The following is a 72089-nucleotide window of genomic DNA, read 5'->3' as shown; positions in this document are numbered from 1 at the left end:
TTTATTGATGTGTATAGGTAAAACTGCCGCAGTTAACAATTATTCTACTAGTGACAGTTACAAGTCAATAAACATATCGAAAAATCTAAGGAATAATTATGTTACATAGTAACATTACAAGTTTCATATGTATCAATGTAGATTTTAGTATTCATAGCGTAACAATAATCAGCACAGAAAGAAGCAATAATTATGCAATTGAAAATATTACTTAAAAATTTTGATCGTCAACCAAATATTTAACCTATAAAATACAATAATTTCACAGTAAACAAAGCAACTTTCAATCGCGTTTTTGTAGACAAATATAGACACGTCTCTTGATGGTATCGCTGGTTTCGATAAGTTCAACCAAAATGATAAAAGCGAGTTCAAATTACCCAGTGTGTTAAGCATTTAGCCCGAAATGCGATAGGAAGTAAATAAAAAGAAGCATATGAATTATGGCATAACCAATATCAAATTTCACCCGAGTTGTTGCGGTTTTCTAGGTGAAATTTATTGAAATTAACTGAATCCGAACTGAAAATAACTGTTTAACTCATAGTAATAGGTAAATAGTCAACTGTTTGAACCAAAACGGTATGGGTCAAACCAAAATACAATTGTAAAGTGAACTGAATTTAACTGTAAATTAAACTAATTGTATGAATTAAAACTGAAATCGAGAAAATTTAAACTGAATCAATTAAATTGAGAAAAACAAACTGAATAAACTGAACTGAAGTCAACTAAACTGTTTGGTTTGAACCAGAATTGAACTGGTTAACTGAATTGACACCTCTCTACATAGTGATCTCTATTATACTTCCTTCGTTTCTTTTTAAGTTGAACATAAAGAAGTATCACACTAATCAAGCACTTTAGAGAGAGAAAGTTGGAGACCATTGATAAGAAGTTTTTAGTGCATCGTTAAGACACCAAAAATCACTTTCCAAACAATATTTCTAAATCCCAACAAGCAATTACTAAGAAAATAGTAAGGGCAAGTCAAGGGTCGATCCACAGGGAAAATGGGATGAATTAAAGTCTATCAAGTCTAAATTATCTAATTGAAGTGTATTTGGGGGTTTGAAAATATTTGGTGTCAACTATGACTAGCTAAAAAGTAGAACTAGCAAATAACACGACTTAAATTATCAAATAAGAAGACACTAGAGTTAAGGTTACTAGTATGAACAAGAATGGACAATGAATGTTAATGCGATTGTGATGTAACAGAGATGATTATGCAAGGTTTAGTTTCCCTCTAAAATACTCGAGTCCTCTCTCGAATGGTCTCGAAGAATATTCGCTTAATGAATCAACTAAATCCTCTCTCGAATGGTCTTTAGTCAATTGATTAAGAGATTCGATAAATTCGGAAAACCCCTAATAAAGGATCCCCTTAATTTCTACCCAATATCTTGGCCTAGAAATTAAGTTGATTCTTGGGGATGATAAAAGAGTTAGAAATTCGATTCAAGAATATTTGAATTCAAAATACTAGAGTATAAATGTGATCAATATCTATCCTAAGGTTTCAAAACACCAAGATCAATGCATAACTTTGTTTAGAACATCACAATCTCATCAACAAAACATTTAAAACCCTAATTCATACTTTCACCCTAATCCTAGATATGAAACTACTCACTAATCATGGATTCCAAGCAATTAAACATAAAATCTATGACTAATATAAGGCTAAACATGATTAAGAGATAATTAAACTAATAGAAATCACAATTATGAGACTATGAGAATGAAGATCTAAGAATAACCAAGAACAAGAACAAACACGAAAAGAATGAAATAAAAACTAAAACTTCAAATTAAATTGAAAGAAAAGTACCTTGAATGCTATCAGAATCACAAACTATGATTAATAATTCTCAAATCTAAATAAAACTCAAGTGTTTTTCTCTCTAGTATGAACCCTAAAAATGCTCTCTAAAAAAACTAGAATAAAGCATAAGTTCCTCTCTCAAAACAAAACCATCGTTGAAGCCATGATCTTTTTTTCCGGAAACGCATGGTGCGTGCGCAATATAAGAGGTGCAGGCGCACCATAAAGAGGTGCAGCCGCACCAAGCACAGGTGCGGGCGCATCATTGTCAGGTGCGAGCGCACCTAACCTATCTGCCTCAATCTTGGAATGTCTCGTCAAATGGTGCGGGCGCACCAATAGTTGGTGCGGGCGAACCTTATACTTGGTGCGGGCGAACCAATGTGTTCTGCGATTTGTCTCTAAAACCGCTGAAGGTGCGGGCGCACCAGTTGCATGTGCAGGCGCACCATTGTGTGCGGGGCCTCCAAGCACACCTCAAGCTCCCTCGGTTTCTCTAGCTGTTCCCCTTAAGTCGTATCTCGCAATACTCGGCCCCGAAAAGGGTCATACCTGCAATGAAAACACGAGAAAACCTGGTGAAAACATATATACTAGAAATTCGATCAAAATAGATCGAAAATCTAGCAAAATGTCACTATGATCAATCAATGACGAAGTGAGGAAGTAGAAAGGGAAATTAGGAGAAAAGAGGGGAGAAAAGAGAATAAGGAGAACCAAAATAAACCAAAAGGAGGTCATAAAGTGCGTTAGAAATGCACTTATCAACCACATACAAAGAGATATTATGCAATTTAATTTAATAAAAAGCTTGAGTAATCATCAACCAACCACATACACCTTAATCATAAATTTATCCCCTCTCCCCCACTACCACCACTTGCCATGCATCTACGTACCACAACTCACCATTACCACCGACTATTATAACTTCAGTGGTAGCACAACCATATATCACAAAACTTCTATAGTCGGCGCTAGCCCCTCTTCCATCAACCCCTCCACTCCTCTTGCATCCTTTTTTCTTCTTCAAACTTCGATGGCCTTGGTGGGTTGAGAAGAGTAAAGAGATGGTTGGAGGACCATCCAAGTAAACCACCACGTACTCCTCAACCCACCTCCCTCTCTCTTCTCAATCCTCCCCACCACCACCCCCGTCCCTCCTAAATACACCTCTAACCATCTCTTCTCTCTTCTTAACCCACCACCCCCATCTTTCCTCAACCCTCCTCTTGCCATGGAACACCGATGCCACCACTACCGGTCGTATGGTCGCTGCAATTTAGGGGAGAAAGATAAGAGATTGGACAATTAGGAAGAAGAATGGTGGAACAAAGGTGGGTTATGGGAAGGGGGAAGGGTGGTTACGAGTAGGGGTGCTAATCGAGCGAGTCGATCGTGAGCAAGGCTCTGCTTGACTCGACTTGAAAACTCGCAAACCATGCTTAACTCGACTCGAAAACTCGTTAAGCTCGCCAAATTATTGCTCGACTCATGCTCGTTAATTTTTTTTGCAGCTCGACTCGACTGCTCGATTTGCTCAATAAGCTCGACTCGAGTTTAATTTGCTCAATTAGCTCGACTCGAGCTTGACTTGCTCGTTAGGTCAACTCGATTAGATGATATAAACTTAGTTTTAAAGAAATTTTCTTTTTTTTAGAGGAAACGCATTAGAATTACCATAACAATTACCAAAACATTCCTCCATGCCTCCATTTGAACATTTTAAACAAATGAATGATATAAATTATTTCTAACACAATAACATGATCTAAAATTCCTAAGATACGAATACATAAGTCTTATGGAACAAACAACCTATTACAAGACAATCTCAAAACATGTAAACATGTCTTCTACAAGTTGTTGCTGCAATTGTCTCCAAAAGTCCAAAGAACCTACACATATTCATGTACCAAATAATTAGTAAAAATTTAGAAGTAATGCTAACAAGTATTATAAATAAAAAATTAAAAAAATTAAAAATGAAGCTACCAAGCTAAGTATTTAATACGAGGAGGAACAAAATAAACGAAATGCGAAGGTACCTCCATGTAAACGAGCATCAAAATCTTTTTTCTTTTTTGAAGGAAATGCGCATCAAAATATTTGGTCATGTTACTACTAAGAAGAATTACCCAATATCAAAACATATAATCGAGCATGCTTATAATAATGTAACAACAAAAGCTCAAAAGGCAAAATCATTTTTTATCAATCAACAACAACAATACATTTAATAATCAACAAACAAAATCAACAACAATACAAATTACCAGCCCCAAAACAAAAATTATATGAAATTATAAATCTTAATTAACAAACGAAATTTGCCTAAACAATTAAACCAACAAAAAAGATTATAAATGAAATCAAAACAACCGAAAATAAAAAAAAATAGAAAAAGGATGAGAACCTATCATATATAATATATCTGCCGGAAAATTACTTGTAGTGTGCCAGAAAAATACCTAAAAACTACTGGTAATTAAACACCCTTGAGCTGTCGTCTTTAGTCGGTGGAGAAAAACCTAAAATCTGTCGCCTTTAGCTAATGGGAATGGGGATGTTTGAGGAATAGGGATGTTTGAGGTGAGAGAGAACAAGAAACGGCTGGGAGGCGTGGAGAAATGGTGCTTGTAGGGTTTTCCCTCTAAATCGATAAAACTATCCCCTTTGAATTTAGAAAAATCTTTTTTGTATATTACTACCTACTAGATTATGACTATGATCATGGATCATGAGGTAAATTTTTAATGGGCTTAGTCACTTGGTCCATATTTCTTTTAAATCAAATTTTTAGTACTTTTTATATAAAATGAATTAAATTTCTAAAATAAAATATGAAAAATATTATCAACTTACTCTCGAACTTATCGAGTCGAGCAGGGTCATGCTCAACTCATGCTCGTTAAGTTTTCGAGTCGAGCCGAGTCAATTCGAGTCGAGCCGAGTCAACTCGAGTCGAGTTTTGACCGAGCATTGACCGAGTCGAGTTCGAGTTGCTCGACTCGATTAGCACCCCTAGTTACGAGATACGGAGGAGAGAGAGAGACAGGGGTGCTGTTGGGATTTGGGTGGGGGAAGGATTAAGGAGATTAAGGGGTGAATTAATTAAATCAAGGTTAAAGTGTTAAGTGAGTGATTAATTAGGTTGGTAAATTAAATTAGTAATGGCAATTTTGTAATTACAAAGATTTTTTTTTTTTGCCATTTTAAGTAGTGTTTCACTTATTGAAATATTTTCTTAAAAGGAAAGTGACTCGATTAAAAAAAAATGGAGGAAGTATATATAAGGCAACACATGGGGTATATCAAAAAATAAAAAAAGAGAAATTCATAAATTCAAATACTGACATTCAATACTAAATACTCTATTTGGGAGTTACATAGGATTTCAAATTCATTATTTCAAAATTCTCTATATTGTTTGGAAAAAACAGTGAAATTATAACATAGAATTTGGAGAATTAACTATAGAGAGAGGATGTAGATGGTTAACATTTTCGAGCTTTAGTGGGAGTTTTAATGGTGGCTATTGTTAGAAGGTGGAAAGATTATGGGGAAGATGAAAAGAAAAAGGGATACAAATGTGGATACTTTTGGTGGAGCACCAACGAAGTTATATGAATTTCAAATACCATGTAATTGCAATGAATTTAGAATTTCAACTGCTGGGCTTATTTCCAAAAACGCATGGATTTGAGCCAAATTCAAATGCAAATGCTTAGGATATCCAAACTAATCATTTGGCTCAATTTCAGCATTTGAAATGAAATGTTGGAACCCAAACAGAGCATAAGTTAAATTACAAATTGGGGTTGTAAGGTTGAATTACAACACTTTAGGGGGGAAATCAATCAAAATCATCAACAAGACAATAAGTTTCAACAAAATAAAAAAAAGAAGACTACTAGAGTAGTACTCCAAGGCTCCAACTTCCAAGCATCCATTGACCAAGCTTTAGAAGTCTCTCATAGTGTCTATTGTTTCATCAATTATGATATCCGGTTGCTCCAAGGTTAAATTCTTCATTCCTACAATACATATGATATAAAAGTAAGGTGAAAATAATAAATCATACACAAATGTAAAAATAAAAATTCAATATAAGTCATGAAATATACCTTTCTCCATTTCTCCCAAAGCAAGTAAACTCTCATCTACTATATGAGGTGCACGTGAAGTGTGTAGCCAATCTTATGTGCAAACGATTACTTCAACCATTTTAGGAGACAATGAAGTGCGGAAAAAGTCAAGCGCGCGACCCCCCTACTAAACGTCGATTCTGAAACAACAATATTTATAGGTATGGAAAGCACATCTTTAGTCATCTTATAAAGAATAGAATATCCTTTGTATTGATCTTTCCACCGTTGGAAAATTTCAAAAGTTCGAACATGACTTTCACATGCATCTTCTAAATACTTCTCCAACTCACTTTTGTTCATATTAGTCAAAGAACAACACATGCCCCTTTGATTTTTGGCCGTCATGAGCTCTTGAAGGTAAACTTTTCTTCCACTTTTGTGAAAATAGAGGAAGATGTAGAAGTTGACGAAGAAGTAGGGCTAGCGTTTGAATGAGGCATAAAAGAATCATATGACTCAAACAAAGATTGTAAAACCATCTTAATCTGATCTTAAGGCTCAAGAGAGTGGCTTTTGTTTCATCATAAGAGTCTCGCACAATCCAATTAACACAGTTCATTTTGTGCCTAGTATCAAGGATAACTGCTACAAACACCAAAATGTTGATATTATCAACATTTCCGTGGTATTTGTCATACTTTGTCATCATTTGAGTTGCTATTTTCCTAATACCCTCATCATCAAAACCTTGATTGTTGGAAATCATTAATCTAGTTTCATAGATCCCATGAACATAAATATTGTATAAACCCTATAACCTCAATGTTGCATCATACAACGCTCTTAAAATTGGCAAAAAAAAAACTACCCACTCTCTTCCAATCATCTTCCTTGGGACCACCGCCAAACTTCTTAAATTCCTTAAAACAAGAAGAATCTTTCATGTATAAACTTGCAAATGTATTTTTAAACTTGATAGCAGATTCAAGCATCAAAAAGGTTGAATTCTTGAATTCCATCTTATCTCAATAACATTCAAAGTAACAAGACTTTTACTATCTTCTTTCTCCTCTTCTATGCAGTTTTTGAACCTTAGAGATCTAGTGGGATATGAACTAACATACCTCACACGAGTTTGGAATTTCATGATGGACAGACACATCAAGCTCTCGTTGACCCTCTCGTACAATCAAATTCAAAATATGATATGTACACCTAATATGCAAATATTGATCTTCCAAGACACTAGACTCCCAAATGTTAAGTCTTCTTTTCAAGTAATCAAATGCCAAATCGTTAGAACTAGTATTGTCTACTGGGAAATTCATAATATTTTTCAAACCCCAGTCATTCAAACATTTTTCGACAACCCTGCCAATAAGTTGCCCATAATTTTCAGCAATAGGACAAAACATCAGTAGAAAAACATCAATTTGCGTTTGTTGTTTTGCGTCGACTAACCTTGCGACTGACCCAAATTCTCATGCTGAAACGAATTGCGTCGACTCCAAAGATCAACTGACGCAAATGCACTATGTGCATCATACGAGCCTCATAGTCCGACATAAATAGGCTATGCATATGACCTTGCACATTGCATCGTTTTGTGAATGTGTTACGCAAATGCTTGGTATCCTCGCCAAAAGTTAAACCCGCGATCTGCGTCGGATAGGCATCAACATCTAACACAAATCCTTTGTTTGAGTAATTTGCTTCGGCTTTACATTGCATGCGATGCAAATCGTTCTTGCCGTTTCTAATGGTCGTATTATGATTGCAAGTATATAATAAAACATCAAGGGTTAAATTTTCCTAGCTTAACAAAATTATAAATGCATCAAAGGCCTAATTATCAATTATTTAAGTTATTTCAGAAGCAGTATTTTGTCAATTACATGACTGAACAGAAGCAGCAAATTCTAATAAGATTACCTTGCTTTGGCCTATGGAGAGGTTGGAGTATGAACTCTAAAAAACTAAAAAGATATTAAAGGCCAAAACTTTACATAAATTGTAAAACTCAAATTTAAACCATCTAAAGGAAACCATAGAAGCGTTAATTGCCAACATTAATGGCTAATACCTATAAAAATATTTTAAAAATCGTTCCTATCAAAGGAATGGTGCCTCATAACACTCTCCAATGTATGTGTCACGCATCACTCTACTCAAAGTTTTATACACATGTTTATAATCGCATCGAAAAATATTAAGAACGCGTAGCTACTAGGAATCAAACATAACGTTTGATATGAAAAATGAGAATTTAACTATTTAATCCACTATAATTTTAATGTTTAATGTTTCAAATTAAAACATACTCCCTCTGTATTTTTTTATCTTTCTCACTTAGAATCTTGACACTATTTACAATTAGAGAGAATCTTTTAGATTTTTCTCAATATATAACAAAAAATATAGTCATGTGGGGTCTTGTTTGATTCGTCTCAATGAGTACTTTATTAATATTCAATTATTATAATTTTTACTAATATGCAATGAAAGATATTTAATGTAAAATAAGTGCATTGACAAACGTGCAAAGTCAAAGTAGGAAAGATAAAAAAAATACAGAGGGAGTAATAATGTCTTATAATCATATGTAACCTATTTCACCTAGACTCGTCTAGGAGTGTCGGGTATGTGAACGGGTCTAAATGTCCGGTACAACACTTCAAAAAATCAAAAATGGGAACTCTGTACAAAATTTGGACACGGATACGGGGATGCGATATTAATATTTTATAATATATAATTTAGTAATAAATCCACTAATTAAAATTTTGTGATTGCTATTATAATATATACCTAAAAAAGATTTAAAAAAACAGAGAAAGATAAGAGACGTACAGGGTGCAATAATCAATCAAACAAAAGTAAAAGAAAAAAAAGGCCCCACTTGCCACTTTCCAATTAAATATAAAAATCTTTCCCCTCCAATACTCAGTGACAATAAAATATAAAAAAATTCACATTAAGAAAATGAAGCCATAACCTATCCACCTGTTAGTAGTCATTTAATAATAGACAGTTGTTCCTCTTCTTCTCTCTATCATTATGTGTTATTTAATCTCTAGAAAAGATCCAAAAAATGCGTCTTAAAACGAAAATCAAAGAGAGAGAAGAATAGAAGAAAGAGAAGTGAATAAAGAGCATCTAAACATTGATTGTGTCTGAATGAAACTTGCCAGCTCAGACAAGGATTTCGTGTAGGTGTCGTTCCTATAATGCCATAGACAAACCTTTTGATTTTTAACACTTTTATTAAGGTAATAACATCTATTTCCCCAATCTCATTGAAATAGATAATTGTATCCCCAATTCCTTAGAAGTTTTTTTGGAAAACAACTTATCATATCATAATATCAATTTTGCACTAGATAAAAAAATTATGAAATGCTAATAAAATCAATAATGAAATTTACGAATAATAATATATTGGATAATTGTAACTAACCCGGAGCATTGCCCGGGCTAAAATACTAATGTAATATACATGGATGCTTTACAGATTGCATGAGAATTAGAGAAATATATGTAAGATATAGGAATTTAATAGAAAATTGGAGAAGATGAACAAAGCTTCCTCTCATGTAGTGGTGTCAAAACAACATCTGGGTATACCCACGGTGAACCAGATCAGACCCGGACAGGTCAGGATTCTGATTGTCAGTTCCCCAGGTCATGATTGGTCAGGTTTTCTTCAACTGGATCGAACACATTTGAATCATTGGATTCTCGAGTGCCGAACAGGTCTGAGCGTTCCATTTACAAGTCGATCCATTCCCGGAAATGATCACCCATTTACATTTTTTTTTGTCGGGTTTGCGCATGTTGTATTTATGTTTCATGTATGGTTGCATTAAGTCAAATGTATTCGGGTTGAATTAGTAATGACCTTAGTTCGATCATTGTGAAACATCGGGTCCATTCGTTATTGAACGTCAATTCAACTTCTAGTAACTCCTGATCGGGCCATCTTGATTTTGTTATGGATTTTGTAAACGAATCATATTAATAAAAGTATTAAGATCGACATATATTAACATATATGTGTGTGCGATAAATATATGGATGAGAACGAAAAACCAATAAAAATACTATATTGATTGTCGTGATGTTTAGTGTATTCTCTTAGTCAACTCTTATTTCGAATAATCAACTGCGTAAAACCACTCTAATGAGTAAAGGAGTAGAACGACTCTTCATATGCTCTAATATTATATATTATAACCAACAACAATAATAATGAATAGACGATTAATTCCAAAGTTTATATAAATGATTTATTATTATAAGCATTATGATTGATATATAAGTTTGTAAATAGCTATGATTATAATGAATAATACTAATAAACATAAAACGACAATGATAACAGGTAAAAATACAAATAATAACAGTAAGAGTAACGAGGCTAACAATAACAATAGTAATACAAATAAGAACAGGAATACTAACAATAACAATAACAATATAAATACTAATATGTTGAATCACTTTAATATAAGATTGATATTGAAATAATTGTAAAACCAATCGAATACTCTATTAATTATAAATTAGTATAACGACTCTTAATATGTTATAATACTATAACAAATGACAATCATACATTCATAAGTTTACAACGACAGTTCATATGAGGCCTAAGTGATTATAATGAGGTCGGGTTCATAAGTTGCACAACCATATAGTAACTTAACACTTAGTCAGTTACTCGGTTATTCCCTTGTCCATAAGCATTATCATTTCTTAAATATCATATCATTGATTAGAAAAAAATACGAGTATAATGTGATCATAATTGGTGATAATGATGATTAAAGTCGATCAACACAAGCTAATACGAGTATAATTAACGTGACGGAAGCCAGTGTAGGGGGGTAATCACTAGGCTAAACTAGATTAGTATATAGATTAATGTATTGCATTTCGACTATATGTCAATGTATAGATAGTGTATAGATCAATGTATTACATTTCTAGCTAGTATACTTTAGTATAAATACAAAGTAATACAAATGAATTAGTGTATAGATTAGTCAATGTAAGTGGGTAATTATTATGATAATCGTCCCCGAGTGTAATGCGTTTCATAAACAAAAAAAAATCTACCTGAATGATTCAAATTACATATTATACTAAATGAATGTGTCAATGGTAGTTGATAGGCTAATTAAGATAATAATACAATATTTGAGTTAATCGTCTTTATCAGAAATGCATTTTGAAACAAAAAACATCTACTTGAGCTATATGTTTTAACTTTGTATATAGTGACTATAAACAAACTATTTTATCAGTAGACATAAATACTTTAGTGTGATATAATAATATTGGAACCGTTCTAACTAATACGCGATTCATTATTAATGAGTATAGACTCTTATATGCTCTAATAGTATAACTAACGATAATAATTATGAGTATTATATATTAACTACGAATATACGATCAATTAGTGGATATCAGATTACTACTATAAATAATTATATTATTATTTGAAAATGGGGATACAAGGTATGAGATTAGTTGTTATGAATATTACTTTGGTAGGATTATTTGTTTTCTTAAGGCAAAATCCAAAATCATCTAATGGGCAAAATCTAAATCGTTAGATCATCATAATCAATGGCACACAAGAAAATAACACAAAACACACGGATCATGAATATTAACCATTGACACATGTCATAAAACAATCTGAACCGTTAGATCGTCTCCTATCCTATTACCTTCTCCCATCTCTCCTCCAAACCTAAAAATCCTATTTCTTTGCTCCTTCCATTGCGCTGCTCATTCCTTCCATTTCTCTGTCCTTGCCGGAATTCGGCCACCACCACCCTTCCTCCCTTTTTCGATGCTCTTTCTCTCTCATCTCTCACTCTCGTCTGCTAGCCTCTCTCATCCTCCACAACCAATGTGTTCGTTCGCTTCTCATCATCCTCGCTGAATCGACGCTCTTCGCTCCTCGTCTTCGCTCTTCGCTCGTCGTCGTCGTCAATCGTCGTTCGTTGTCGTCGGTCGTCGATCTTCGTTCGTTGTCATCGGTCGTCAATCTTCGCTCGTCAATCGTGTTTGTTGAAGACTCAACCACCTTGTTCGTCACCTCTTCACCACCGCCAACATCCGTCATCCCTCGCCGACCAGATCTAGTTTTCTTTCAAGATATTTTTTCCATTTTAGTTTAATTTGTTAATTTTTGTGTTGATTAATTTTTTGTGATTTTTATGTAATTTCACATTTATTCTTTTTTTGTGTGATTTTTATGTAATTTCACTAAATCTTGATTTTTTGTATAATTTATTACGATTGCAGATTTTTTATGAGCTCATATCATGTTGTTTAGTACTCCCTTTGTTTTTTTTTTTATCTTTCTCACTTTCTTGTTCACATCTCCCAATACACATCTTTGAACTTAAATATCTTTCATTATATAATATAATAGTAAAAATTATAATGTTTGAAAATTAATAATGTACTAATTGAGACGAATCAAACAAGACCCCACAAGACTATATTTTTTCTTATAAATTGAAAAAAATTGAAAAAATTCTATCTAATTATGGATAATGTCAAGATTCTAAGTGAGAACGATAAAAAAAACAGAGGGAATATAGTGTTATGAGAATTTGAGATATTATTTGGTAGAATATTAAAATGAGATAATTTGGTAGAAAAAATGATAGAAAAAATGAGGAAAATTTAGTAGAATATTAAAATGGGATAATAAATTTGGAGTATAAGGTTTAATAAGATGTTTTTTAATATTATTTGAAAATGGGGACATTAGGTAATTATAGAAAATATAAACAAGTACATGATATTTAAAGTTTAACTCTTAAATTAAATATAATTTATTTTTTTATTTAATTAATTATTAAATGTAAGAAAATTTATAAATTTATATATTTAAATGATTTTATAGATATAAAAAAATAATTGAAATTTTAATATCTAGTTGAGTACGGTCAAGTTCGAGTTTGAATGTAGGTCTGTGTGGTCAGGTCAGCATATAATTTTCAAGGTGCCGATCAGGTCTAGGTAATCCCAGGTCAGGTTTCGATCAGGTCTGGGGACTGACCCTCACAGGTCGAACCAGGTTCAAGTTAGGTCAGAATCAGATTGATCTAGCGGTCAGATCTGTTTCTGACACCACTACTCTCATGGCTCTCTATCTTCATGTCATTGCTAGCCCCTGACACAACCAACACACACAAAGGCCATGAAATTACTGGATCAAGTCACAATCAGAAGAATCAGAAGGTCCTACATCCAATCTAAGTAAAGGACAAACACATTCTAGCTCAAATTTGTCCTAGCCAAGCTTCCTTGCAAACTGATGTTTCACAGATCATATTAATTCCTGACAAAACAAAACAAAACAAAAAAATAGCACCTTTAAATAAGAATAAAAAATACTTGCTCCATAGTTCATATGAACTTACGAGATAGTACCTAAAGGCTAATTTCTTTTGTTCACATCTATAATACAGGCTAAAGTCGAGAATTTTCAAAAAACAAGCATCTATGTTGTAATGAGGCACTCGAAACAAGTATAGTGTATTCCATACAACATTGTATCTTCGCCTGTCGCCACTCCAAAATCAGTCTAGCAATGAAATCGGGCCTGGTAAACAGCCAAAGAGAAAGAATTGAGAATTAAATAAAAGAAGCAAGGCAGAGAGAGAACAAAATCTTAGAAGCGATAGAGGTTTCCTATCACATGTATCATAGAATTATGTCAAAACAAAGTCCACTGATTAGCTGGTGATATGCACAAAAGCTGACCAGACTGATTTTGGCAGTGGTTTCTTCCTTTTCCAACTTAAAGGAACTATATGATTGCCCACTAACTATAGTAACATAGATAATTTGAGCCCCCAACAACAGCTTACATAGATTTGCGTAACCTTGAACACAAATCGAGTCAGAATCATGTAAACAATTAAGTGAAATTTCAAATTCATGCCCTCAAGGCCTAAACTAAAAGGAATATTCAAACCTCATACATCAAAAGAGCTTCTACTGTGAGCTCCCTCATCCAATCTAAGCGAAACGATACAAAAAATAAAAGTAAAATAAGGAAATTAAAAAACCCAACTTCAAAATCACAAGACGAAACCCAAAGTATGAGAGTTTAATGATAAAAAGTATGAGAAATTGGAATTGAAAGAACGCAAAACAAAAAGGAAGATCCAAAACTCACACATCATCAGAGCTTCTACTCTCAGCTGCCTCATCCAACCCAAATGAAACCATACCAAAATAAAGCACAATTAGGAAATTTCAAAACCCAGCTTCAAAATCACAAGTCATACACAAAAGTATCGAGAGTTTAATGACAAAAGAACCTACAGATCTAAAGAATCAACAAATGCAAACAAAATTACTCAAAAGCAGAGGCAATCTATCAAATTCCTGCAAACTCAATCTATGCGTAAGAAACTCAGAGAGAAACATCAGTACCTCAATTGATGCATAAGAAACTCAAAGAAGAGAGAAACATCAATACCTCAATCGATGCATAAGAAACTCAAAGAGAGAAACATCAGTACCTCAGCAGCAAGGTATTCGAGAAAGGCGGCGAGATAGACCGGGGCAGAAATTTTGGAGTACAAGCTTGTAATTCATAAACCCTTTTGTCGAAAAAATTAGGCGTCCCCAGGTCTTTCTCTTTATGTAGTAAGAGTAATTAAAAGTGAAACTGAAACTGCTGATTGCAGTGCCTTGATATTGCTCATACTTCCATTCAGTTATCAATCACCAGAAAGGGCAAACTGTCATCTTACTCCCAAATATAATTTCCAAATTCCAAATCTAATCAAAAACTCAAAAGCTCATAAAATTTACAGCTAAGCTTCTAATTTAGTATAGGAAAAATTGACATGAATAATCCCAACTTTCACATGTCTTATCAAAATAATTCAGCTTGGTTATTTTAGAATAATCCCAACTTTAGGGGTAATTTCTCAAAAATAATCCGAACTATTAATTTTCTATATATTATAAACCTAAAATGGATTAATCTAGGCAAGAAAAGTGATAGTTTGGGTTATTCTGACAAGGTCCCTCAAAAGTTAGGATTATTTTGGAATAATCCAAAGTTGGAATTATTTTGAAAAGAATAGTGAAAATTGGATTATTCATGTCAATTTTTCCTTTAGTATATATCTTGGTGAAACCAACCCCCCCCCCCCCCCCCCCAAATACACACTTCTTTAATCACATTTATTCCATAGATCCCAAAAAATGGAATATGATTGCTAAAAACCCTAAATTCAACACAGAAAAACGAACAACAATTTTCACATCGACAGAAATTTATTCAATCAATCCATCAACAACAACAACAAACATGATCCAAATTAAATTGAGGAAGAAAAAAAAAAAAGAAATTGAATACCATCAGATCCAACAGTAGGGCAATAAAGTAGAAAATTATTAGAATTGAATACCTCACCTCACCTCACTGGGCCACTCCTTCCTACCCTGTAGCACACACATCTCCACTGCCCACTCCGCGAACCTCTAAAACAGCAACTAACCCCTCCCTCTCCCTCTCTCTCTCTCTCTCTCTCTCTCCCCCCTCTCTCAGCTGACAGCTCCAACAACAATGGCAACATTAGCTCGACTATCAAAAAAGGCCTAAAACTCACACTCACACTCTCTCCATGGAATTAAAACTCTCCCGTTCCGTTCCAGAACGGCCTGTAATGGATTTTGGATTGGCCGTTCCGCGAAATCCCGTTACGGAATGCCATAATAAATATCACGTATTTCTCGCTGCATTGTCTGTTCCGTAACTCGAACTAGCAGCGCCATACCGTTTTTACCCCAATTACATCCGTTCTTTTCAAACATTGGCCAAATATATTTTATGAATTGATTATATAGCTGATGAAACATGATATTATGAAAGATTTGATCATATTATGTGTAATAATACTTCATAAACCAAAACAATGCAAGCAAGGTTAGAAATATATTAATGTGAATTTTTTGAAAAAATTCACGTGCGTCGGCCGCGATCCGTACCATTCATGTGTTACAAGCCGCTTCCGCGACAACGCAATCGCGACCGTATATGCAATTGTTTTCCTTATCTCTCTCTCTCCTCTCACCACCAGCCCCTCCACTCCCTCTCCTCTGCTGCCACATCCGCCAGTGCAACCACACCACTACCACTCTCTTCCGAAGCAAGATCCATTAAATTCTCAAAAGAATATGACTCGTGATGTAGAAAAGTAAAAATTCTGGTCATATTTCAAAGAAGGAAGGAGGAAAGATGAAGAGATATGGTTCCTTTACTTTGAGACCAGCAGGCAAACAGGAAGAGATGTGGAAGGGACGGAAATCAGGGAAAAAGAGAGAAGAGTAACCACAATGGCAGAAGAAGCAACCCCAATGGCTGAAGAAGAAGAAAAGCCAGATTTTTAGTGGCCTGATGATTCGAACGTCAGGTATCCTTCTTCGGAAATGACTGACTTACCATGTGTGCTACGGGTTTTCAATGTTCCTCTGTTCCTCACTAATCATTACAGTAGATCCTTAGCCACTTCCAATCAAACATCACTAAATATTCGACTGACTAGTCCAATCAACTCTTTTCCTATGCTCTACTCTTTGCCAAACACCCACTTAGTGAAAATTACAAATTTACTTCCTCTAAAATGTAGTCTAGAATATTTGAGGAAAACAAGCGCGGTCAAATTAATATTAATCTCATCAAAACCAACTTTCACAATGACAAAGAAAAAAGAACACAGACCAAGATGTATAGTAAAGCATCTATCTATTTCCAATGCGAATGAAATACACAGGCATAATAATATTCAAAAGAGCTAGGGACATTGCTGATAACTTTTGAAGTGAAGTTCGAATACAATACTTAGATATGGTAAGACTCACAACAGGAGTAGGCAGGGTTAAAGGCGTGGGGGCACGTCCAGCTGCAGGAACAAGGGCTCTAACACCATCCCTAATGTGTGGAAGGAGACGCAACCACCATTGCTTTTCATATTTTAGAGAGGTATACATACCACATGAATGAAATGCATGTCTGCTTTAACTCACTACACAGAGAGGTATACAGACCAAATGTTCGTCTTGCTAAATCTCTTCGTACCTCTGAGCTTACTTCTCATCCTCTTCCTTGATAAGTTTACCTTCAACAAAATCACAGGATTGAATAGCCACCCCAAGCTGCTTCTGGAGTTTTTTCACAACAAAAGCTTCATGTTGTTCACATATGCTAACTACTACACCCTTCCTGCCAAGACGACCAGTTCTTCCAGCTCGATGTGCATAGTGAATTGAGTCCGTGGGTAATTCAAGATTAATTACAAGATCACACTCTACAATATCTAATCCTCTAGCAGCAAGCTCATTTGTCACAAGTATTCTTATCTCCCCACTTTTAAACTTCTTTAGCACGGTAGATCGAGCAAGTTTCCCAAGATCCCCATGAAGCTCTGCAGCTTTTATCCCACGAGCCTCTAATTTGTAAACAATATCCTTCAGCTGTTTATTCTGGTTCATAAATACTATAACAAACTTAGCATCAAGGGCATGAACACATCTCCTTAATGTATCAACCTTGTGTTGTAACCTAGTGGTGCAGTAATAGTGCTTCAAAAGCGGGGGTAAGCTTTCAGATGCTGCCTGAGATGATGGTGAGTTTGTTCCTGATGAAGAATCAGAATTTACCATAGTTGCAGGACCAGAAGCTAAGACTGATTCAAGTGAGCTCACAGTTTTAGCTCTGACAAGAACCGGATCCCTTCCCCAACCCCGAGCTGCTCTTACTACTGACATTGGCATAGTTGCAGACACCATAATGGTCTGACGTTCAGTTCTTCTAGTCCCATCAAGAGATTTAGAGCCTACCCCTGGCCCCGATCTCCTCTTTCCAACATGTTCTAGAATTCTGTGCATATCCTCCCGAAAGTTGAATGCAAGAAGTTCATCAACTTCGTCTAACACCAAAAACCGACAACCATGTGTATTTAGCTTCCCAGCTGAACTAATCTCAGCTATACGCCCCGGTGTGCCAACAACAATGAGAGGTTTGTTTTTCTTGAGCGCTTCCTCCTGCCTCGATCTGTTAGCACCTCCAACCAGCTGCTGAACCAATCTCTTGTCTGCAGGTCCCAAAAGTTTCTCAACCTCCCTCACAATCTGCATCCCAAGCTCCCTAGAAGGAGCCACAATAACTGCTTCCACATCCTTCTTCTTACTTCCAGTATCCTCCACAATGGTGGCAGATTCCTTTTTGAGCGGGCCAACTTCAGAAAGTATTGGCAATAGATACGCGAGAGTTTTCCCAGAACCAGTGTACGATTGGATGACAGCGTCATACCCTTTTAAAATAGTCGGAACTGCAGTTGATTGGACATCAGTGGGAAGTGTAAAACCCTCCTCTTCTAATCTCTTTAACAACAAAGGTGGAAGGCCAAGCTCAGCAAACGAGCTAGCCGCAAATGGGGCTCCCTCTATCTCAATTTCGACAGACTTCTTCACTTCACCTGACTTTACCTTCCGTTTCGCTTTAGGCACTTCAATTGCAGAATTCTGCTGCCCAAGTTTATCTACTACATTCAATCTATCTGTTTCAACTTCATCTTTTAACCTGAACCCGAGGCTGGCAAGGGTGAGGGGGCCATTCCTATTTTCATGGCTAAACCTACTAAGATATCGAAATCGCACGTTTCCGGGGTAACAAGCTGGCCTAGAAACATGAAACAGTTTCCCAAATGGTAAAGACTCCCCTACAATGCAAAGTAAGCGTGATGACACTATAGCTGGCATCTTCACTAATTATTGCACAATAACAAAAGATTCTTCTCAAAATAATCCTGCAGCCTGAACAACACACGCAACAACACTACAAGATTTGAATAAATGCTAATTAACATCAATTATCCAAAAGCTGAACCCCCAAAATCAGATTTTTTTTTTCTTCTTTTGAGTTTATCTTACCAGTGAATAAAATTGAAATTAGCAAAAAAGAACAGCAAATAATGTCTGAATTCTTACTCAGATTTTTATGTGTAAGCTAAAAATTAAAATGATAAAACTTATAGCAGTAATAACATACCTTGAATATTTTTGGAAATGGTCGAAAGAAGATGTTCAGCTTTTTTTGTGTCACTCTTCTTATCTGCTCCTCAAACTTGATGCTGGAAATACGAAATTGCTAGTTGTTGATATGTGAACTTTTTTACATAGAAAATCTAAATGCATGAATGTGTAGACTGTAGAGAGAGATGGAAATTGTAATAGAGGGTTAGCGCTAATTGTTAATCTTGTGTGCGCGCAGCTTTTACACATAGGAGAGTTTAGACTTTAGGATTAGAAATTCTTTGTAAATGTTTATTTTTCTTTTCTTCTTTTTTCTCTATATTTTCCTCTCTGCTAAAATTGTTGGGAAACCTAAAGAAAAAAAAAAGTTTACTTATATCATTTTCTAACAAATTAATAGAATAGTCAGTAATGTTAATCTAAGTCTATATTCTTGTATGTAAAATATTTAATTACATTATAGTAAACGGCAAAAATTTGAAAACCCTAGCCTCCTCCTCTTCCCTCTCTCCTAAAAAACCCTAATCTTTTTTTTTTTAGTTTGGGGCTGCCATCATTCTTTCGATGGTGGTAAGCCCCCAATTTCTTCTTTTTTCTTCTACTTTTCATTGTTTTTGTTATTACCCAATTTTTGGGTTCTTTATCTCCTTTTATAGGAGTTAGAGTTTGGTTTTATTCTCTTCCCACATGGAAGTTTAAAAATTGGTATGAGAAATTGTTCCTATTGGTTGAAGTTCAAGATAATCAACATCGAAGTATTGGAAATTCGGATGCGGTCAACATGGTTAAATCAACAATTTTCTTCCCCAAACTATGTCAGAATGATAGACTTCTCCATCAATAGTTGCGTGATCCAGCAAATAAAAGGGGTTGCGCTGTATTGCTTTTTCTGGTTCATTGTAGTTTATTCGAAAACGAATTTGATTTCATCTTGTCTGATTATGTCTTGTTTTTCTTTAATACTTATTGTAGATGCCGTCTGGCCATCAATTAATGAAATTTCTCTTTAAAAAAAAAGTATATGTTCTGTAACAAATCCTGACTATATCACTTTAACTCATCATTATCTATAGACTTCTCGCAAAAATCTAGTGATAAGTGGTTTTTGAGACCGCTTTTATGACCTCTTTCCACCCTAAATAAGCTCTTGTTTAGTCAATTTTCATGCTTGTTTACCTTAGCTTTGTTCAATGTTAGTGCCTCCATTAGTTTCATGTATGTTGACTCCTTTTTGGAAGTTATAATTGTTTTTCAATTTATGCGAAGTTTGAATGTTGTGGGCATCCTATGCCATGACTTGTTCTTAACTTCTTTCAAGTTTCGTAGCGGCCTAATCGAGATTTTCAAAGCTTGGGATGGCAAAAAGAAGCTTTTGGATGGAGAGAGGGGGCTTCAAATTGCAAAGAAGAGTAGAAGCATAGTCAAAGCTCGCGCTCCACGCATGGAGCGAGAGCTCCGAATTTTCAGCAAATTCTGCCGAGACATTAGAGTTGGCGCTCCACGCTTGTAGCGAGAGCTCCGAATTCCCATCAAATTCTGCCAAGACATTAGAGCTGGCGCTCCACGCATGGAGCAGGAGCTCCGAATTCCAAGCAAATTCTACCAAGACATTGGAGTTGGCGCTCCACGATGGAACGGGAGCTCCGGATTCCCAGCAAAAGTTCTGCAGAGAAGTTGAAGCTGGCGTTCCGACCCAATGGAGCGGGAGCTTCGACCTATGATGCAAAAAATTCAAATTTGAGTCAGAGCTCGCGCTCCATGCATGGAGCGGGAGCTCTGAATGGCCTAGCTTCCGTTTTTTTCGCTGATTGCCCTTCTGTATTTGTGAGAGGTATAAAACGGCCTCTCTATAGATACATTTAGATTAGATTTTAAATAGGGAGATTATAGGAAGATTTTAATCTAATTTTGATATAAAATCTTTAGAACTTGAGGAGAGAAAAAATTAGGTCTGAAGCTTTTGATATCCATTTTTCACTATTTATGCAAGCTTAATTAAAAGTTGGTAATTTCTTATTTATTTCTTCTTCTCTTTCCTTAATCTTGTTTATGATCATTGTTTTGTTGCTTAGTTCTTGTTTATTATTTGTTAATCTTCTCTTTTTGTCTTTCCTCCATAGTTCTGGTGATGAAGTTATTTCGAGTTTTGTTTTGTTTTATTTTCATAATGTGTGAGTAGTTTCTTACTAAGGGAAAGAATGTAGCCTTCATTTACTCTTTGGATCCTAAATCTAAGTTAGGGGGTTAACTTTTGAGGTTGAACTTGTTGATCAAACTTGATTTATTTGGTTTGTTGGGTGTTTGATCACCACTTAACTTACATATTTGGATTTTCTAGTGAAGGATCAAAGGATGAAGCTAGGAGTAAACTAAGTTTGGTTGCTAAACTAGGATCCCCATAAAAATAGGCATTTTCTAGTTTAGGAAGCTCGATTAATCATGTTGTGCTTGATTTGGCTAGATTAGTTGATCATGCCATGAGAATAGATCATAAGTGACTAATTAAGCTCTTCTAATTAGCTCGAGAGAGTAATTAGAAGTCCTATATGCGTGATTTTCCCTTGTAATCCCTCAATTGTTTCCCCTTGGTTTTGATGATTGGATTCTTGGGTAGAGTGTTGGTGAATCCATCCCCTAATCCCCTAGTTCTTTCACCCTTATATTATCTCCCTTACTTGATTGTTGATTTAATTTGCTGATTTCTTAGTTTACTTAGATTTTAGAATCATCGTTAAACCTTTATAAAACCTAAAAAAATTGATTTAACTCATTGTAATTAGCTAATTGACCCTTGATTAGCCCTACTTCGTTGTGGATTTGACCATATACTTACCCTATCTTGGGTAGTTTAGGTTATATTTGACGTTATCCTATCTTGGGTAGTTTAGGTTTTACTTGGCGAGTATATAACGACCCGTCAAATTTTGGCGCCATTGCCGGGAAAGTAGCGGTAACATTGGCAAATTTGTTAGTTTTGAGACTAAATTATTCTATTTTTTCCTTACCTCTTCTTGTGGTGTGTTTACCTCTTGGTTGTTTTTACTAATATTCTTCTTAGCTTTATTGGTTGCATGTCAAGACGATTGAGGGGCGAGCCAACCATCCCCATCGATCATAACCTTGAAAATACATTGAGATAATTGAGGAGAATCCTTACAAATCCCGGACCATCGAGTGTTGAACAACCGGGTTTCGAACAAGATTCGTCTATCTCCACTACTTCTAGCACTATGGGAGACGAGGCTCCTAGAGCATTACGGGATTTTGGTCATCCCGAGGCACTTGAACTCAAAAGTGGTATTTGCCGCAACTACTACCGCCAACTTTGAATTTTCTACACATTTGATTCGCATGATCAAGCAAGATCCATATGGGGGTATGACCCATGAATGCCCTCTTGAGCATTTGGCTAATTTCTTGGAGCTATGTGCTACGGTGAAGCAAAATAATGTGATTCAAGAATTTGTGAGGCTAAACCTATTTCACTTCTCTCTTGTGGGAAAGGCTAAGAAATGGTTGCAATCCATTCCGAAAGACTCTTTGACAACTAGGGCACAAGTTACCACGACTTTTGTGGATGAAATCTACTCCCAAGATAAAACCTCCGAAGTCAGGAGGAAGATATCTAATTTCTTTCAAGAGGAGGATGGGACATTATATGGAGCTTGAGATAGGTTCAAGGATCTTCAAAGATCTTGTCCTCACCATGGCTAAAGTCAATGGATGCTTATGCAAAGCTTCTATGATGGTCTCCTTCCTATGACCCGTACAAGCCTTAGTTCGGGTGTGGGAGGCCAACTAACAAAGATTTAGGTTGACAATATTGAGCCTACAATTGAAGAGGTAGTAAGACACTAATCTTGGGAGAATTTTACTAGAACCGCAAGCAAAAAGAATGCAAGCAAAGGCAAGTATGATCTTGATGCCATTGACCACATTGATGCAAAACTTGATACTCTTGCAAAGAAGTTGGAAAAGGTAAGCTTAGCATCTCCTAGCCAATCTGTGGACCATGTTGCACGGGTGATTCTAGAGGTGAGGGAAATCCTAACTTCAACAACCATGGAAGATGGAATAACAATGCGAGTGATGGATGGAAGAACCCTCAACCACCCCAACCCTACCAAGCTAGACCACCCGGATTCCATAACCCCAACAAACATTCACATAACAACCCCTAGAGCTCCCTTTGAACCAAACCAACCCAAACAATCCTCCCTAGATTCCACTCTCCAACTCTTCCTAGTTCAACAAACAAAAACCAATGCCGATAATGATAGGAAGTTCGGAGAGATAAACACTTCCCTCCAACAAATAAATGCTCACAACAAGATGATCGAACACAACTTGCTCAAGTAGCTCAACAAGTGGTAACAACTCCTCAAACTCTTCAACCCAACTTCCTAGCCAACAAATCATTCGAAAGCAGGTTAAAGCCATTACTTTGAGATTCGGGGCTCACTATGAGGGTCCTAAGATGCCTACACTTAATGTTACTAGTACCTCTAATGAGAGCGAGGATGTTGATAATGGAATGAATAAGGAGATTGAAAATATCATTGTGCGTAAAGGACATTCATGAGGATGGGACTCCTATAGTTGTAGAACCCGAAAAGTCAAGTAAAGAGCCTACTCTGATGAAGACCTACACCCCTCCGATTTCATATCCTCAAAGGTTAGCACATAAACATTTTACTGAAAAATTTGTCAAGTTCATTATTGAGGTATGAAGGGTTTGCAAATTCACATCCCATTTCTGCAAGATATGACTCAAATGCCCACTTATACCAAGTTTCCAAAGGAACTTCTTTCTAACAAGTCCAAACTTGAAGAAAGTTCCACTGTTGCTCTCACCGCTGAAGTTAGTACGATCCTCCAATACAAGCTCCCCAAAAACTTGAAGATCTGAGGTCCTTCTCTATACCCTTGAGAATTGAAGATTTGGAGCCGAAGAGAGCATTAGCCGATCTTGGGGCTAGTGTGAGCTTAATGCCCCTCTTCATTGCAAAGAAGCTCAACTTCGAGGTTAAACCAACAAGAAGGGTGATACAACTAGCGGATCACTCGTTAAAGTATCCATTGGAGAATTCGAGGAGGTTCCGGTGTAATTAAGTTAGGAGGGTCTTCATTCCTTGTGACTTTGTAGTGATGGAAATGGAAGAAGACTCCCAAGTCCCTCTTATTTTGGGAAGGTCATTCTTAAAAATGGTCGGAGTGTAGTTGACATGAAGAAAAATGTTTTGACATTGAGGATTGGGGATGAGAAGATGAAGTTCGCTTTTAACAAGAGCATGAAGGCTCCAATTATGGAAGAAATTCATTAAATTGATACTCTTGAGCATGATGTGTTGAGCCTAAGGGTTTTAGTTGAAGCAAGATATCCACTTGAAGATGTGTTACTAGGACAAAGAGTAAGAAAGTGAAGCTTGGCATATTAAAAAAACAATGGACAAAGCACCAATATACATAACTACCCGTTCTAGTTTTGACATCTTGGAAGCTTCATTGAAAAAAGAGGAGAGGACTACGCCTCCTTCCATATGTGAGTTAAAACCTCTTCCACCTTCTTTAAAATATGGTTTTCTTGGAGATAATGAGACTTATCCCGTGATTGTCAATTCTACAGTCAATGGCCCTTCTCTTGACAAACTTTTTTGTGTTCTAAAACAACATCGAAGTGCCATTGGGTATACAATTAATGATCTCAAGGGTTTAAGTCCCATATTGTGTATGCATCGAATTCATTTGGATGATGGTCAAGCCTCCTCTATTCAGCCCCAAGACGACTAAATCCTAACATGAAGGAAGTTGTAAAAAAGGAAGTTTCAAAACTCCTTGAGGCGGGGATAATCCACCCTACCTCGGATAGTAGGTGGGCTATCCCCGTTCAAGTTGTCCCAAAAACAAGAGGAATGACCCTCATTAAAAATGACAAAGGTGAGCTTATCTCCACAAGATCGGTCACTAGGTGGCGCATGTGCATTGATTATCGTAAGTTGATTACGGTCACCCAGAAAGACCATTTCCCCCTCCCTTTCATTGACCAAATGCTTGAGAGATTGGCGGGTCATACCCATTTTTGTTTTTTGGATAGTTATTCGGGGGTCTTACAAATCCCCATTCATCCCGATGACAAAGAGAAGACTACATTCACATGTCCATTTGGCACCTTCGCTTATCGAAGGATGCCATTTGGATTGTACAATACTCCTTCTATTTTTCAAAGATGTATGACCGCCATCTTTTCGGACATGCTTGAATTAACCATAGAAATCTTCATGGATGACTTCTCCGTGGTAGGTTCTTCCTTTGACATTTGTCTCTCTAATCTTCAAAAAGTTTTGGAGAGATGTAAAAAGATGAACTTCGTTCTTAATTGGGAAAAATGTCATTTTATGGTTGAAGATGCCATAGTCCTTGGTCATAAAATCTCTCAAAAAGGGATTGAGGTGGATAGAGCTAAAACTGAGGTTATTGAGAAATTACCTCCCTCGACTTCGGTGAAGGGAGTGAGATCTTTTCTTGGACATGCGGGCTTTTATCGCCGTTTTATCAAAGATTTCTCAAAAATCTCAAAACCTCTATCTTATTTGCTTCAAAAAGATATTGAATTCAAATTGACAAAGATTGCATGCATACTTTTGAAAATTTAAAAAATGCCCTAATTTCCACCCACATAGTGCGAGCTCCATATTGGAGCTTACCTTTTGAACTAATGTGTGATGCTAGTGATAGGGCAGTGGGAGCCGTTTTAGGGCAAAGAAAAGACCAAAAGCTACATATGATCTATTATGCCAACAAGGCACTTGTTCCTCTCAAAGAAACTATGCCACCACGGAGAAGCTAAGGAACTCCTAGCAATCGTGTTTGCTTTTGACAAGTTCTAGTCCTATCTTGTGTGTCCCAAGTTAGTGGTATACACAAATCATGTAGCTATCAAGTATCTCATGGACAAGAAGGATGCCAAGCCACAGTTACTTAGGTGGATCCTCCTCTTATAAGAGTTTGATATTGAGATCAAAGACAAGAAGGGCGCTGAAAACTCGATTGCCGACCACCTTTCTCGTCTTCCCATGGATAACTCACAAGACTTGAACCCTCCTATTGATGATTCTCTCCAAGATAATTTTCTCTACGCCGTTAAGGCCATGTATGCTCCTTGGTTCGTGGATTTTGAAAAATTTAATGCTAGTGGCGTCATACCGGACAACCTTAACTACCGACAGAAGCGGAGGTTCTTGCATGAATCCAAGCACTATGTATGGGAGGACCTATACTTTTTCAAGCGAGGGGTGGATGGTATTTACTGGAGGTGTCTCCCGAATGATGAGATTGAGGATGTAATAGGGATATGTCATTCATTACCATGTGATGGTCATATGGGAGCCGACAAGACCGTGGCAAAAATCTTACAACGTGGGTTATTTTGCCCAAGCATGTTCAAAGATATTTGGGAATTTGTCAAGGCTTGTGATTGGTGCCAAAGAGTTGACAATATCTCAAAGAGGTATGAACTACCCCTTACAAACATCTTGGAGTTGGAAGTTTTTGATGTTTGGGGGATTGATCATGAGTCTATTTCCCTCCTCCCTTGGTAACCGCCTAGGTTGAACGGATCAGGTACGGGGACGGAAAATGGAAAAATCAAAATTGCAAAAAACGGGTACGGCATGGATTCGGCAAAAAAAAAAATAACTAAATTAAACATCCATACATAAATAGTTCAAAGTTAAAAATAACATAAAACAACAACTAAATTTAATGTCTTAAAGTAGATAAAGCTTAGACAAGGTAACACCGCAATATATCAATCTTCAAGAAGCAACTCATTTTCTAAATCCGGCTCATCTAGTGAGAGTTCCAAACTCTAGAAACCCAACATCCTCCAATGAATCAAATGCATCTCCACCAATATCCCACATCTTAGTGTAAAGCTCCCAATACTCTTCGGAATTCCTTGATAAAAGGCGAAGATTTTTGTGGATGAAAACCAAATCTTGTGCACGACTTGGATTTAGCTTGTTCCTCCTAAGTGAGTGAATGAAGGAATATGTACTCCAATTTCTCTCACTACAAGATGATGAAGTAGGTTGCCCAAGCACTTTAAATGCCAAAGATTGGAGGAGAGGAGTTTGAGCTCCAAAGTTTGCCCACCAACTCTTAGGATCCATAGAATGCATCCTTAAATACAAGTTAAATCCTCAAAAGGTCCACTCTTCATAGAGAATAGTGCATATTCATCCATTACTTTACCAACATCATCACTAAGTGCAAATAATCTACGAAAGCACTTCATTCTTTCTCGAGATACTTCACCATCTCTATGAGGAGCAACTCTAGATGGAGCTCCAAGTAGCCATTCATCACTATAGAACCTTCAATATTTTAAAAAAAAAATTATAAATTTGTGCATAAATATAACAAGATAAAAAGAATGCCAAAGAATATATACCTCGGGTTCAAGGAGTGGGCTAAACAATGGAGAGGAGTGTTGCTTTTTGCCCAACGAGCTACCAAGATTTCATAAACCACATGAAAAAAGGGACTAAACTCCGAATGAGGACGACATTCTTTCTTGTAAATCTCAAGCTTCACTTGTTCAATCATGAATCCCACATCTCATACACTAAGTGAAGGCATGGTTTATCGGTGTCACAATGCCTAATCATGTCATAGATAGGCCTTGTGAAATCAACAATGTAAGAAAGTTTGTCCCACCAATCATCATTCACAATCTTCTCCTTCACAAAGTTTGCCTTCCCCATGTCTTCTTCTCTATAAGAAGTCCACTCATCACTTATAACCATGGCTTGAAGACCTCGTTTGATGAGCTTAAATCTCTTAAGCATCACAATAATGGAGGCAAAGCGAGTATCGGCCACGGAAAGCAACTTAAGAGGAGAAAACTTTGGAACATGGCCAATCTCATGTTGTGGTTCATGATGAAATTTTTAATTTGAATGGCATCCCCATGGATTTCTGTGATCCAACTACATTCTTCATAAGTTTCATGATTGCTATTCACATTCCTTGCCGCACAAATATTCTTCAAAGCAAGATTAAGGGTATGAACAACACATGGTGTCCAATAAATGTGAGGAAACTCACTCTCAATGAGCTCCCCCCCCTTTGCAATTTGCTGCATTGTCAGTTATGATTTGCACAACATTTTGATGGCCTACTTCTTGAATGACTTCTTTCATAAGATTAGCAATGAAATACTTATCTTTCACTTCACCAAAACAATTCACAGCTTTAAGAAAGATTGGACCATTACCAGAAGTAGCCATGAAATTAATGAGAGGTTTTCTTGTTGGATCACTCCATCCATCAGTCACAATTGTTACCCCTTTTTCTCTCCAAGTTGATTTCATGGTATCATAAGCCTCTCACATTAGCTTTTTCTTGTACAAGTAATGTAGTTCTAAGCTTGTTGTAACCAGGAGGTTTGTAACCTCCTATATTATGGGTGGCAGCAAAAGTAAGGCCCTCATATAGTGTGGATTCCTAGCAAGATTAAATGGCAACCCTCCTGTGTAAAACATCCTTGCAATTTCTTGATCAATTGATCCCTAGTTTTAATCCCAAAACATCTAGTAATAGGTGATTTATCAGACTTTCTTTTCTTGAATGTAGAATCGGAGTCCAAATGAGAAAGAGATTCACTAGGCAACGGAACTTCCCTAGGGCCCGAATCATGTTTCTTAGTCTCATATTCATCATCAAGTTTTAGCATTTCAAGTTTATCAACACGAGACACTTTCTTACAACATGCAATTCCTTGACCCTTAATTTGAAGCAAATGGGCTCTAACTCTAGAATAACTAGAGTTCGATTTTCATTACAAAAATTACATCTATATTTCCATGTTCCACCAACCGCCCCTTGTTTTTCAAGTCTTGTTACAAACATCCACAATGGAGGCAAAGCCTCACTTTGCGTTGATTCCGCACTAGACCCACTACCCGTGCTGCTACCAATATTAGTACTTTGTTGTGGAGATTGGGATGCCATATTTTTCCTAATAAACACATTCAACACAACAATTCAACCCAACATTCAACAATCAAAACAGAATCAACACAACAACAATTCAACTATCAACACTCAATTAAACTAAATAAACTAACAGTCTAACACTAAGTCACCAAGACACCAACTTACTGCCTTACTGCCTTACTGCATTTCTTCCCAAAAAAAAAGCAAACAAAAACAGAAAAAAACGAAAAAAAAACAGACCCAAACATAAGTCATAACATGCTAGTAATAAGTTAATAACTAATAAACACATTAAAAAAAACATGCGAAAGCAGAATTCATAAAACGCGAAGAGAATTCGAAAATAGAGAGAATAGAGAACTAGAGAAGCTTATCTAGGCTAGTGAGAGAAGAATCCGGCGAGTCGAGGTTCGAAGGAGAAGAAAACCGGCGACTTTGCGAGTCGACCTTCGAAGGAGAAGAACCAGAGAAGAAACCGGCAGCGGCGAGTGCTTCAAAAGAGAAGAAACGAGAGAGAATAAACCGGCGAGAAGACCGGTGAACGGCGGGCGGCGAGGCGGCGAAGCACTTCACACTTTCCAGTTTAGGTGAGTTGAGAGAGAATTTGGGAATTTCAAAATTCTAAAACCCTAGAAAATAAAATTGGGCCTCTCAAAGTTCATTAAACAAGGTGGGTACGTGGCTCCCCCAAAAAACGTCCCCATCCCCATCCCCAAACATAACTCAGCCGTCCCCAAAAAATACCCCCGTACCCAGTCTCAGGACTCGTTCTGGGTACGAATCCCATGCGAATCCGTACCGTACCCAGGACATCCCCGTCCCCGGTACATGATTCGGTACCTGGGAGCCGTACCCATGCTTCATAGGTAACCGCTACATCTTAGTAGCAGTCGATTACATTTCCAAATGGGTTGAAGCAATCGCCTCTCCTACAAATGATGCCAAGGTAATGGTAAAACTATTTAAGAAGGCGATCTTGCCCCGTTTAGGTTCCAAGAGCTATCATTAGTGATAGGGGCTCACACTTCCCCAAGAAATCATTCAAAACTCTTCTTGCTAAATATGGGGTGCATCACAAAATGGGTCTCTCTTACCACCCTCAATCTAGTGGTCAAGAAAAGATATCTAATAGAGAGGTCAAGTTCAATTTGGAGAAGGCAGTGAAGCAATCTCGAAAGGTTGGTCTCTAAATTGGATGATGCATTGTGGGCCTACTGCATGACTTACAAAACTCCTATTGGCATGACATCTTACAAGCTTGTCTATGGAAAATCGTGTCATTTACCCATGGAGTACAGTTGGAGCACAAGGCTTATTGAGCCATCGAGGCTTTGAATTTTGACCTCCAAGCTTCGGGTGAAAGAAGGATGCTTGATGTACATGAGCTTGAGGAGCTTAGGAGGGATGCCTATGAGAGTGCCCGGTGTATAAAGAGAGAACAATTGGCATGATCAACGAATCATGAAAAGGGAATTCAAAATTGGTGACAAAGTCCTGTTGTTTAATTCGAGCTTGAGGTTATTTCCGGGGAAGCTCAAATCAAGGTGGAGTGGCCCATTCACCGTGCATCAAGTATTCCCACATGGTGCGGTCGAGATTTGCAACGATGCAAAAGTATGCTTCAAGGTGAACAGGCAAAGACTCAAACTATATTATGATGGTGCACCCATTCAAGAAGCATACTCTATTGCACTTGAAGGTTACTCCCCTTTCAATGATTGAAGATTTATGGTAGTCGAGCTAATGACTTAAAACAAGCATTTAGAGGGAGGCAACCCATTTTTTCTCACCTACTTTTATTTATTTCTTTTCTTTTTAGCTTTGATTTACTTGGAATGTTGGCTCTACACATATTATTACGATTATTTACATGTTTGTTGTGGTGATTTTGTGATTTGGGTATGTGTATCGTCAGTTGTGTAAGTGTGCAGAAAAAGGAAAAGAGAAATTGGCCAAGCATTGGACTCAGAGCTGCCACTCCAATACATTGGAGCGCCAGCTCCAAATCTAAAAAATATATACCGCAATGTTGAAGCCCCCGCTCCAACCTTGTGGAGCGACTACTCCTGCAGCCAAAGAAAAAAAGGGCTAAGTCTGGGGTTCAGAGCTCTCGCTCCAAAGTGATGGAGCGCCCCACAAAATACCACAACATCAGAGCTGCCACTCCAAAATTTTGGAGCGCCCGCTCCGGGTTTGGAGCAATCTACCGCAACATCAAAGCTCCCGCTCCAAAAATTCGGAGCACCTTTAGGTGAGCCAGAGCGACCGCTTTGGACATGGAGCGGGAGCTTCGAGCAAAATTCAGAAAAAAAAAATCACAAACCGCATTCAAAGCGCTCGCTCCATGTCTAGAGCGGGAGCTTTGATCGATTTTTTAGAAAAAAGGGGAGCGCCTAACTCTTTCTCCCTCATTCTCTCACTCACACACCCAATTTACAAACTCTCAAACCCTCACTCTCTCCTTAAACCACCCTCTTTCCACCCAAAACTTCCACAAATCACTACTTTTACCTATCAGAACAACTCAAAAAATCCCCAAAAACTCACCCTATTCTCACTCCTACTCACAATTTCCCCTCCAAATTATATTCTTAGCACAAATTCGAGGTTCTTGTTGGGGCCACTTTGAGTTTCACTCAGATTTGTTCTCCATTGTGCCAAAAGAGAAGAATTTGGCTTCAATTTGTGGTAAAATCTCTCCTAACTAACCAAGTTCATTTTGCTTAATTTTGAGTATTTGTGGTTGATTTGTTAGAGTTTCACTCAGAGATTTAATGGTAGATGAAATTAAGTGTTTGACTTGAGTTTGCTCTTGAAATTGATTCATTGGTGATTGAGGTGGTGTTAGTGTTGTTTAATTGCGCTGTTTTTCTTTGGTGATACTTGTGGAGTTATGGTGGTATTGAGGAGCGCCTTTGGATTTTACATCGTTTAGGTGTTCTTGTTGGTTATTGTTGGTTGTTTGTGTTGTTATTGGCCAACTTTGTTGTTAATTATTGTTTTTGGTACGGTTGTCATGGGTTCAAAAAGACCTCATATTAGCACCTCACATGCCTATAATGTGAACCTTACAAAACCCAAGCATAAAGCAAAATTTCGGCATAAAGCAAAATTTCGAGAGCTTGAGAAGAGGAGGTGAAACAAACACTTTTTCATGATTATATAACTTGTTTCCACCTTGGGATTGATAATAAAGTGCTTGACCTTGCCCGTACACTCGGGTTCGCCCCAATTTTAAAAAATCAAATCCCAAATTATTAGATCACCTCTGATACTACCTACAACCACCCCTCACAACCTCCCATCACTTACTGCACTTGAACTTTAGAATTCCTAGCTAGCTTTGATTTCAAAAGGACATCTACGGAGGAGGGGGATACATTTTAGATTAAATTCAGGATGTTCAACCACCAACACACTATGAACCTTGCGGAATCGAATGAATATTTTGGTTGGGATCCTCGAGCTGAGGTTTTTGATTGTTTCGGGAATGGAGTTGAAGGTTATGACATGCAAGCTTGGTGGAAGAGGATAACTGATGTAAGGATTTCCTATCTAACTCATCGCCGCCGAAATTCATCAAACCACACAAAGAAACACACAAAAAAGAAAATCAAAAGGAAAGAAAAAAACTAATCCTAGAATCTACCAGCTAGCCAATCCACAATCACTAGCAACCAAGTTGCTAACAAGCAAAAATGTCACCACTCACAAAGGGACTTTCAAGACAAATTCACCAAACCAACCACAAATAGTGCACAAAAATCAACAACACCTAACAATTCATGCAATGTATTTCACAAAAATTCAGAATATTATGAATTTGTCACAAACATCATAAAATTGCACTTGTTCACCACAACATCAAACACAAATATGAGCAAAGTTCATGAATAATCAAAAAAATTATGGAAAACAAGCATGCAATCTAAAAGAAAACACACTAGAAGTCCAAATTACTAGATTATTGATGAAAAATCAAGGATTAGAAGAGAGTTACCAACGTGGAGATGAAAATCCCCAAATTTGAAACCCTAGAAATCAAAACCTTGCAAAACTCCAATTTTTGTGCTCTTGAATGTTGTAGATAGGAAGGTGATGAAGATTCCGGTGAGAATGGCCGTCGAAAGTTGCCGGAAAAGAGTAGTGGTGTACTGCTTTTTCACTCAGCAAGATCTAGGAAATATGAGTGACCAAGAACTACACTTGCTATGGAGGGCAAGTGAAGGAAGAAGGTTCCTAGATCAAAGTGATCCGGCCAACAAGGTTCACTTAGGTTTTTTTTGCTTGCCACAAGGATGCTCACCATCAAGCAAGACACTAGAATGAAAGGGTCCATCCAATTGGGGAGGATGGTGACATGGCTTGCTTATAAGCTCAAGTACAAGGATCAACTTGTCAAGAGGGAGCTGGAGAACTATGCGTTGGCTCTAAATTTTGATCACCTCAAAAACATGAAATTCACTAAACAACATCTAGAGCAACTTTTTGGTTGATCAAGGGTGCAATTTGGTGTCAAATTCCCAATCAATTTATGACCGAACCCCAAGCAAACACCCCCAATCCATGGAGGGTACCATTTGAGGAGATTGACGCTTTGGAGCTTGATTCGAACGAGATTGAGAGAAGAAACATACAAGGCAATAACATCAACAACAACAACGACAACCAAGACCCCAAGGAGTGGAGAGAGAACGTCACCCCTCCCAAGGGGAGGGAGGTATGAGCCATTCCTACCCTTCTAGGTTTAACGTTGAAAATGCTTTTAATAACTTAAGCTTGCAAGTAGGACAATTAGAGGCCAATAACCAGGGAATGGCGCTCCGCAATTCTTTGCTTTTCAACTATTTCGTGGAGCAAGGGCAAATCACCCCACCGGTTAACCATCCCTATTGGCCTCTAGTGCAAGGGCCAATGCCAAGTTGGGGAGAGGAGCACATTGATGGCACTCCTAGTGAACCGGTATATCCCTATTGGCAAGGGCCATCCTCTCCAAAATAAAGAGCGACACACTTGTTTGTATAGTTTTAGGATAGTTTAGGAAAAAAGATGATTGCTCGAGGTTGCTTAGCTTTAATTTTTACATTGTTGGTTATGAACACCACTTGGGTTTTAAGTGCTATATTTCTTAGTGATTGTGTTGATTACGCACCATTACCTACTTGCTTTCATCTCTCGCAAAAAAAAAAAAAAAAAAAAAAAAAAAAAGCGTATGAACCAAGGTAAATTTTTAAATAGCTTTTTCTTTATTCATTGCTTTTGCTCTTAAGTTTAGAACAATATCATCGAAGTTTCACTCTTTGAATATTTTTATTCCTAGACATTAGAAGTCCGCATGCTTTGAGATATCTATGGTTGATTTTAGGATACTCTATGTTAAGGTAGTAATTAGAACTATTTGAGAGTATGTACAAGACCTTAATTCATGGATTGTGGTATGATGGTGTTTCTCTCTCTAGTGATTTGAAGCCTTAAAGGTAGTATTTGCTTGAATATCCCATGTGAGGAATTTCATAAAAAGCCTTAAAGGTAGTATTTTGAGTGCATCGATCCCCGACATCGCATACTTTTATCAAGCACTTGACTCCAATCTATCTAAGATCGCGACCGAGCCACTCTAGGGAAAGATAAAGGCGTTCATTTCGGTGACTATTTTTAATTTTATAGTTCTAGTTTTCTTTTTAATCTTTTTCTTGGTTTTGTTTTTATTTGCGTTTGGCCTTCCTCTTAACCCCTTTGAGCCTTATCCTCTTCTTTGATTACCTCAGTACAAGCCTATTGCCTCCTTGCTTTATTTTCCACCCTTGTAGTGAATAGTGAAGTCTGTGCGATTGTCTTGAGTGATATAAAAAAAAGAAATTTTAAGATAAGGGGAAAGGAATATGATGAGATTCTTGTGGTGTAGTGAAAATGTTGTGTATAGTTTTGAATGAACGCAATTGCAAATTTATAAAAAGACATACAAAGTCAAAAAAGGCAGAAAAATGAAAGGAAAAAACAAAGAAAAAGAAAGAAAATCCAAAAATAGTTTTTCATTGTCATGTTTTTGAATAAGTTTAGGGGGAACCTTATCCCTAAGTGGTTGAGTGCGATCTATGATTTATGGTCATCTAGCTCTTTCGCTCTTATTAAGACTTCACTATATTAGGATTGAGCATCACTATCCAAATTTATTCACACCATTTATCCCCTACCCTACATTACCACCTTTAAAAAGTCCTTTTGACCTTAGAGGGTTGAGTCATTGTCGGTGGCGGAAGATTGGAATCAAGCTTATTGAGCGAGTGTGCCATGTCGAGATGTCGAGTAACCTTCTCCTATTGTATTTCTTGTTACATTTATCGGCTCCATTTTCCGGAGTTTAGAGAAGCTACCTTGAATGGTGAATTTGAAACTAGTTGAGAGAACGCAATATGTATGGTTGTAGAATTTGAGAAAATGTGCTCTATCTAGTTCTCTATGCTTAGTGTATGGTATATTTTAATCAACCTATGGACTTCTTTGAGCATGCTTACTCTTAGTGTCTAGAAATTCTTGTATCCAATTGTGTCTCCTCCGTCTCCTCCTTTTCAAATCTCACTTAAGAGCACCTTTTTTTATATATTTTATTTTCTTTGGTTTATTTATATTTCAGATTTTTTACTTTTGCCTTGGATTCTAAGATCTAGACTTATGGGTCAAAATCTTAGAAAACCCTTACGAGCACACTCGTCCTTCTTGGCGACTCTGAGGTTAAAGGGTTTGTCTATTACCCTAAAATTGACCGTGCGATTCCTACGAAAGTGAGTTAGTATACAGATTTTAATATTTTCTCTTTATTCGAGGACGAACAAAGGACTTAGTTTTGGGAGTTTGATAAGTGGTTTTCAAGACCGCTTTTATGACCTCTTTCCACCCTAATCAAGCCCGGGTTTAGTCCGTTTTCATGCTTGTTTAGCCTAGCTTTGTTCAATGTTAGTGACTCCACTAGCTTCATGCATGTTGAGTCCTTTTTGGGAGTTATACATTGTTTTTCAATTTATGCAAAGTTTGAATGTTGTGGGCACCCTATGCTATGACTTGTTCTTACCTTCTTTCAGGTTCCGTACCGGCCTAATCGAGATTTTCAAAGGTTGGGATGGCAAAAAGGAGTTTTTGGATGGAGAAAGGGAGCTTCAAATTGCAAAGAAGAGTAGAAGCAAAGTCAAAGCTCGCGCTCCACGCACGGAGCAAGAGCTCCGAATTCCCAGCAAATTCTGCCGAGACATTAGAGTTAGTGCTCCACACATGGAGCGGGAGCTCCGAATTCCAAGAAAATTCTACCGAGACGTTGGAGCTGGCGCTCCATGATGGAGCGGGAGCTCCGAATTCCAAGAAAATTCTACCGAGACGTTGGAGCTGGCGCTCCATGATGGAGCGGGAGCTCCAGATTCCCATCAAAAATTCTTCCGATAAGTTGAAGCTAGCGCTCCAACCCCATGGAGCGGGAGCTTCGACCTGTGATGCAAAAAATTCAAGTTTGACTCAGAGCTCGCGCTTCATGCATGGAGCGGGAGCTCTGAATGGCCTAGCTTCTCTTTTTTTTCGCTGATTGCCCTTTTGTATTTGTGAGAGGTATAAAACGGCCTCTCTAAAGATATTTTTAGATTAGATTTTAAATAGGGAGATTATAGGGAGATTTTAATCTGATTTTGATATAAAAACTTTAGAACTTGAGGAGAGAAAAAGTTAGGTTTGAAGCTTTTCATATCCATTTTTCACCATTTTTGCAAGCGTAATTAAAACTTGGTAATTTCTTATTTATTTCATCTTCTCTTTCCTTAATCTTGTTTATGATCATTGTTTTGCTGGTTAGTTCTTGTTTATTATTTGTTAATCTTCTCTTTTTGTCTTTCCTCCATAGTTATGGTGATGAAGTTATTTCGAGTTTTGTTTTGTTTTGTTTCTATAATGTATGAGTAGTTTCTTACTAGGGGAAAGGATGTAGCCTTCATTTACTCTTTGGATCCTAAATCTAAGTTAGGGGGTTAACTTTTGAGGTTGAACTTGTTGATCAAACTTGATTTATTTGGTTTGCTGGGTGTTTGATCACCACTTAACTTACATATTTGGAATTTCTAGTGAAGGATCAAAGGATGAAGCTATGAGTAGACTAAGTTTGGTTGCTAGACTAGGATCCCCATAAAAATAGGCATTTTCTAGTTTAGGAAGCTCGATTAATCATGTTGTGCCTGATTTGGCTAGATTAGTTGATCATGCCATGAGAATAGCTCATGAGTGACTAATTAAGCTCTTCTAATAAGCTCGAGAGAGTAATTAGAATTCCTATATGCGTGATTTTCCCCTTGTAATCCCTCAATTATTTCCCCTTGGTTTTGATGATTGGATTCTTGGATTGAGTGTTGGTGAATCCCCTAATCTCCTAGTTCTTTCACCCTTATTTATCTTCCTTACTTGATTGTTGATTCAATTTGCTAATTTCTTAGTTTACTTAGATTTTAGAATCATCGTTAAACCTTTATAAAACCACAAAAAAACTTGATTTAGCTCATTTTAATTGGCTAATTGACCCTTTATTAACCCTATTTCCTTGTGGATTCGACCCTATACTTACCCTATCTTGATTAGTTTAGGTTATATTTGATGAGAATACAACGACCCGTCAAATTTTGAGTCGTCCCTTCGCTTGTCCTTCCTTTATTTCCCTTTGAAACATGAACTACAACGAATAATTTAAATAATACCATGGCAATCTCACTGAATGGATGAAACTAGTTACTAATTGTGTTGTGAATACTGAAAAAATTAAACTGGTCATTTAATACATTAACCTAGTTACTATATTCAGAAATTCACTTCATTCTCTTCTTAATATTGAGTTTGTGTCATTGCCTAATTTTAACATAAAAGTAGACGGTGTCTTACAAGACCAACTGCATATCCTCATACTCTTCTCGATTTTTACCAACCTTTTGTTTTGATTTAACCACTTTTACTTTTCAAACTAGTTTTTCGTCCCAAGCTACGCCCTGGATACTCATATTTTCCATTTATTAATATTTTGCTTTAGAATGATTATACTAAATATCACTTGGTTAGTGGTTAAGACTTTAGTATATATGCTTCAAATCATGGAATCAAATCTTATACATTGTATCTAATAATTTTGTTATAGTTAGTGGATTACATAAAGTAAAACATTCTAAAGGATTTGTGAACATAAGAATCAATAAAAAAAATATTAGTTCAAATGGTAAATGTATAGTAATTCTTAATCGTTGTAAGAGGGAAAGTTCCACGTATAGATGGCATAAGCTCACCCAACCTGATAATCTGGCCTGAGCCTAACCTGGAAATTCCAGGTTTTGGTTGAGATTTTCGACCCGAAAAAAAATGATTAGCCCAACCCAAACTGAAAATATAATGTGTTAGGTTAAGGTTGAATTTTTTTGAACTTTGAAATAACCGAAATAACCTATTCAGAAATCAAATTGTATTCAAGTCGGGTCAACGTGAAATGAATCCGACTTCAATGACTTATGTAACCTAATTTCTAGGTGTAAACTTGTATTGGGCGGATTTGAACCAATCTCATTTCTTGAATTTTCTAATAAATTCATACTACATGGCTCCACTGTTCAGTGTTCACTACTTCACTCTTCACTGCAACGCTTCATAATTTCTCAAAACCTAATACCCTAAAATTTGTGACATGATTATTCAACTCTTATCCTCTTAAGTTCTTCTCACCTTTAGGCTTTATCCAAAATCTAACACTACAATAGCATAGTAACATTTGAGGGAGATTCTTTAAATCTTCAACTCTTAATTTCTTCTCACTTTGCTCAGTTGCTGCATTCGTAAACGTTAAGTTGTAATTTCTTGTTCTTTCTTCTTTTTCTATAGTATTTTGGTCTTAACTTTTTTTGAGTTTCATCTCTATTATTGTTTATTTAATCTTTTGATTTGATTTACGGGTTTTTGATTTTTGATTTTCATCTCTATTGTTGTTGATTTTTGCATTTGGATGTTTTAATTGGTTTTTTTGGGTTTACCTAAAATGAGTGAACTTTATGTCCGATTCATGTGTTTATTTGTAGACCAAAAGTTGCTAAGTTTTTTGTCCGCTTTATGTATTTAAGCTCATGTCATTTTGGGTTGATTTTGGGTCAATTGAAAATCGAAAAGGTCGGGTTCAAGTTATGATTTTTACCCTAAAATTAAAATTGAAATAGAAATCAAGGTAACCTAAAATTGACCTAACCTAACCTGATTGTCACCCCTAGTTCCACTTCCATGTGGCACATAAATTTTAACAAGCACACATTTTAATATATTTGTATAAATGTATCAAATGAAGCCCACTAGTCTTCTTTATCCTGCTATTACACAAAGATGTAAGAGGGTAAGAATGAATTGACAACGATCTACAAAAAGAGGTAAGCGAGTATGAATGCATTGATACATACGTAATTAACCTAGTTCAACAATTTTCTTGGTTGATTTTTGTGTACAATTGATTTATTTTTCTCGTTTTTAGGTTAGGAAAAATCTTTTAGTTGTAGATTCGACCTATAGTTCATATAATGAAAATCAAGTCACTAAACATGTATCAGTTAGAATTTTTGTTCTTCCCCTATTAGTATTTATCCCGAATTTGGGAAAATTTTCACATTAAGAGTAATTTATATTGATTAACATCATATTAACCTCCTTGGTAAAAAAATCATGTTAAACTAAGACATATGCTCAATTTATGATTATAACCTAACACTGATAAAAAAAAAAACCCGTAGGCGCCTCTCTATATTTCTCTCCCTAAAAAAAATATTGTCTTTCTTTAGTCAATTTAGGGCTGCCACCACCCTTAAGATGGTGGTAAAGCCCAAATTCTACTTTTATTATTCACTTTTTTCTTTCTAGTTTTCGTAAATAAGGATCCTCCCTTTTATCTTTGTTGGAAAGCTTTTACCCAATTATTAGGTTATTCTTTGTATCTACTAGTGGAGGTTCGGAGTTTGATATAATAGTCTCTCCTTATGGGAATCTAAAGTTAAGATTTCATGGTTTGTTGCAAACTTATGGTTCATTGATGGTTTGCTACACTAATTTGCAATTAGTATTAGATTTTCATATACTATCTACACAATAGCGACTTATTATCAAAACTATGTTAGAATGATAGACGCTCTCACATGATTCAGCGAACAAATGGCTGCTATGTTGTATTGTCAGTTTGATTCATTATTACAGTAGAGAAACATTATCTAATCAAGTTTGATTGTATTTTGTATTTATTTAATATCGATTATAGATGTCGTATGACTTTCAATTAATCTCCTGACTTACAATTCTGAAGAATAATTGAAATAAAAAAATCACCAAATTTGCATATAAACCTTATAGTTTTACATAATGGGGAATGAGTATTGATTTCATAACAATATATAATATCAATTTTCAAATATAATTGAAGACAAAACATATGAATTTGTTGTGAATCAACAATATGTAAATAAATCACTTGATAACAACCCCCTATTTTCAATTAAAAACCTTAGATGAATAAGAACACCAACATATAGTTCTTCCTCTTTAGTAGATTTCTTTTGTTTGCAAGATCTCCAAATAGAGCATTTTATGAAATATAAAAATCCCCTGACCTAATTCTATTTTTTTATTTTGGAATTAGGATTTATATCCCAAATTAAGTGATTATTCTCAAACATTCAATAAGGAAATCAAAGAACATTAATTAGTAGTGGGGGATCATTAATAGGCCTCACTTGAATGAGAATTTGGACTTGATTTTATACTCGTTATTATTATTATTATTATTATTATTATTATTATTATTATTATTATTATGTAATACCCCAAACCTTAAACTCGTTTTATTAATTACTAATTATGTTTATTAGCATAATTACGTCCGAAATTTTTTCGAAATTATTCTGGAGAAAGTTATTTTATAAAATAAGTATATTTATATTACTTTAATGATATTTAGTATGATAAATGATTTTATTTACAATATAGTTTATGACTTCAATATTATAGATACAAGTCAAAGTAAATAGCAAAGTTTAACTTTTTGACATCAAAAGAAATGTGAAAGAAAAGGAATGAAGGGAGCTGTTGTTCAGCTTTCCCCCAAACCCACGGTCAACACACCACCTACCTCTTGTCCCTACATTAATCTTCCTTAATTGACACACCATTCATCATCTTTCCACCTCTTTTCTTGTCTGATAAAACTAACATAAAATGCATGCACTAAGCCTTGGAATCACAAGTTCAACAACACAAAAACCAGAAAATTTCTTCTTCTCTCACTCCTCTTTCTTCACGCACCAACCCACCAACACCGGTGCACCACCTGCTTGGTGCGTCGCACAACCACCAACTAAAGCAGCACCTGAGGCCGCCGGAAACCGCGCTGCACCCTGCAGCCACCGCGACGCAACCCCCCCGTGTTTTCTCTCACCTCGGTTCGCTACTGTTGTTCCTGTTCTGTCTTATTACTCCTCCGCAGCCCACCCTGTCTCTCTCTTCGCGATCTGTTTTGCGCCACCCGAGGCGGCTGTCGGTTGTCGCCAGCGTCCCTCCTTCTCGCCGGAGCACAGCTCCCCTTCCCTGCCGCCTCTGTTTCGTCCCTGCTCCAAGAGAGCAGAGGTACTACACCCCTTCTTTCTTTTTCAATTTCCCTCTAAAATTCTGATTTCAAGTTCATAAGCTAACCCACTTTGTTACCCAATTACTAATTAGTGTAGTTAGGCCCAATTGGTTACCAACCCAATTCAATTGTTGCATGTGTATTATTTGGACTCAAATCAGATTTTTGTAATGTTAATTGTGTTACTTAGTTAATTGTTGGGCTATTAGAGTTTAACTAAGACTTATTTGCCTAATTAAACTATCCACTTTATTTTATTCTTTGACCTTGTGGGCTAATGAAAGACTAAATTGATTAAATTAGTTTTAATGAAGATATTGTCTAATTCTTTTAATTGGGTTCTTTATTCTTATGATAAAGTTATGTTATACTAAATATTTTTAGTATAGAAAATGGTTACAAATGGTTTATGTTAAATAATTTTCATTAAGCAATGTTGATGGCATTTCTAAAACAAAATGTTTTAAGTATTACAAATCAAAGAGATTTAAATGAATCGACCTATTAATCTCTTACTTAGTTTCGTCTGAATAATTAAATCATAGGTTATTAGGACCTTATGGAGTTATAAAATTGAAGATGGGTTAAGTAAGAATAATTTGGTTGTTTAGTGGATGATTTCTGATTATGGGTCATGCTGTTATAATTTTGAGGGGGATACATGTATGACGATTCTTGGAGGCTAGTTATGGCGATACTTAAGGAGTAAGAAAAGGAATAACGTTCGAGGTAACCTTTCATGTCCAGCAAATATGAGTATGCCCGTATATGTTATATGTGATGTTTTAATGTGCTCTTGCGCATGAATACGAGTATATATGATGATTATGTGATCTGATTATGTTTTACAATGTTGATGTGGCATGATGAAATATGATATGATTCAATGATGGATATGTATACTATGAGCAATGATGTTATGATTTATGAAACCTGGTTATCATCATTTATGGGTGTTATTCGGAAATATGAACATATGCAAGTTTGTAAAAGTGGATGGTTCTGCTGGCTTGGCATTATGAACTGAACTGGCAAATGGGCAAGTTACAGGTGGAGGAATTATGTTACGATATACGAATGAACACGGACCAAAAGGGTCATATGAGAATGTTAATGCTATGTCCAAAGCCTGTACTTGCCAATGAACTATGGTCACGCAAATGTTCCTTGTCAGCAGACTATTCAACAATGAGGTTTTCTGATAGTATTTCCGAACAATTACCAATATGATGTGATATATGTCTATGTATGAAAATGTTTACGAACTTAAAACTGTTTTTACGGGCTGGAGTGAAATTACTGAGTTTTCAACTCATTTTAGGTTATTTTCTGTGTTTTCTCTTTTGTCTAACTTTATGAAATCATTCAGGTATTATAAAGATAGCTCAGGATCAGTTATGTCAAGGATGCTCCAGGAAGGCTGAGTTGAAGCGACTTTGTATATATTTGGGTTATCTAGAATACTCTGTATTTGTGGGTAGTATCTATTGCCTAATGATGTTCATTTGTTTGATTAAGAGGCCATTTTAGGCTGTTATTTCTTAGTGGGCCATAACCCACAGGATTAAGTTATGCTTCCGCTGGCAATTAAGGTTATGTAATTTGTCGGGCGTTACATATTATTATTATTATCATTATCATCATAGCTATTTACATGCTTATATATCAATCATAATGCTTATAATAATATATCATTTATAGAAAGCTTGGACTTAATTGTCTACTCGTTATTATTGTCGTTGGTTATAATATACAATATTAGAACATATGAATAGTCGTTCGACTCCTTTACTCATTAGAGTGGTTTACGCATTTGATTAGCCGAAATAAGAGTTGACTAAGAAAATACACTAAACATCACGGTAAACAATATTGTATTTTTATTGGTTTTTCGTTATCATCCATATATTTATCTCACAACACACATATATGTATATATTTGTCCATCTTAATACTTTTAATAATATGATTTGTTTAAAAAATCCACAACAAAATCAAAATGACCCAACCAAGAGTTAACCGAATAATTTGAATTGATGTTCAATAGCGAATTGACCCGATGCTTCACAATAATGATCGAACTAAGGTCATTAGTGATTCAACCCGAGTACACTTGACTCTACGCAAGCGTACATGAAACCCAAATACGATATGCACAAACCCGATAAAAAAATGTCCACAGGCGATCATACCTAGTAATGGATCGACTTGTAAACAGAACTTTCAAACCTGCCCGACACCCGACAATTCCATGATTCAAATGTGATCGACCTAGTTGAACAAAACATGATCAATCACGACCCGAGGCACTGACTTTCATAATCCTAACCTGTTCGAGTCTGACCTGCTTCACCGTAGGTATACCCCAAACCTGTTTTGACAGCACTATACTCTAACCCTTGTATACATGCTTCTTTATGTTATTTTATTTGTGAAACTTGTTCATTTTGCTTATTCTTCATGTTTACATGACTTATATTCTCTCACCCGATATTCTCTTAGTCTAACTATTAATCATGTGCTTCTCCATATTTGTTGATTTTTTGAACGAACTTTTTGAATTTGTTGTCCGGCTTCTTGTTCATATTTTTATAACTAATGTCGTTTTGTTATCAACCTAATGTTCATATATGTATATAATTTAAGTGAACCTTCAATCTTGTGCATTATGTATGAACTTGTTCATATGATTTATTGTTCATGTTTATATGACTGATGTTCTTTTAATGTCACCCGGTAAACTGTTTATCAAATTAAGTTAACCTTTGTACCAATGTAATTAGTGTTCAGTAATTTGTTGAATTGGTTCATTTGGCTTATGTTCAAGTTTACGAGACTAATGTTACTCAGTTGTCACCTAATGTTCATATAAATCAAAAGTACTTGTTCATGTGCTTTTCCACTGTTGCATGTTGACTCACCTATATATTGTTCATACAAGTCTACATGACTCGTGTTTTATATTTTTCTTATATTTATTTTTAGTCAAACCATCTTTCATGTGTAATTGATATTTGTTGATTTCTAAAACATGTTGGCTTGACTTATTATTTATTTCTTCATAATGAATGTTGTTACCTGATGTTCATTTAGGTAAAATATTTGTTTTTTAGTTTGTGTAACTTGTTGATTTGACTTATTGTTGATGTATACATGACTAATATTCTTTTTTTGTCGTCGAGTGTTCTTTTAATTCCAACTTTTTCTATGTTGGCTTGTGGTTTATTATTATATTATCGATGATGTTCTTTTATCGTCACCTCGTCACTATATTATTTTTTTCTTCTATGAAGAGTACTAATATTCTTCTACATACGTTTGATGATCACAAGTGTATCTATTGATATGTTCTTAATTTTGTGCTTGTTAATTTGGTTCATCTATTCTTGTTTGCACAATTGTTGTTCAAATATTTGCCACTGGCATTCTTCGATATGACACTTATGATAATTTACGAATATTTGAAGTCATCGATGTTTTTCATCTATTTTAGTTCCCCTAAGGATAATTGAAAGCTGACGTACTGCAAGGTCAACTTGTGGTGAGGAGAGCATAGCAAGAACAAGGTAGCTGCTTTTGGTGAACTTGCTATAAAAGCTTCTGGAACGAAGTTGGTTATCGATAAGGCCTCTAAAGCCCCTGCCACGAAGTCAACAATTGATAATGCTCGCTTTTATCATAACTATCGAGGTTGAGGAGCCCAACAAAAAAAACTAATATAACAATAAATTAGGATTAATGAGGGTGATTAATGGACAATGGTGCCTAGCAAGGTTGTCAAAATCGTGATTCTACTTTAAATCGGGAGGGCCTATCAGAATTGGATCGTAAAATCAAATCGTAAAATCGTAAGATTTTAAGAATATTGCGGGAATAAGATTCTATGATAAAATATGTAAACTGTTTACCTATATTTTTCAATGGACAACACTAAAAATTCAATTTTATCCGTAATGATATAAGATGAAAAAGGATGCCATCAATGAAATTAAAGTTGAACAAAAATACCAACACAATAGTTGTCTTTAATAAAAAAAAAGTGATGTTACTTCTACAAGGTTGGCCTAGATATGTAGGTGGAATAGGCCCACAAACGTTTCTCCATAGAATAAAATAAAATAGTCCCACTAAAGAGTACAATATGTTGTGAATAAACGAGTAAAGTCCACATGTTCTTCATCTCAATTCATCACTTTCTTCCTCAAAGAAATCTATCCCACTTTATTTACCTTCCATATTAAGAAATGCCCCTCATCATATTCATGCATGTCCACTATCTATCTCCTGCAACAAATACAGGAAATTCCAACTCCAAATCCTACCTTACATTAATCCTGCCACCTCGAGCCACCACTGCCAGCACGCCCATTTCCACATTTACGACACAGCCAGAGTTCCCTTCGAGGCGTACTCGAGAGAGGACCCATCAACACCACGTAGAATCTTGACGCACCTAATCGCCCAGTAGAATCTTGGCTCGGTCTGAAGAAGGAGTCACTTGCAGCCAAAGCATTAGCAATGCGAAGGAAAACCTCCTTTCGCATGCGAAACCTTCGCCGAAACTGGCCTTCATCATACAACGGCTGGTTACAAAAGTAGTCCCTAATTAATCTCTCGTTAATTAGCCCCCTCACGATCTCTAGGAACAACTTTCCTTTGTTTCTTCTTACTTGACCTATTTGGCACGTTTTGTTGAATGGTTGAGGCAACAACATAAGTTATTGCCTGCTCTGTAAGTCGCAAACTCTCACTCTCTTCAACCTAATCCAACATCATGTTATCATATATTTCATCACTTGAACTAGAAGAATTATTGTCATAATCCATTTTCAATCTAGATATACTTGAAGGTGAATTTGTAAGTAAAGGATAATAGCTTTTTAGTAGATTGTTGTGTAGATAGTGCTGAATAGATCTCAGAATATATAGACAATTTGAATGTTAATGATTTACATGCCTTTTTTTCTAACCACACAATTTTTTAAAAAAATATTGAATGAGGCAGAAGATAAGATTTTGGACAACTCCTGAAATGATTCAGGAACACTTTTCAGATAATTGGCTGGAAAGTAAAAGTTAATATTGGACAACTCTTGAAATGATTCAGGAATACTTTTCAGATAATTGACTGGAAAGTAAAAGTTAATATTACACCATCTGTAAATTATATGATATGACTAGACAATGCAAAAAGTTGTAGGGGACATACACTATCATTTAGCTATATGACATGATTTGACAAATCACTACCAAAAAATTTTCAAGTACTCCAATAGTAAATTATATGATTTAGCTTAACAACGAAAAATAGAATTTGAACTCCAAACCAAAATAATTAATGCAACAAAACACTTCCAATAACTTGAAAAGTTTACAATAACCCACAAACAATAAGATACTTAACATACTAAAATAGGAAATGTACTTAACACACTTACACTCATTTAAAAGGTTGACAACAACAACAAACATTAAGATATTTAACATATTACAACACATCTAGACACCTTAACACTAATAATACATATTCTTAAACTCCTCCTTAAGTTTCAAGTACAATTCCTTGTCATCTTCGTCGAGAACGGGTTTTGCCATCAACATACTTAACATACACATCTTTGCCTCTTGCTGTTTTTGCCTTTTCTTCTCTTCACTTCGTTCCTTCATGAGTTCTAGCATCTGTTCTCCTATATTGTTCCTTCTATCATTAATGTCTTCTAGAGATGCTTGAAAAGAGTCAAGGTTTATGGTACTGGCAGTAGCAGCTTCTTTTGCTTTCCTCTTTGCTTTTTTCTGGCCATCCGGCCTACCATTTCCAATTTTTTTCAGTTTGTGTATCTGGTTCCGACCTCTTAGAGCTTCCCCCACTCTCTGAGGAACATTGAATGCCACCAGTGGGTTGCCATTTTGTTCTGGTCTTCATGATTTTCCATGCATGCATTTAATTAAATCTATTACCATGATACAATTTCGAATAACTCTCATGAGTGTTGTCCTCCACATCTTCATCTGTTTGTCCACTTTTTTTGTCTTTTAGACACTTGCCATACACACCGACCCATCTTGAAACAGTGCGATTAATGTGATCCCAACGATTTTGCAATGATTTTATAGTTCTTTCTTTCAACTCAGTTGGATTAGTATGGCGTGCAGCCTCATAAAGTTCCAAAATAGTTTTCCATAAAACTCTCATTGATTGATTAGTCCCTTTTCCCGTGTCTCCACCTGCATTGATGTAAGCAGAGACTAGAGCTTCATCTTCTTTTATATTGAAAGTCACCTTCGGAGTCTTCTTTTTGGTACTTCATTCGGGAAATAATTGAACAACAACTTCATCAATGTCTTCTAGATGTTGCGCTCTACTTATTTCTTCATTTGGGGTCCTATTACTACTACCATCCCCTCCTGGAGAATGCTCAATTGGTTCACCACCAAAATGTTGAGACATGGGAAACATTGGAATATTTTGGGAAGTATCAAGTTCATTTTGGTTTGAAGAAGAGTAATGAGGATTTTGAGGATTTTGTGGTGTTATTTGAACATCATTTTGCCTTGATTGACTACTAAAAAACTGAAATGCCATCTGGAATTGAGGATTGTTAAAAATACTTGGATCAAACTGAATATTATTTGGATTGTGATGGAAGTTTGGATCATTTTGGGCGTTTGGATTATTTCTGTAATTTGGATTATTGGCATCCATAATTATCGAACTTTTAAAGAGGGAATGAATTGATTATTATAGAGTAAGTAAAGAAAGAGAGAAATGTGGTAAAAAAAAAGTGTGTCAAACTATGGTAAAATTGGACTCTATTTATAGAGAAAAATAAAACATGTCCAATAGTATATTTTATTATATAAAATTTTGAATTTAAATTATTTTTATAGTTGTTGCTAAAATTAGTGACCCTTTGAGAAAGACAATATCCAACCAAAACTTAAACAACTATCAAGTGGGCCCACAACAGGAAAAAAAAAAAGAAATTCAGCATTTTTTTTGTGAAAACGCAGCAAACAAGGGGAAGGAGCTGCATTTTGTAGCTGACTCATCATCACCCTCTTCGGCACAGGGGCCGAGACTCCATTTCCTCTACAAAAAGAGGATTTCCTTCAATCTTCTTGCTAAGAGGATCCTCTTGCTTTGCTCTACAATGGAGAGGAGCTCCTTTTTGAGGAGAGAGAGAGCTAAAAGGAGATGAAATCCTCTCCATTGTGGATGCTCTAATAGACCAGGGAATTTCCCAGACTCTTTTGATAACTTGAATAACCGAGAGATTATCATCCTCAATAGTAATATTATTAGCCCCAGACAGAGAGCTCCCCTTATACCTTCTCCTAGACCCCATACCTCAGCAACTAAAATAGAATTATTATCAACTATGGCATTAGCTCGACATTCAGCGTATTTATTTAAAGTAATCTTATGTTCATCGTGTGCACGATACGTATTGTGAGGACGTGTACAAGATCTAATTTACGGGTGAAAGCTTTACTTGTGAAGTATTAGTGAAATTAAACTATGTTTCCATTGATGCCCATTAGAGTAACGAAGAAGTAAGAGTCTAATCCTTGCCCAGAATATTTCTTCTTTAGACTTTAGATACTGTCCAATAAGTCTATATTGTTTGACTTTGAACTTTTCCATTCGAAAGTCCAAACTCCAACCATAAAATTTTAACACTTTTGATTTCCAAATGGGGGTATTAAAAAAGAACCCTTTCCATACTTTACATTATTTCAGCTGTTTCTCACATAGTCACATGACCCTCATCTAAACCGTCATTAAAGTCACGTTATTTTGCTTTTGTATAGTGTATACTCATCTTTTTCCTTTTTCCTTTTGTCTCTGATCATCTCCCTCTTTAATTATCCTTCACTATCCCAGTTGTCCAACTGATAATATAATTCCTGTGTTATACACGGAACTTATCATATTATATATTCATACTCCTCCAATTCATCCCCATTTCCCTCTCTCTTAATTCTTCCTTTTTTTTGTCAAATATTATTATGCTTGTTAGTTGTTATATCTTAAACAAATAAAGAATAACAACAATGGCGTTTAATAAATCAAGATCTGTAAGATTTCATGATGAAGTTGAGTCAGCAGCAAAAACAACACCAGCAAATAAAACTAACAAAACTAACTTGTTAGTAATAAAGCAAAAGTACACCATAGATGGAATAAAGATACCTACAGCATCTTCTTCGTCTTCGTCTTCATCTTCATCTTCATCATCTTCATTACCACTGCCATTGTCGACAACGTCCTTAAAAACCAGAGTTTTATCGAGAGTATTCTCGGAGGACTACGAGAGAGTAAGGAAAAAGATATACGATCCAAGAGGGAAGACGATAAACAGATGGAACAAAGTGTTTTTAATAGCATGTTTAGTTTCGTTGTTCGTCGACCCACTCTTCTTCTTCTTGCCTGCAGTAAAAGAAGAGATTATGTGCATAGATATTGAGTTAAACTTGGAGATTGCATTAACTGTAATAAGAACAATGGCTGATGTTTTTTATATGGTTCAGATTTATTTTAAGTTTCGCACTGCTTATGTTGCGCCATCTTCACGTGTTTTTGGACGTGGTGAGCTTGTAGTTGATACCAATAAGATTGCTCTTGGTTACTTGAAGAACTGTTTCTTCATTGACCTCATTTCTGCTCTCCCTCTTCCTCAGGTAAAATTTCTACATTTTCAGAATATATTTCCTACAAACATCCGTTGTTGTTAATCTTATGTGTATCTAGATATGGCTCAATAACTTTTTTTTTCTTGTTAAAAAACAGTTTTGACATTTATATATAGTCGCATTAAATATATTTCCTGAAATGGTATAATAATAACACCTACGGATTGAACATATAAGTTGCTGCCAAAACAACTAATTTCAGGTGACTAAAATGACTTAAATGATAAGTTTAAAAATTTACCTTTTTACAATCAGGTGACTGAAAGTTTGGAAAATCTTTCCTAAATTTTGACAATAACTAATGTTGCTAAAATAATTAACCAACTTAACAACTAATTTTGCCAAACAGTTAAACTAATCAGTTACCTTATCAGTTTCAGCTTTATCTTATCTGTTTCAGTTTATTTTCAACTAGTAATGCCAAACAGAGCCAACATGTGAAATGAGTGATCATTAATTTGTTTTGTGAATATCTTGGTTTAGGTGTTGATATGGGGAGTGATTCCGAATTTACGTGGATCAATGATGATGAACACCAAAAACGTGTTGCGGTTCATCCTAATTTTCCAATACCTTCCGAGGCTGTTCTTAATATTTCCTCTATCATCTCAAATTGTGAATGCCACTGGTGTGGTTACTGAGACTGCTTGGGCTGGTGCTGCTTACAATCTCATGCTCTTCATAATGGCAAGCCATGTATGCATCTGACACAAATTAATCCATTTTTCTTACATAGTAGTAGTAACTAATTATGGTTGGATATAGTATATAATTGAATCATTTTTATTGGATTATAAATAATTGTTGCTTCTGACAGTAACATAATGATTGTAACAAAATCTGATCATGATCATTACAGATATCATATGAGACAGCTATGTCTTGTTTCATATCGCTAGATTTCAGAAAAGAAAATTTCTGCTTAGTTGTTTTCTTATTTTAATACTTTTTCTACTCTTCCTGCCAATAAAATTTTTGTTTCTAGTTTAAGCACCCAAATAAAACAAAAATGCTGTTATATGTGTCAGAGGCTCGCTTATGGATCTGATATCAATTTTGTAAGTCTCTCCGTGTGACACAGCGCATACTCAAATAATGGTGCAACATTATTCATAACTATATACTTCCTCTGTTCTGAAATAAGTGAAATACTTTTATCAAACAGCTTTTTTACATAAAAGAGAGAAGTGCTTCACTTATTTCAGAACGAACGGAAGAAGTAAATGAGTTCATTATGAGTAACTAGACTTATGCTTGTCAATGACACGATATATGCATCAATATTAACCTCATTATATGCATAATAATTAGTATTTCTCATCAGTAACTCACGTTACACCATCAAGTACTGGTACCACACGCCGCATATTAGATTACAAGAACGATGTCTTTCCTAACACTTTCTTTTACCTTCTCCTGTGTCATGAATGGATTCTCGAGTAAATCATCATTCACCAACACTACAGAATATCTCTTGTAGCCTTGTTGCTTGTGTAACCTTCATGCAATTTCCTTTTGACTGACCCTTAGATTGTGATATTTGTAGGTAGTAGGAGCTTGCTGGTACCTTCTATCAATCGAACGACAAGAGGCCTGTTGGAAGTATGCCTGCAGCCTTGAGAGTCCAACATGTCAATACAGATTCTTTGATTGCAGAAGAGTTACTGATGCAGGCAGAGAGAGCTGGTTTAAAATGAGCAACATTACAAAACTATGTGATCCTGATAAAAGTAATTATCCTTTTGGCATTTATGGTGAGGCCATAACTTCTAGTGTTACCTCGTCACCTTTTCTCAACAAGTACTTCTACTGCCTTTGGTGGGGTCTTAAAAACTTGAGGTGATCAATTGGACATCATATGTTAAAACAAATGGGTATGCTAACAATCTGACTCCTTAATTGTCCGTTCTAAATTGTAATTTCTTCGCTATGTGCAGTTCTCTTGGGCAGGATCTTTCAACAAGCACCTCTGTTGGCGAAATACTTTTCGCAATCGTCGTTGCAACCCTTGGATTGGTCTTGTTTGCACTTCTTATTGGCAACATGCAGGTTAGAAACCTTTTTTGTTGTCTGCATAGTGCAATGGAAACAAAATCTTGCTTCACAACTTATGCACAGTTTGTGCGCCACTATTTCTTATTGACAGTGTTGCACCATGATAGTAATAATCACCAATATAAGAAAGTGACATACAAACGGTAAACAAATTATAGGACATCAGATTTTAATTTGATTCACTGAAAATCATAGTGACAGTCAAATGTATATGACTTATTATTCCAGATGGAGGGAATATAGTTGTCTAAGAGGCTCCGCAAAATAACGCATAGCAAAAGACCTCACAAATTTTTTATTGCCCTTAAATATGGAATTCATTGTTTAGATTATGCTATTATTGTTTCAAATTATGCATAATGCGCCTTAAATTAAGGCGCAATATTTGTAATTAGAACAAGGCCTTCAATATGTTTAACACGTTGTTGGGATGAAATATATACTTCATATAGTATCCAACTTAGGAAGTGAATATTTTGATGTGGTGTAATTGCAGACATACCTGCAATCGACAACTGTTCGATTGGAAGAGTGGAGGATCAGAAGAACTGATACAGAGCAATGGATGCATCACAGGCAGTTGCCTCCTGAGCTGAAACAGTCTGTTAGGAGATATGATCAGTACAAATGGGTGGCTACAAGAGGAGTCGATGAAGAAGCTCTTCTCAATGGCCTTCCCATGGATTTACGCAGGGATATTAAACGTCATCTTTGCCTTGATTTAGTCCGTCGAGTAAGTTTTACTGGACATTGCTTCATATTATGTACTCCCTTGATTATTTTTTTTCTAAAGAACAGAGTCTCTACTTTCTACTAATACTTAAAAACCAATATCATACGACATAAATGATCTATCTAAAATACTCCTTTGACTAACCTAAGTTGCAAACACAAGTCAAATGATGCAACTAATAAAAAAACAGTGGAAGTATAAAGTTAAGCAATGATAGTGAAAAGGAACAAGTAAATCACCAGAGAGAGCTTCTAAATAATAAGCATCTCTAAACACAGGTGCCTCTATTTGACCAAATGGAAGAGAGGATGCTGGATGCGATATGCGAGAGGCTGAAGCCTGCATTATGGACGGAAGGGACGTTCCTTGTAAGGGAAGGAGACCCAGTGAATGAGATGATCTTCATAATTCGAGGCCACCTAGATTCATTCACAACAAATGGAGGTAGAACAGGGTTTTTCAACTCATGCAGAATTGGGCCTGGTGACTTCTGCGGTGAGGAGCTTCTAACATGGGCATTAGACCCGCGCCCTAGTGTCATCCTTCCATCATCCACTCGAACTGTCAAGGCCATTTCAGAGGTTGAAGCCTTCGCTCTGAAAGCCGATGACTTGAAGTTTGTAGCTGCACAGTTCAGGAAGCTGCACAGTAAACAACTCAGGCATAAATTTAGATTCTATTCTCATCATTGGAGACTATGGGCTGCGTGTTTCATCCAGGCAGCATGGCGTAGGCAAAAGAGACGCCGCAATAGTTTAACTGACATCAGAGTTCAGGAGGACTTGCTGATTTCTGAACATGATCATGATCAAGAGGAACTCAGAAGTGAAGATAGTAATGAAGGCAATATGTCACACTTAGTGAATTCAGGATTTTCTTCGTATGCGAAGCGACTGGCTGCAAGTAAAAGGAAGGCTAAGAATAAACACTTGCGTTCAAATTCCGGTATTGCTTCATTGCAGAAGCCAGCTGAACCTGATTTCTCTGTCGATGAGGATTGATAATATCTATATACAGCTGTGTACATTTTTGCTTGATTCTCATCAACAATTTTTTTTACTAATACAAAGCCTAATTGAATAGATATGAAAGTTGAGATAACGATTGAATAATTATAACTTATAAGCAACATAATCCTATGATCCTAAATAAAGGTCCTTTTTTCCGCAACTTTTACATTTACTAAGAAGTTGGTTAAATTGGTCCTGTAAAGTGACATTTGATATTACATGATACTCAGAGGGGTAGATTAGGTGTGCAAGTAGTCCAACAGCACAGGGCCACAAAATTATAAAGTCTCCAAATATATTATTTTTAAAATTTTACTTCATATTTAAAGAAATTACCCTTGTTTCCCACCCTTAATAAATTTGTCAATAATTTATCTTTAGATTTTTAACTTTCTATCTTTAGAACTCTAACCTTCCATCTTTATTTTCTATATATTTAGGGACCCAATTTCCATATTAGAACTAGGGCCCCAAAATTTTCAAGACGGCCCTGGTGATACTATAAAATGCCTTATAATGTTATTTGATATTGACAAACAACATATAAAAATTATGCATATGAAGAATTTAGTGACTTGTTTCTTCCGTATTCATATACTTCCTCTGTTATAGAGAAACGTTTTATTTTTTTCACAATGGAGGAAGTATGTGGCATATTTATTAACTTTGACTTCTTTTTTTATCGATATATGGAGTATACAAATATGAGGGCAGCACACAAGAATGTGGGCTTTAGAGATCATATTAAAGGTAGAAACTTCATCTATTTCAGGACGAAGAGAATAGTCTTATTAAACACAATTAATTAAGATGTCATTCTTCTATTATTGATTTCAATAAGACAAGTTCAAAATTCAAAAAGTAAAGACACCACTTCAATTCATCGTCTACTTGTCCCATCCAATTGAAGGACATAAATAAACAAAAAGAAAAATATTGAGAATAAACAAAGTTCCAATCCCCATAATCTTTAAAGAATTTTTTGACTTCCCATACACTGACAAGAACCCCCTAGAAGAAAAAAAATAAAGGTCATGCAGTTGTTAAGTTCATAGCATAGCATTGACTGGCAATTAGCTGTGAAGTATAATCTAAAGAAATCCGTGAGGGGGATAGACAGGAATCACAAGAGGTGGGTTGACTTAGCTGGAGTTGTCTTGCTTTAAACAAGCTTGGTTTGCAACTAATTAATGATACATTGAAAGAGAAGTTAATTTCAGAAGCTTTTCATTTAATGGAACCCCATATTGGTCGGCACTCGGCAACCAGTAACTGATACATTGATAGTTGACACCATTCATGTCATTTCACAATGAAGGAATGAAACATCTACTAGCTAGTGTATGGGGTTGTACAACTTATATACCGGTTCATATAGACGGCTTAAAACCGTCATAGTCGAATCATCAAGGTATCTAGATCCATAAATAGAATCTTCATAATGCCGGTATCATAGACTTATTAGTCCTTATCTGACACCTTATCGGTGTTCAACGTTCAGGATATTATTTATAAGCCTGGGTTTGAACCAATCTTATTCAATAGGACCTATGGATCTAAAGATAAGAATGAAAAGATGATAGAACTACATTCAGCCAATAGGAGAAGTATCCTACCTAGCGTAGGACACTCCCCGCCACTATAAATAACCCATGATCTAAGTCGTAAAAATACATTCACAATTGTAATACAGAGTACTTGAGAGTTACTGACTTTATCTTTACTGACTTTGGCATCGGAGGGGCGTTCCTCAGATCAGCCCCCAAGGTTAGTTTACATGTTCAGTGTTGCAGGTTATTAAATTGGCTTACTTGACGAGGAGATATCGGTTCATCCCAATAGCATTTATTTCATACCGGAACAATTGACGCTAGAAGCAGGGGAAAACTATACCTTACATAAAAAATACTCTAAGCCACATGCCCGCTCAACATCCCTGTCCCATGCCTCCTAAGCATTTCTGCAACGGCCGGCAAAAAGTCTTTCTATATCCCAACAATTAATGAGAACAACATTGTCAACGCTTTCAGCATCCCGCAACCGGGGGTTGGATCCTCCAAGCCGACTGCAAAGAAAGGCAGAGAAGCCGTTGAGGCCTTTCATCCTAACATATTCGAATCTCTCCAACTCATGTTCACTCTAAACTGTCACACCCCCCCCCCTTCTTCTAATTAACATTATTAAGTTAATCAATCAATTATTAGCGGCGGAATCTATATAGTCGGAGCGTTACTGACGTACTTTCCATCAAGAAAATACAAGGCAACATAATTTCATGAACTTAAACATATTATTATCATGAAAACATAGTAAGTATCCAATGTTAGTCTTGATTGATTAGAAATTTAATTACTAAGCAGAGTCTGACATCAACTTAAAGTAAAACCATAAAAGTCAACATAAGCCTAAATACTATATTACTTCTCACTGCTACGTGATCCCGTTATCTTTATCAATACCTAAAATATTAAACAAAACGTTGTGAGTCGAGGCTTAGTATCATACTACTCTAACGACGTAAATTCATTTCAACTCATTTTGTTAGCAAACAGGGAAGAAATAATACGTAAAACTATTTCATAAACATATCATATTACATTATCTTCTTTATCATGTTCACCATCATAGTTCATATTATTTGGTAACTTGGCTAGTACAACAGAAGGGACGTCTCCCCATAATATAGAAACATCGTAAACAGGAGGCACCCGAGGACCATAGCCCTCACTAAATGGGAGGTGGCGTTAATGCCCATAATATAGCACAAACCTGGTTCAAAATATCCAGCCGGCAACAGTCTACGACTCCGACAGCTGTTAGCCATGTTCGTTACTCTTTTCGTTAGTAACAAAATATGGGAGAAGACGGCCGGGAAAATCATGTCCATCAAGCAGGGAGAGAAAGAGAGTCTAAGGGATTACATCGACAGTTTTAACTCGAAGGTCGTTACCATCCCCAGCCTGCAGCAAGAAGTAACCGTACTAGCCCTAATGACGGGTCTGAAAGAAGGAACCGCCCTTAGAAGCTATTTGGGTCGTAAGAAGTTGACCAGCATATCAGAGTTCCTTTACAAAGCCAAAGATTTTATTCGAGGGGAAAAAATTTGACAAAGCGGCATCTTCTAAACGATATGAGGAAGATAATAAGGGGAAACAAAAGGATAGAGATAGAAGCTGGAAGGACAGGAGACATGACTATTTCGACAGAAGAGAAGAAAGAAACTCTATGAAAAAAGGTCGAGAGACTAAACCTGAGTGATACCATAACTATACTCCCTTAACGGTCTCGAAGGCAGAGATCTATGAGATGCACAAGGGAGAAGATAAGTGGCAGCAGCCTACGAAAATGTTCTAAAAGGGGAGGGATAAGTCAAAGTGGTGCGATCTTCACGGGATTACGGCCATGTCATAGACGATTGCAAAGACTTGAGGGATGGTATTGAAGGTCTGATACGCAGAGGATATTTCAAGCAATATCAAGTTCAATCGAAGCGAGAAAGGCCGCTAGGAGAGGATGATGGTAAGCGTCGGTCTGTCAAGGAAAGGTTAACTGAGATTCATGTCATCTCGGGAGGCATGGTTCATGGTGGCAACATCCACGGAGCCAAAGCAAGTTTAGAGGAGATTCAACACCAGGTAAACTACCACAATATTAGAAAGTGGCCGGCACCACCTTAAATGTCGTCTCTTTCGTTTACGATGGAGGATGCCATGGGAATCATCTTCTCCCATGATGATCCTTTAATAGTATATCTCCGGTTTTCTAGTATGATGGTCTATCGCGTCCTAGTTGATGGCGGCAGTTCGGTCAACATTGTGTTCTTCCCAACATTCAAGAAGTTGGTTTGAAGCCGGTCTCGTGCCAAGTTATTGGGTTCACTGGGGCACCAATTATTCCATAAGACATTATTCTGCTACTAGTAAACTTATGGAAGGGACCCCAGTCACGAGATCAATGAGTAGAAATCCTAGTCGTCGATGTACTAGTAGCATAAAATGCAATTATAGGGCAACCACTGATCCATGACGCTCAGGCCATAATATCAACATATCATCTGAGAATGACATATACGTCAAATGACGGCAAGCCAGAGAAGTTGAGAGGAATCATAATTTCGCAAGGCCATGTTATTTAACAACACTGAGGACCTCATCCCATAAGTGGGCGGCAGAATCTCCATCATCTAACAGAAAAAGGTGGAGGGTAGAAAACAAGGTTGAACAGGACTTGTCGATGGAGAATATCGAGGAAGGCCGACAGACTTGTCGCGACCGAGCATAGATGGGAAACATAAGAGATAAGTATCGAAGCTGATAGACCGTAAAGAATGCTCAAGATTCGATTGGACCTAGGCATGAACATTAAGGTGAATTTGATAAGCTTGCTACGAAATAACGATGATGTGTTCGCATTCTCAGCTAACGAGTTGCCGGGAAGTGATCCCGCCGTTTTGTGCACCGGTTGAATATCAGTAAGGATGTTAGACCGATAAAACAAAAGAAGAGAACTTCTCAGTAAAAAAGAATGTTGCAATAAAAGAAGAGGTTGATAAGCTGCTAGCAGCATATATCATTGAACCATTTGACTATCTTGAATGGCTGGCAAATGTGGCAATGTTAAAAAAAGCCAATGATTCATGGTGGATGTGTGTGGACTCAATTTACTAATTTTGAACAAGGCTTAGCTCAAAGGTTGTTACCCGTTGCCGCGAATCGATCAGCTAGTCGATTCTACCAGCGGTCAAGGAATATCGAGTTTTATGGATGCTTTCTCTAAATACATCACATCAGCCTTCTGGAGACTGATAGAGACAAAGCCGCATTCATCACAGAAGACGACGTGTATGCATATAAGGTCATGTCGTTCAGTCTAAAGAAAGTAGGGGCCACCTACCAGCAGCTGGTGGTGACAAGCTAAAGTCGTATCACCTAATCAAAAATAACCTAAGGTCCACTAACTAGTAGTCAGGGAAGTCAGGATCGAATCCACAGGGAGAAGTTATACTATTGTATCTGAACTCTAATATTATACTAACAAAATCAGATGAATGGTTGTGTTACTAAGCTAAACAGGTAACAGAATTAAATAAGAAGGTGTAAATATATCAGTAAAGTACTAGAATCATGGATCACTATGCATACAATTCGGAAATCAAGGATAAACGATAACCACCTAGTAAGTCAATTGTCTAGGGCACATGTAATTTCTCTCGAACATTACCTCCCTCAAAGATCACCCAGCCGCTCTCGCATAGTCAAGGGTCACTTTGCCTAATAATTGAAAGCCTATACGGTATCTCTCCTCTCGAAGTAGATTCAGTATTGCAGAAGTAGAAATATAAATCAGGCCTTATAATCCTAGCATGAAGAAAAATCAAAGGAAACAATTGAAATACCAGATAATCAAACTAATCTATCAATCCCTTATTGTATACATAGATCTCCACAATTCTAGATATAGAACTACTCACTCATAATCATGAAATCAATAACAAGAATCATATAAAAACTCATACTTGGAAACATGGCAAATAACTAAGAAAACAATATATTAACAATGGAAGAAATAACAAAGAAGTAAAGAAGAAAGATTACCGAATTATATTGAACTATGAATAAGCAAAAGGTTTGATCTTGAATTGAAATCACAAAGCAATAAATTAAGGTTCTTGAAATACTCTATGGAGAAAACTAATAATAAAAACTAGATAAGAGTTAATAATTCTGATTTTTCTATTTATACAAGCCCTAAAACAATAGAAGAAAATCTCGAAAAAAGGGCCCGCAATCATTAAAAATCTCGCGTCTCGCCAGCGCCCGATCGGGCCAAAGTCGCCCGACGGATCGGGCTCCAAAGAAGATGATTAAGGCAAAATCACCAGACGCCCGATGCAATCGGGCTGACCCGCCCGATGACATCGGGCGGTCTTATGAAATGGGAGGCAGAGTGCTGGAATGGCGCCCGACGTCGGGCCAACTCGCCCGATCGGGCGAAAGACCGAATTACGACAGGCTAAAACGCCCGATCGGGCCCGCAGCAGAACATGAGAACTGGTATCTCGCCCGATCGGGCTGGGCCGCCCGATCCTATCGGGCCGGTCACTATCTTCGTTTCTTGTTCTTCCTTTGCTCAAAGTCCCGGAAATCATCCTCGGGATCTAGAAACTCGGCATCTAACCCTCTAATCCACTGTGCAATCATGTAAAGTAGGTGATAGCTTCCAAAACCTACAATTCAATACAAAATAGCAAACCACAACTAGATGGAGAGAGTTAGTACCAAATGGCTCCTAAGAGCACCATAATCACAACTTTTAGCACATAATTAGGGGAGAAAACTCTATATAAAACCATAACATCAAACTCCCCCAAGCTAAACCTTTGCTTGTCCCTAAGCAAAGCACAACATGAATATGAATAGAATTTGCTTCACCCCTAAAGTATGAAACTCAAACATTTTGACCTCAAAAACCTTCAAGCAAGCAAAGTTCAAGTTCAGTTGATCAGATCACTTTTGACTACCAATCACTTAAGCAGATTGTCCGAAATAGCAACCATACATAACTTGCACATCTTGAAAAGGGTCACCAGGATGTCACTCCTCTCAATTTTTGTGGCGAGCATAAAGTGTGCCCGAACGCTCACCAACCCAACCATAATATCCCTTCCCTCTCACACTCTCATGTGTTTAGAAAAGGTGAAATATCGCTCATCCTACTCAAGTCGACTCGAATAACAAACTTAAACTTCGACTTTGGCACATTGACTCTGTATCATTCCAATAAACATTCAAACAAGTGCTCAAAAGGTCTTTCTGAGGGTTGTAATGGGGCTCGGGTAAAGGTATGGGAATTATTTGGGGAATGTGGTGGAAAAGCCCAGAAAAGGGGAGCAATCAACACTAGTAGAACTAGGTGTGGTAAAAACAGCTTCCATGGTCTCAATCACATACCCAAAATAATGACCAACTTTAGATTTTTCGAACCAACCAACAATTGTTTCTTTGATAGTTTTCAGCAAAATGTATTGTTCTGGTTTTTACTCTTTTTTCATGACTCGTGACTTCTTGATTCTTTTCATGTGTTATTTTCTATTTTTTTTTCTTTTTTCTTTCTTTTTTTCTTTTTTCTTATTCACTTCACTCATGTCATCATAAACATATTAATTCCAATCAACCCGAAAATCAACCACACTAGTTCTATCCTAACAAATGCTCCCCCAAGCTAGGCTTGGGACAATAAACATTGAAAAGGCTCAAGGCGTGTAATGTGGCTTGATATAGATCCAAAGAAACTCATTAGGCTCAGCGGGGCTAGGAGGGAAATGATTCTTTTGTAGAAAATTCTGAGGCCAAAAATCAAAACAATTGAACGCCTCTATCACAGCACAATGTTCAAAGTCATCAGAAATCAACGAGTACAATGCCAAAGTCAAGATAAGAATGATATGAGGAACTAACACACAAGGATAATTCGGACATAAATATGCATCCGAAGGCTCGAATGAATCCTTACAATGTAACCAGTCCAAGCATGCAGTTAAAGTAGGTGTTTTATCATCAAAATCTACTCAAGACCAAGGCAATCAAAGATCACATCACAACATCCCAATCACGAATGCCCGATTATCCAGTATAATGAGTTAAATCATTTTTAAAGGCAAAGTTTGGGGCACAGGGAAGCAATTTCTCTATTCATGTTCAACTCGTGTTTTTGGTATTTTTTCAGCAATATTTCATTTTTTTGTTGTTTTGTTTTTATGAAAAGAAAAAGTTAACCAATTAACTAGCTTAACTAACCTAAGAACACAACACTAACCTACCTAAAAAGCAATAATAGTGAGAGGGGTACTTACAGAAATCCTCCCCCAAGCTGAACGAGGCAATGACCTCATTGCAACAAGAGGAAGGGGAGACATGGATATCAGTCATCCATGTGCACGTCCTCACTAGCATCATCTCCATCCACCTCATTGCCGGGCTGACTGTAGCTCGGGTTCCACGTATACCACGAAGGATGTGCATCATGCTCAGCAATGCGATGCAAGCGGCAGTTCTCGTCATACATCGAGTACAAAGCCAGGTGTTGATCGTTGGCTAGTGTATCGACCCGCTGACTAAGATTCTGTAGAAGAACACCATTGGCATCAACCTGCTGGCTGATACCTTGGATAGCCGCTGTATTGGCTGTAATGCCAGTATCCATGCGATGAAGCAGGGTCATCATTTCCTGAAAATCAAAGGAAGGAGGAGCAGTAGAATATGGGGGAGGGGGAGCATCAGAAGATGAGGGAATATCCTCAACATGGGGACGACGATAATAGTACGCTCAGGGATCTCGGGGCGGGGGTGGGAAAGTCAGAACCTGCAATGGGAAGGTGATAGTGAGGTTGGCCAGGTTTGATTTTGGCCAAAGGGCTGGGCAGGTCAATGGAACGCATTCCGTTAATTTGCCACTTGTATGTGTCCCCACCCCGTTCTAACCAATGCAGGCGAGTGAGATAGGCATAGTCCAAGAGGGTAGGGCCTAAGGCTGGCTGATACGGGTCTCGTCAAAGTCTGGAATGGCCCTAGCAAAAAGAGTGACTAGCCCCCCGTTCACGATGGGCCGAGAGGAGAACGTCCCGTCGGCGCGCCTCTTAGGGTATGTGGTGGCAATACGCTCCATTTGGAGCGCAACATGGTGAGGGATGTTGTAGTGGAAACGGCGGGGAGTGCCCCGATACATGTAGCTGCCTATGAGATAAAGCTCATCCCCGCGAATGAGCTGCCCCTCAACCCTCCCAAACAAGGTCTTAGACATGAAACGAACCCAAATTTTGAAGATGGGTTGGTGTATATACCTAGCATGACAGTGTTGCAAGGTAAAATCTGTTTCATCCCCCGTTATAGCATAGTAGACATCCCTGTGATGATAGTCAGGTGGATGCCCAATCTCCCCCCGGTTGAGGACACGGAGTATGCGAGCAAACTCCGGCAGGGTGAGGGTGAAGTCCCTATTTAAAAGCCTATAGGAAACATGTGAGATTGGTCCGGAACGAGGGTGAGTCACATTCAAGCTACTATAAAATTCATACACAAGCACGGGATAGGTATTGACATGAACAGTATAAAAGGGTTCCATACCAATGATTTTCATGAATTCCTTAAATTCATTATGAATGCCCAATTTATCCAAGAATTCAATATCAAGAAATGTGGTAGGACTTACCTCGCGCCCCTTGAGGCGCTGAAATCGTTCCCTCTGTTCTTCCGTGGAGAAGATGACGTCCGGGAAAGTCTCATCTCTGGGAATTTCCGGTGGTGGTGGTGGTGGTGGTTGGGACCCCGTGGTAGATCTTCGTCGCCTTGTGAACATTATGCTAAGATGTGCAAAAATATCAACCCTTCAACTCACTCTTTAATGGGGAAAAGATGGGGAAGACTTGAAGCACTCAAATCCTCACTTTAATGGTGGAAGAAAAAAAAATGGAGAAAAAGATGAAGGAGAGAGATAGAGTGGGAGAAAAGTGAAGAAAGTAGGATGAGAGATGAGTAGAAAGTGATAGGAGAGAAAAATTGGTAAGAATTTGAAGATTTGAAGGAGGGTCTTCAATGGTGGAAAGGGGGTTTGGAGAAGAAGATGGGAGAATTTGGGGGTTAGGGTTTGGAAGAGAGAGAAAATGTGAGAGGAAGTGAGTGAAAAGAAGGGGAAAATCCCCTTTAAAATCGCCAGCCGGACCCGAGCCCGATCGGGCGAGCTCGCCCGAGCATCGGGCGTCCTTTTTTTTTTAACTTTTCTGAGTTTGGTTGCGCGCCCGATCGGGCTGGCTCGCCCGATCCATCGGGCTTCTGCTTTTTTCCCTTAAAGAATGATGGTTGCGGGCCCGATCGGGTGTCCACGCCCGATCGGGCGATATTTTTTCGTCTTCTCAATTTTGGTTGCGCGCCCGATCGGGTTTCCACGCCCGATCGGGCGTTTTTGTCGTAAAGGATTGTGACGGTGTTTCGCCCGATCGGGCGTCATGGCCCGATGGGATCGGGCGACGCACTTTTCCTTGTTTTTCGACTTCCGTTGCGCGCCCGATCGGGCAACCTCGCCCGATGTCGTCGGGCTATGCCCAGTAAGCAGGCTCGTATTTTTCTTTCCTTTGGTAAGCACTCCTGCACACATGTAACCTGAAGAGGATATCAGTACCCTCTCACTCTCTCACCAAATACAAAAATAAACAAAGTAAAAAAAAAAAAAAATCTAGAAAAAACTACGAAAAGAAAAGAAAGAAATCGGGTTGCCTCCCGATTAGCGCTGGTTTATAAAGGTCCCGCACGACCATAATGCTTCATCCCTCAAACAGAAGGGGATGGGGGTTGAAGGTATAACTCCTCCACAGATCCAACAGGGATTCCGGTATGGTACAACTTCAGACGTTGGCCATTAACTTTGAATTCTACCTGTTGCATTCATACCTCAATAGAACCAAACTTGTTAGTGTTAGTGACAGAAAAAGGACCAGACCACCTAGATTTCAACTTACCAGGAAAAAGCTTTAGTCTAGAGTTGTACAGTAAAACCTTGTCACCAATATTGAACTCCCTACTCAGAATTTTCTTATCATGCCATCTCTTAGTGCGCTCTTTGTAGAGCCGCGAACTATCATAAGCATTTATCTAAGTTCATCAAGCTCATTAATCTGCAGTAAACGCTTTTCTCCTGCTAATTTAGCATCAAGGTTCAACTCTTTAACCGCCCAAAAAGCCTTATACTCTAGTTCGACAGGTAGGTGGCATGCTTTTCCATAGACTAGGCGATAAGGGGTGGTACCAATAGGGGTCTTAAAAGCAGTTCTATAAGCCCATAAGGTGTCATCTAACTTATCACTCCAATCTTTTCTCGATTTAGCTACCACTTTCTCCAAAATAGACTTTATTTCCCGGTTAGACACTTCTACTTGCCCACTTGTCTGAGGGTGGTATGCTAGGCCAGTCCTATGGTAGACACCATACTTTTTGAGTAGGGCTTCAAAGGTTCTTTTGTGAAAGTGGGATCCCCCATCACTAATGACAACTCTTGGTACCCCAAACCGTGGAAAGATAATCTTTTTGAACATTTTCATGACAACCTTAGAGTCATTGGTCGGTGATGCAATAGCTTCTACCCACTTAGAGACATAGTCAACAGCAACAAGTATGAAATTGTTGCCTGAGGAAGAGGGAAAAGGACCCATAAAATCAATACCCCACACATCAAATAGTTCAACTTCTAGGATGGTGTTTGGGGCATCTCATGTCTACGGGAAATATTTCCTGTTCGTTGGCATGCATCACAAGACTTAAACAAATACTAGCATCATGAAAAAGTGTTGGCCAATAAAAACCAGATTGAAGTACCTTTGCTACTGTTTTGGAAGGCCCAGCATGGCCTCCACATGGAAGGGAGTGAGAGTGCTTCAGAATGTCATGCACCTCCCACTCTGGGATACATCGCCTGTATATAGTGTCAGCACAGAGCTTGTAAAGCAGAGGGTCATCCCAGAAGAATTGTTTGGCATCATGGAGAAATTTCTTTCTCTGCTGGTAGCTCAGCTCTGGAGGGGTTTGTCCACTCACACAAAAGTTGGCGAAGTCCGCATACCACGGGGTAACAGAAGTGACTGCCAGGAGCTTATCATCAGGAAAGGAGTCGTCAATGGGAAGACCTTCTTCCATATCTGCATACTGCAATCGGGACAAATGGTCAGCTACTACATTTTCTGCACCCTTTTTATCTCTGATCTCCAAGTCGAATTCTTGGAGCAGCAAAATCCACCGAATGAGTCGAGGCTTGGCCTCCTTTTTGGCGAGAAGGTACTTCAATGCAGCATGATCAGTGTAGACAATGACTTTAGACCCAAGCAGATAGGTCCTGAACTTGTCCAAGCATAGACCACAGCTAGCAGCTCTTTCTCTGTAGTGGCATAATTGACTTGAGCTTCATCGAGTGTCTTGTGCATAGTAGCATGGAGGATGTTGTCTTTTCTCTGACCAAGGACAGCTCCCACAGCATAATCACTGGCATCACACATAATCTCAAATGGGAGGGTCCAATCTGGAGATCGGATGATAGGAGCAGTAATCAAAGCTTGCTTAATCCTGTTAAAAGACACTAGACACTCATCAGTAAACAGGAACGGGGCATCCTTGAGGAGCAACTGAGTAAGTGGTTTAGCAATTTTAGAGAAGTCCTTGATAAAGCGGCGATAAAATCCCGCATGACCAAGAAAACCTCTAACACCCTTAACATTCACAGGAGGGGGTAATTGCTCAATCACTTGAATTTTTGCTTTGTCCACCTGGATGCCTCGTTCAGAAATAATATGACCAAGTACCACTCCTTCAGTAACCATGAAGTGGCACTTCTCCCAGTTCAAAACAAGGTGGACATCCTCACATCTTTTCAGTACTTTAGTCAAATTCAGCAAACATGCATCAAAATCAATGCCATACACACTAAAGTCATCCATAAATACTTCCATGATGGACTCAATAAATTCAGAAAATATGGCCATCATACAACGTTGGAAAGTAGCAGGGGCATTACATAGGCCAAAGGGCATCCTTCTATAGGCAAAGGTACCATAAGGACATGTAAAGGTGGTCTTCTCCTGGTCATCTGGGTGGATAGGGATTTGGAAGAAACCAGAATAGCCATCTAGATAACAGAAATGAGAATGACAAGCTAGACGTTCCAACATCTGATCAATGAAGGGAAGGGGAAAATGGTCTTTCTTAGTGGCAACATTTAATTTCCTATATCAATGCACATACGCCACCCAGTAACTACTCTTGTAGCAATTAATTCATTTTTCTCATTTTTAACTACAGTAGTACCACCCTTTTTAGGAACCACTTGAACTGGACTCACCCACTTAGAATCAGAAATAGGATAGATAATCCCAGCATCAAGCAATTTCATAACCTCCTTTTTGACAACTTCCTGCATATTCGGGTTCAAACGACGCTGACCTTGTATACTAGGACGATGATCATCCTCAAGATGGATTTTATGCATGCAAAAGTCAGGGCTTATGCCTTTCAAATCATCAATGTTATATCCAATTGCCTTTTTATGTTGTCGCAAAACAGACAAAAGTTGAGACATTTGACCATCATTTAATGCAGCACTAACAATCACAGGGCAATTTTCAGAATCATCCAGAAAAGCATACCGCAGAGAAGGGGGAAGGGGTTTCAGTTCAGGTTTCTTTACCTCTACCGGTGGAGTAGCACATACTAACCGTTCATCCTCATGAGTGGTAGTACCATCAAGCTCGACACAGGTAAAAGCTGCTTCCCAAGCATCCGCTTCAGTAGTCCGGATAATATCATCACCTGTGGAAGAGGTAAAACAAAGCAAAGCCTCCAGTGGATCCCGCATAAGGGATTGAGGCATGTCATCATTAACCAGCACATCAATGACATCTATTCTGTAACAGGCTTCCTCTAGCATGGGACTTTTCAAAGCATTGGTCAAACTAAAAGTTACCTTATCATCCCCCACAGTCAAAGTTAATTTCCCATTTTTTACATCTATGACAGCTCCAGCAGTATGAAGGAATGGTCTCCCTAAAATGATTGGGATTTGAGTATCCTCTTCCATGTCAAGCACAACAAAATCCACAGGAATGTAAAATTTACCTACCCACAGGAACGTCCTCTAAGATACCTAGGGGGTATTTAACAGAACGGTCAGCCATTTGAAGAGTAATGTTGGTACATTTTAAATCTCCCATGTCAAGCTTTTTACAAACAGTCAAGGGCATGACACTAACACTAGCACCTAGATCACATAAGGCTTTGTCAATAAATATGGTGCCAATATTACAAGGGATGGAGAAACTCCCCGGATCTTTCAATTTAGGGGGGGATTGATTTTGTAAAAGAGCACTACATTCTTCAGTAAAGGCAACAGTTTCTACTGCATTAAAGCTCTTTTCCTAGTCAAAATTTCCTTCAAAAATTTAGCATATGCAGGTACTTGAGTAATGAGTTCAGTAAATGGAACAGTTACCTGAAGATTTTTCACTACCTCCATAAACTTACCAAGTTGGTGATCCAGCTTATTCCTTGATAGACGAGTGGGAAATGGAACCTTGATCGCAGGAGTGGTGGAGGGACTGTTTTCAGGTACTGTCTGCTTCTCTGCATTTGTGTTGGTGGTAGCCTCAGGAGCTGACGAAGTTTCAGTTATGTCTGCATTTTTTTCTGACTCAACCGGACCATCCTTAGGCATTGGGGGACCATCATAATGTGTGCCACTCCTAAGAGTGATGGCGTTGGCAGTGTCCCTTGGTTGCATCGATTGTGAAGGTAAGGCCCCAGGTGGCCTACTAGCAGAAGAACTAGCCAACTGAGCTAGTTGAGTCTCCAACATCTTGTTATGCGTGCCCAAATTTTCCAGTTGAGCTTTTGTGTCAGCTTGAAAAGCATTGAACCCCTTCTGCATCTGGAACATCATATTCTTCAACTCTGTCATGGCTGGGTCAGCAGGAGGAGCAGGCTGTGGAGGTGCTTGATTTCTCTGAAAACCAGGTGGAGCTTGTTGTGAAGGTTGGTATTGTTGACCCTGTTGTTGAGGTGGATATGGTTGTTGAGGTTGAGGGTTCAACACATTAGTACTCCTATATGAGAGGTTGGGATGATGTCTTAACCCAGGATTGTAGGTGTTGGAATAGGGGTTGAATTGGTTCCTAGGTTGTGATTGGAAAGCATTGACGGCCTCACAGTTATTTCCCAGCGCAGGACACTCTTGAGAGTTGTGCCCAGATATTCCACAAGCATCACATACATGCACATTATAGTTAGAAGCACTAGCCATCGCATTAACACTCATATGGGAGGAATCATTACCTAACTTCAGGGAGTCAATTTTCTGAGTTAGAGTAGCTAGTTGCCCAGACAGTAGAGAAATGGCTTCAACATCATGTTTACCACCCTTTTTCAAAGAGGAACGAATGGTAGAGGCTTGATTAGATGCTAGCTTCTCCAAAAGTTCATACCCTTCCTCAATTGCTTTATCCATGAAGAACCCACCAGATGCTCCATCAATTACCCGTCGTGTATCTGCATCAACTCTAGTGTAGAAAATCTGACACAAGTACCACTGGTCCAACCCATGATGAGGACATAGACGCTGCAGATCCTTGAACCGCTCCCAAGCTTCATATAGAGATTCACCAGGATCTTGGGTGAAAGTAACTATGGCATGTCTCATATCTGCAGTTTTCTGGTAAGGGTACCACTTGATGAGGAAAATCTTGGAAAGTTCTGGCCAGGTGGTGATGGTGGAAGGCAGCTTGTTATACCAGAACAAAGCTTTATCGCGCAGAGAGAAACCAAATAGAAGGAGCTTCATCTCATCAGGAGTAACACCAGCTTGCTTCTGAGTAGCACAACACTGTAAAAATCTCTGCAGATGCTGATTTGGGTCTTCAGATGGTAACCCAGCGAACTGATTGTTCTGAACCATATTCAAAACATGAGACTTGATCTCAAAATTTGTAGCAGCAATAGTGGGCATCCGTACCCCAGTAGGCACGTTATCAGGAGATGGTTGCGCATAACTCTGAAGGTTCGAGTAACATTCTCACCCATGTTGACAGTAATAGGTGAGGTGGGGTTTTCTTGGTGTGGGGGTGATGGTGGAGATGGTGTCTTTTGGGAGGGTGTCCCTGCAGACAGCTTAGCTTGCTTAGTTTTCTTTCTGAGTCTACGAGCGGTCTTTTCAATCTCTGGATCGAACGGGATGAGATTTGGAGATTTCAATTTCCTGCTCATACACCAAAAACACTAAAACAAACGTGAGATGCTCCAAAGAACAGGTGTTCTTCAGAGTAGAGGTTAGTTTAATACTATATATTCAGACAAAATAAAATAAACCGTCTCCCCGGCAACGGCGCCAAAATTTGACAGGCTAAAGTCGTATCACCTAATCAAAAATAACCTAAGGTCCACTAACTAGTAGTCAGGGAAGTCAGGATCGAATCCACAGGGAGAAGTTATACTATTGTATCTGAACTCTAATATATACTAACAAAATCAGATGAATGGTTGTGTTACTAAGCTAAACAGGTAAAGAATTAAATAAGAAGGTGTAAATATATCAGTAAAGTACTAGAATCATGGATCACTATGCATACAATTCGGGAAATCAAGGATAAACGATAACCACCTAGTAAGTCAATTGTCTAGGGCACATGTAATTTCTCTCGAACATTACCTCCCTCAAAGATCACCCAGCCGCTCTCGCATAGTCAAGGGTCACTTTGCCTAATAATTGAAAGCCTATACGGTATCTCTCCTCTCGAAGTAGATTCAGTATTGCAGAAGTAGAAATTAAATCAGGCTAACTATAATCCTAGCATGAAGAAACAATCAAAGGAAACAATTGAAATACCAGATAATCAAACTAATCTATCAATCCCTTATTGTATACATAGATCTCCACAATTCTAGATATAGAACTACTCACTCATAATTATGAAATCAATAACAAGAATCATATAAAAACTCATACTTGAAAACATGGCAAATAACTAAGAAAACAATATATTTAACAATGGAAGAAATAACAAAGAAGTAAAGAAGAAAGATTACCGAATTATATTGAACTATGAATAAGCAAAAGGTTTGATCTTGAATTGAAATCACAAAGCAATAAATTAAGGTTCTTGAAATACTCTATGGAGAAAACTAATAATAAAACTAGATAAGAGTTAATAATTCTGATTTTTCTATTTATACAAGCCAAAACAATAGAAGAAAATCTCGAAAAAGGGCCCGCAATCATTAAAAATCTCGCGTCTCGCCAGCCGCCCGATCGGGCCAAAGTCGCCAGACGGGATCGGGCTCCAAAGAAGATGATTAAGGCCAAAATCACCAGACGCCCGATGCAATCGGGCTGACCCGCCCGATGACATCGGGCGGTCTTATGAAATGGAGGCAGAGTGCTGGAATGGCGCCCGACGTCGGGCCAACTCGCCCGATCGGGCGAAAGACCGAATTACGACAAGGCCTAAAACGCCCGATCGGGCCCGCAGCAGAAGGATGAGAACTGGTATCTCGCCCGATCGGGCTGGGCCGCCCGATCCTATCGGGCCGGTCCAACTAATCTTCGTTTCTTGTTCTTCCTTTGCTCAAAGTCTCGGAAATCATCCTCGGGATCTAGAAACTCGGCATCTAACCCCTCTAATCCACTGTGCAATCATGTAAAGTAGGTGATAGCTTCCAAAACCTACAATTCAATACAAAATAGCAAACCACAACTAGATGGAGAGAGTTAGTACCAAATGGCTCCTAAGAGCACCATAATCACAACTTTTAGCACATAATTAGGGGAGAAAACTCTATATAAAACCATAACATCAGGTGGACAAGATAATCGCGAAATAAAAAGGCTGGAATGTGAAGGTCTATGTAGATGACAACATTGTCAAGAGTATCACATAAGAGGCCCACATTACCGGCATAGAGGAAATTTTTGCAACTCTCAGGGCATACCAGATGAAGCCGAACCTTAAGAAGTACGTATCTGGGGTAAGATCTAGTAAGATCACCTTAATTAGTGATTAAAGGAAGGAAAGATAATCACCTCAATTAGTGATCAAAATGAAGGTTAGGAAATAATCACCCTAACTAGTGACTATTCAAGGTTTAGGATAATCACCTTAATTTAGGGTATGTTCTCTTCGGCATAAAACAGCAAACTGAACTGAACTGATCTGATCTGAACTGATCTGAACTGAACTGAACTGAATTGAATTGAACTGAACTGAACTGAAATGAATAGTGATATGTGAGAGTAAAAATATTGTCAAGAGCTGAACTGAACTGAACTTGACTGAACTGAACTGAACTGAACTGAATTGAACTGAATTGAATTGAACTGAACTGAACTGAAAATAAGCTGGGGAGAACAGGCCCTTAGT

General features: G+C 37.5%; 2 protein-coding genes, 1 long non-coding RNA gene and 2 other non-coding genes across 6 annotated transcripts; 3 read left to right on the top strand and 2 right to left on the bottom strand.

The window, feature by feature from the left end:
- Positions 1-16700: 16700 nt before the first annotated feature.
- LOC104902869 (DEAD-box ATP-dependent RNA helicase 47A) lies at positions 16701-19321 on the bottom strand. 2 transcript variants are annotated; one of them, XM_010690791.4, is made up of 2 exons: positions 19022-19321; positions 16701-18808 (listed from the first exon to the last, which is right to left on the bottom strand). In XM_010690791.4, the coding sequence occupies exon 2, from the start codon at positions 18730-18732 to the stop codon at positions 17059-17061; it is 1674 nt and encodes a 557-aa protein (XP_010689093.2). In that variant the 5' UTR covers positions 18733-18808; positions 19022-19321; the 3' UTR covers positions 16701-17058. The 2 variants fall into 2 exon arrangements, with proteins under 2 accessions (XP_010689093.2, XP_010689092.2); XM_010690790.4 differs by having other exon boundaries at positions 16701-18786; positions 19022-19320.
- Positions 19322-22611: 3290 nt separating this feature from the next.
- On the bottom strand, positions 22612-22718 carry LOC125493960 (small nucleolar RNA R71). The gene has a single exon (XR_007270283.1). It is a non-coding gene; the product is annotated as a small nucleolar RNA R71 (small nucleolar RNA).
- Positions 22719-41990: 19272 nt separating this feature from the next.
- LOC125493437 (uncharacterized) lies at positions 41991-43363 on the top strand. The gene is made up of 2 exons (XR_008967566.1): positions 41991-42388; positions 43029-43363. It is a non-coding gene; the product is annotated as an uncharacterized LOC125493437 (long non-coding RNA).
- A 6067-nt stretch (positions 43364-49430) lies between these two features.
- On the top strand, positions 49431-54356 carry LOC104902870 (protein CNGC15b). The gene is made up of 6 exons (XM_010690792.4): positions 49431-50341; positions 50837-51049; positions 51900-52192; positions 52291-52402; positions 52905-53141; positions 53420-54356. Exons 1-6 carry the CDS (start codon positions 49715-49717, stop codon positions 54140-54142), a joined length of 2205 nt encoding a protein of 734 aa, XP_010689094.2. The 5' UTR covers positions 49431-49714; the 3' UTR covers positions 54143-54356.
- Positions 54357-69272: 14916 nt separating this feature from the next.
- LOC125493959 (small nucleolar RNA R71) lies at positions 69273-69379 on the top strand. The gene has a single exon (XR_007270282.1). It is a non-coding gene; the product is annotated as a small nucleolar RNA R71 (small nucleolar RNA).
- Positions 69380-72089: the final 2710 nt, after the last annotated feature.

The sequence above is a fragment of the Beta vulgaris genome, chromosome 9, assembly GCF_026745355.1.
Source record: "Beta vulgaris subsp. vulgaris cultivar EL10 chromosome 9, EL10.2, whole genome shotgun sequence".
In the NCBI taxonomy this organism is placed as follows: Eukaryota; Viridiplantae; Streptophyta; class Magnoliopsida; order Caryophyllales; family Amaranthaceae; genus Beta; species Beta vulgaris.
Note: the sequence above shows the minus strand (reverse complement) of the source record. Positions and strands in the feature narration are given on the sequence as shown.

Coding starts and splice junctions, on each gene's coding strand:
- LOC104902869 (XM_010690791.4), bottom strand. CDS start 18,732: ATGCCAGCTATAGTGTCATCACGCTTACTTTGCATTGTAGGGGAGTCT.
- LOC104902870 (XM_010690792.4), top strand. CDS start 49,715: ATGGCGTTTAATAAATCAAGATCTGTAAGATTTCATGATGAAGTTGAG. Junction 52,193..52,290: donor TGGGGTCTTAAAAACTTGAG/GTGATCAATTGG, acceptor CGCTATGTGCAG/TTCTCTTGGGCAGGATCTTT. Junction 53,142..53,419: donor GCCTTGATTTAGTCCGTCGA/GTAAGTTTTACT, acceptor CTCTAAACACAG/GTGCCTCTATTTGACCAAAT.